At 33.1% G+C, this 72,089-nt stretch overlaps 4 protein-coding genes and 1 long non-coding RNA gene across 6 annotated transcripts; 1 reads left to right on the top strand and 4 right to left on the bottom strand.

Annotated features, from left to right (window-relative positions):
• Nucleotides 1–11,718: 11,718 nt before the first annotated feature.
• LOC128550171 (uncharacterized) lies at nt 11,719–14,672 on the bottom strand. The gene is made up of 4 exons (XR_008368157.1): nt 14,191–14,672; nt 13,623–13,684; nt 12,956–13,016; nt 11,719–12,386 (listed from the first exon to the last, which is right to left on the bottom strand). It is a non-coding gene; the product is annotated as an uncharacterized LOC128550171 (long non-coding RNA).
• A 4,445-nt stretch (nt 14,673–19,117) lies between these two features.
• Nucleotides 19,118–23,456, top strand: LOC128550170 (cell death abnormality protein 1-like). The gene is made up of 6 exons (XM_053528627.1): nt 19,118–19,159; nt 19,983–20,049; nt 20,798–20,968; nt 21,321–21,473; nt 22,723–22,869; nt 23,264–23,456. Exons 1-6 carry the CDS (start codon nt 19,157–19,159, stop codon nt 23,344–23,346), a joined length of 624 nt encoding a protein of 207 aa, XP_053384602.1. The 5' UTR covers nt 19,118–19,156; the 3' UTR covers nt 23,347–23,456.
• A 2,294-nt stretch (nt 23,457–25,750) lies between these two features.
• LOC123536628 (uncharacterized) lies at nt 25,751–31,477 on the bottom strand. 2 transcript variants are annotated; one of them, XM_053527585.1, is made up of 5 exons: nt 31,224–31,477; nt 30,097–30,611; nt 29,434–29,607; nt 29,073–29,219; nt 25,751–26,009 (listed from the first exon to the last, which is right to left on the bottom strand). In XM_053527585.1, the coding sequence occupies exons 2-5, from the start codon at nt 30,353–30,355 to the stop codon at nt 25,849–25,851; spliced, it is 741 nt and encodes a 246-aa protein (XP_053383560.1). In that variant the 5' UTR covers nt 30,356–30,611; nt 31,224–31,477; the 3' UTR covers nt 25,751–25,848. The 2 variants fall into 2 exon arrangements, with proteins under 2 accessions (XP_053383560.1, XP_045175892.2); XM_045319957.2 differs by lacking the exon at nt 31,224–31,477 and having other exon boundaries at nt 30,097–30,688.
• Nucleotides 31,478–39,390: 7,913 nt separating this feature from the next.
• On the bottom strand, nt 39,391–43,789 carry LOC123535825 (neuronal acetylcholine receptor subunit alpha-9-like). The gene is made up of 6 exons (XM_053527584.1): nt 43,637–43,789; nt 42,506–42,671; nt 41,924–42,051; nt 41,152–41,402; nt 40,566–40,719; nt 39,391–40,358 (listed from the first exon to the last, which is right to left on the bottom strand). Exons 2-6 carry the CDS (start codon nt 42,653–42,655, stop codon nt 40,070–40,072), a joined length of 972 nt encoding a protein of 323 aa, XP_053383559.1. The 5' UTR covers nt 42,656–42,671; nt 43,637–43,789; the 3' UTR covers nt 39,391–40,069.
• Nucleotides 43,790–55,616: 11,827 nt separating this feature from the next.
• Nucleotides 55,617–65,632, bottom strand: LOC123537418 (neuronal acetylcholine receptor subunit alpha-3-like). The gene is made up of 6 exons (XM_053527583.1): nt 65,332–65,632; nt 59,977–60,134; nt 58,774–58,818; nt 58,117–58,226; nt 56,746–56,911; nt 55,617–55,829 (listed from the first exon to the last, which is right to left on the bottom strand). The coding sequence occupies exons 1-6, from the start codon at nt 65,360–65,362 to the stop codon at nt 55,680–55,682; spliced, it is 660 nt and encodes a 219-aa protein (XP_053383558.1). The 5' UTR covers nt 65,363–65,632; the 3' UTR covers nt 55,617–55,679.
• Between the last annotated feature and the right edge of the window lie 6,457 nt (nt 65,633–72,089).

Raw genomic sequence — 72,089 nt, 5'->3', positions numbered from 1 at the left:
TTGCCATGTTTTTGTTTTATATAAAATTGCTGCTTTAAAAACATATCATTTAAGCCAGTGTGCGAGCTGCTGAAACAGAAACGACTTTAATGGTCATGTTTGAAGATTTGTGGCAGCCAAATGAAGAATAATAAAGAACTATAAAATTACAGTCTGTCGGTAATATCGTCAATTTTAAGTTGTGAAAATTGCATAAGAGTCCGTTGAGAAATAGTGGGTGGCGCATTCTACATCAGTAAAATGATGATGAGAAAAACAAAACATTTTATGAACAAATCGCCAGTAAAAATATAGTTCTCCAAATTCGCAGTTTGCATGATTTGTACGCAACGAGTACGTCACAATTAATCTTTTGAGTAATTTAGGAATATGAGACCATTCTTAAAAGTTCTAAATCAGTACCCTAATTTCTTTATTTGACATTTTAAAGCTGTCTCAGGCACTGCATGTACTCCTAGCAGTAATGACGCTGGAGCAGCTGAATGCAAGAACATAGATGCAAACGCAGAATGTGTAAGCGGTACTTCTAAATGTGCTTGCAAATCTGGATATAAAGAGTCTCAAGATGGCAGTACATGTGTTCCTAAATATAAGCACTTGACTATATTGAAATTTATAAAGTGCACAATATTGTTATTAATTAAATGCCTTCATTATATTATAATATAAAACAATTAAAACATCGAAGCATTTAGGTAACGTATTAGTGTTTGCGTAATTATGATTTAAGTAAGTTATATTTATTTCAAACTCATTTATCAGTTTTATTAGTCATTTTATCTCTTGTTTTAAAGCTGCTATCTCAGAGACTGCATGCAATCCTACTAGTAGTGACGCAAGTACCGGTGGAGCAGCTGTATGCAAGAATGTAGATGCAAACACAGAATGTGCAAGCGGCACTATTAAATGTGCTTGCAAATCTGGATATAAAGAGTCTCAAGATGGCAATACATGTGTTCCTAAACGTAAGTACAAAACTGTATGGACATTTATTATTTACAGAAAGTGTCCATTTTTACTGGAAGAACGTAACTTTTGATATTGTTTTCGTCATACAACCAGACAGATATAAATCCATATAATTTAGCTGATGCCTATTATAATAGATTATAAATAATCAGATCTGGCCTTTAAATTTATCAAAACAATATTTACTTTGTAAGTTTGTATGAAATATAGTTTAATACGAATGTGATTAATGTGAATCCTGTATCAGCGACCGAGACAAATGTAACGCAATCACAATAAAAAGCGATAGTCATACTTTATAAATTCGATGTGAAATAGAGGAAATATGACTCACAAAAGAAAGTTTTTTTTAGTCGATGCAAAATGAGTATCGGATATGGTTGAAATTTCTTTTCGTCAATTCCTTTTTGATAATCTTATATCAAAATTTCGAATTTTGTCATAAAACGCTTTATAGACTTCAATAAACTGTCTATCGCATGTTAAGCCATGTTTTGAATGGCGTATATACCATTGATCTAGAAATACAATTTATACTTTAGCAAAAAAAAAATTTTTTTACAATTTCCTATGTGAACAAACCACCGCCAGCGATTATTGTCCTTCATATGCTGTAACGTTATCCGGGAAAACTGTAGCAGCAGCATCCTAACCGTGTAACAGTTCCTCCCCGTGACATTTTGCCAACAACCACAAGGGATGAACACTTAAAAGCTAGTAGGGGAGTTCTTTATTGCCACTGCAATACTCGGTGTATTTTATGCAAGCTATCGCTACTGCATGACAAAGCCGAGAACTAGCTTTTTCAATAGACTTTTTCTGATCAAAAAGTGTTAATGTTCAAAATAAACAACTGCGATTTAGCATGCGGAAATAGTTCAACAAAACACCCCCAAAAATTACTGAAAAAACGCGTATAATCCAAACAAAATTAGAATTGTTACAATGAGGTGTTGCGTTGAAATAGGTTAGTAGACAGTCCCGAGTAATATCTTTATTTATATGTATTGCGACAAACTATAACAGTCTACAACATATATTAATCAGTAAATACCCTTAAAACGTAAAGTAAAATAAAAAATGCCAGCATCAAACGTTTTCGGGCTTTAACGTTTATGACATTTTCCAGTATGTTCGAGTTTTGATTATTTATTGCTACAGCGGTAGTTAATTAGTACTCATATTTTACCAAACTGAAGACCACCGCAACATTTTCATTTATGTCGTGTTGCGCGACCCGTGGCCTTCCACATGTTCTATTTGTTTCACTTCAGTTGATCAACATTAATATAATCACAATGGAATATGTATTTAAAATGTTGAAGTTCGGTTTTGGTCGTAATGCATTAAAGAAATTATTCCTGTCGAAAACTATATGAGCATGTCTGGACGCGGTTGTTTATTTTGAACTCGTGTTGATATGTAAACTTGCCAACAAAGTAAAACATGTGACAGTTTATCAGTTATAGTAAGGGTTTACAAGGTTAAGGTCACTGTTATTTGATCGGACTTGAAAATAAACAGTTCTTTTATATATCATTTTGTTATTTGTTTACCTTACGTCTGAAGTCATTGATTACTTCAACATAAGTTTAAAAAGTTCAGATGATTTACGCGAGGAAGCTTGCTTGCTGTGCTTGAACAATTTCCAAGATACAAGATGAAAATGTCCCGAGAAGGGCTGCTAGATTTGTCACTGATCTTTATTATAATACAAGCTCAGTCTATGATATGGTAACAAATTTGAATTGGCCATCATTAGAGATAAGAAGAACTAGATCCGTCTAATAATATTCTATAAGTGTCCACCATGTAGTAGGTATATAAGCGGGAAAAAATACCAGCTGATTCAAGAACGCGGCATGGACATGGTAACATATACAGCTTCAGACACATTGGCACATCCAAAGATTCTTATAAGTACATTCTTCCCTAGAACCGTCGGTTGCCGGCTGGCGCACACACAGCTGTCAAATTTGGTTCATTCAAAGCTTATGTCACTGTGCCTGTTCTAATTTCTGCCGTCAATCTTTAAACAGCTACCAGTGTACAAAGTTTTATTAATGTAAAATTTGGAAAGTTTTATTGTTTTGGCACATGTACAAACTTGATGTAAAACATTATATATTTTTATTCACGCCTACACATAATATTCAAAGTTATAAAGGAGTGAAGAAGAGGCTACAAACTATCTTATAAATGTATCAGTTCTGACAAAATACAACAACGGCATATCTAGAATACAAATAATCTGGTTTAAATTGACCTGCATGGTATAATTGCAAGTCTGTAAGATTGATTAAAAAAAAGGTCACTTTTGTATATATTCGTTTTAAGTACATCTTAATCTAATGAAGTGACTCATTTATCTCTTGGCGGTTCATAGTATATAATATCCCAAGAGTAATTATTCAGGTTATCTTGTTGATATGGAAATATCATATCATTAAGTTCGTCATTTGATATTGACAAGCTCAAAAAGGAAATGGGGCACTGTTTTAACAATAAATTTTATTCACACACTACTTAAAATATCAAAGAAACTTAAAATTCAAAAACAAAATATGAAATTAAAATGAATCTCACATACTGATAAACTGAATTTCTCATCGAAACAATGACAAAGTTACAATAGTAACAGTCACGCTCAGAAACTTCTTTCTGTTTTATTTGCGCTATGAAACATTTAAACAATCACTAAAAAGCAAAATTAAATGTCCAAGAGGAAAATTCATATGAAATCAAAAAACGCAGCCGCCTATAAGTCGCTTACCTGTCGTGACAATGTTACCTCTCCTGAGCTACCATGACTAAAACAGGAATCTGGTTTTAATTTGCTTGGTTGCTTTCATATAATCGAATGTTTGGATCAATCTTATATTTAAAGGAAATAACAGACGAAGCTCCTGCGTACTCAAAATATTAAATGAATTGTATAATAGATTTTGTTGTTCCATTAGATTGACATTCATCAACGCATGTCCTTACATTAAACAAATATCATTTTATATAACATATTGCATGTGATGTAGGTAACGGTGATATGGTTTCCTGTTAATAACGAGGAACAAACGAATTAACTATTATTCATATTTTTTTAAACAATATGACCCAGTATCATATAAGGAAACAACGTTATTAATACATATGTTTATACGAGAGTAATCAAATAAATTCTGTCTCTAAGTGTTGTCCCTAGAATCCATTAAACAGAATAGCATAGGAGTATCATTTGCTTGATAACGCATCTCTTTACTCAACATACTTGTAAAATATCAAATTTCAATTGACCAAGTTATCCATTGTTGCATTTTGTTATCCCTTTCTACCAATCAGAATCAACATGAGTGAGCGGACGCGATCACGTGACCAGACCCTTTAGAGATAAGATGCTATCTAACTGACCAGACTCTCGTTTTATAAATCTAGGATATAAATTCAAAATATTTTCAGTAAACAGAACAATAAACAGGCATAGTGTGGGTTATTATTATTTCCGACAGTTTGCGGAATCTTTTTATGTGCTTTCATATATTGTGTCGGACTAATTAGTCAAGGATTGTGTTGGATTTCTTAACGTGTTACGCTGGCTCTTGGGAACAATGGCGGAAGGGACTGAATCAATCTCTATATTCCAGACTCAGATTGAGCTGAATTCTGGAGATTTGGAGCCTCTTCAGGTCTATAAGCCTTTAACGGCGCCTGGGGTCTCTAGTTCAACGACAGAAGGGACACTTAATAGTCAGTCTCGCCATGGCATTTTTCGGGTGTTTGTTGGCATGTCGCCAGGCACTGCAAAGTCAATGGTGGATTCGCAATTGCATAACAACTGCATGAACAGAAGTGCCGAATCATTCGCTGCCGGCACAATTTGAGGTGACGTAACCGCAAGTGGGATGACAGGAAGTCTACTTGGAAAAGGAAACACCATGAGAACTGAAACGCTTGGCAACATGCGGCTTCCTGGATACGGATCGCCGAGATTCTCGTGTGATCCGAGTTTAAATATGGCCGCGAACAATAACAATATGATGAGGCTATTATACGATCAGTACAATGAAACAAACGAACTCTTTAAACAACAACAATCTACAATTGAGAAATTAACTAAATTAAATGTGGTAAATAAGATGGCAAACAACTGCTCGAGAACCGATCTGACAAAAAGAACATAGGGAATCCTCAGACGACGAAGTCAGTCAGTATGAGATGTTTTCCTCTGACGATGACGCATGAGGTTTTGGCATCTACTGTAAACAGAGGCCTATCCAAACCGGTTGATCATAAGTCTTCAACAATTTAAGACCTGCCAGATAAGCATAAAGGCCCGAAAACTGCACATTCCTAGAAGTTCCGAATGTAAATAAAGTGCTATGGAATACCGTAATAGACACATCGGGAAGAAATTGAAACAGGGGGATAAGTCATTGCAAAGGACACAATATTATATCACTAAAGGCATGACCCCTCTCATTCGTATAATGAACAGAATCAGAAGAGGCTGAGGAACTTTTATATTTGTCCTTGGATGCTTTTAACTTTCTTGCACATGCGCATAGAGATTTTTCGACCTAAAAACGCAGGTTGCTCACGCCTGCCATTTCTTTACGGTACGCCGCGTTATGTAATGACTCGGAGAAAATTTCATCACCAACGCATCTTTTCGGTGATGATAAAGAACTGGAAAAATGTGTGAAGGAGTTTGACAATAGTCAAAAGTTGAGCAAAAATCTGACAGTAATTACATCCGAAAACATGCGACATCAGTTCAAAACCGGTGCATGAATGTGGGGAATGAAGGAAATGCCTCGCCATAAATACGCAGGTACTTCCTCACGTAATGTTTTAGGGAGAAGAGCCCTGGCACACCAGCCTGCACATCTGCATCAGTGTGCGGGCATGAGAAAAGGGGACCAGGGCCGGAAAAAGAACCAAGGACTTCACAAACAATAGAAGTGAGTAAATGATTGGCTAATACTCGTGAAAATTTTGTAGGGGGTAAAGTGTCATTATTCACAAAGATGTGAAAATTTAACTAGTGACAAGTATTTCGTGTGAATATAAATTGGAATTTAATTCAGCTCCATGTACACAATGTGATAGAAAGCCGATTGATTATTTTTACCGGTAAACAGATAATTGATACTTTATCATCAAAGTTAGAGACAAAAGCTGTTATAGAAAAAGTTAGTAGTAAAAATGACCAAGCTTTGTCAAATATTAGACATAAATCAGATGAGTCTCATCGATTAATATTGAATTTATACAGATCAAATGACCATATCTGTAAAAACCTTTCAAAATGGAGACTTTAAGATCGGCATTGAAATTAGTGAGCAAAACCTGTCTGTTCACGAAAATAGATTTCAAGGACGCATATTTCAGTATTCCTATTAGCAAACAAGATAGGAAATGTTTATGATTCAAATGGGGAGGTTAGGTTTATCAGTTTGCTTCCTGACCAAACGGATTATCGAGTGCGCCTCGCATATTTACTAAAGTAAATTTTAATAAAGAAATGACGGTTTCTGAAGAGAACAAACAGTACATAAATTGGTGGGTTACAAATATTGAAAAATTTTTCAAGCCGATGTATTTATCTGGGCCTAATAGGATTAAAGAATCGGACAGCAGTTTAACTGGCTACGGTGCACATAACTGAATCTTCAATCAACAATTTAGTGGAATATGGTGTAAGGTAGACAGACAGGAACATGTCAATTTTCTTGAACTGAAAGCCGCCTTCTTAACATTAAAACATTTCTGTAAAAATAGTTTTAATGAACATGTGCAGTTGCTATTAGATAACACCACTGCCATTAAGTACATTACAAAAATGGTGGAGGGGGGGGGGGGGGGGGGGGGGGGGGGGGGGGGGGGGCATGATTCAGACATTCAATAGGATAACAAAAGAAATGTGTGGCTATGGTGCGTTGATAAGGAAAGGGGTACGTAGGATTTGGGCCAATTTTGGCCCCCACCAAAATGATGATAAAACATGTGCCGTTTTTTACCAAAATGCATGTATTTTCCAAAAATAAACATTAAAATCTGCAAGGACAATTGTTTATGGAAAATCTAATGTTCACCTTATATGCTGTAGTGAAAGAAAGCATTAGCGTATCTTGGGGGTATACTTCAATAAGTTGGAAAAAACAAAATAATAAATGATTACTGTTACAAATGTTTGATTAAGGAGGTAGGTTACCTTGTTACAAGGGTAAATTCAAATTAGTTGAACCGCAGCGTGTTTTTGTATTTCGTGTAATATGAAGTTTTAACTGCTACAATCTCAATTTCGTTTGTCTCTGTCCCTTCAAGTTCAGTTTTTATCCAGGTTTGAAGAACATGACCCTCCAAAGGTATTTCATATTGAAAGAAGAAGGAAATTACGGATATTTAACACTTTTTAGTGTATTTTAATTTCATTGATATCCGTAGAAGTCTGCATAACTGATAATTTTACTGGTATGCACGTTATCTTTCTAATATAAGTTTAAAATGTATATGTCGCGGGGCTCGTGTTTCCATGGTAACGCATTTTCTCTCATTTTTAAACAACTATGTATAAAAATAGGTGTTTTCGACGGCTTCAGTGCCATTCTGTTAATGACCAACATGAAATATTTGGGTAATATTATTAGCAAAATACCAAGCACTTTACATGGTACTCTATTTTTCTTAAATTTTAAAGTAACCATGGCAACAGAGATGTTTAAAATAGCTTATATCTTGCTGTTTGTCGTAATTTCTTTTTAAAAAATATTGAATAAGATTATCTTTCTAGTTGATGTAGCTTTAAAATATATTATTTCTAACGTAGGTTACATTTTCGTGTTTTTTGCATTTATTCAAACAAATTTCACAGCTTAGAATACGTACAGCAGTACCCCTCGTCTGCCATTTTTCATGGAAAAATCGTTCAGCGTGCTGCTATTATTCTCACGGATATTGTTGAAATGAAAATAAAAAGCCGAAGCTGTGTTTCTTAAATAGACCAGTGTCAACGCTTTTGAATTTTACATTTAGATACATAGGTCACGGGCTTCGTTTCCATGGTAACATCAATTCAATTCAAGAAACCACAATTTTCTACTGAAATTTGAACAATTTTAGATCTTAGTTTTAGTATATAAGTAACAAATTATCAACGGAACCTGAAAAATAGGTATTACAAATCAAACGGCTAGACTTTTTATTTGAAAATGGCCGTAACAAGTAACCTTTCACCCAACTATATTCCAAATAACATCGGTTGCCATCATCCATTTTCTTACATTCCGCATAACATTTCAATATAACTACATAAAAGAAGCAAAATATTGATTATTATTCAGAGCAAAAGACTCATAAAAAATATTTCAGCAAATAATGGTTATTTGAAAATAGTTAAAATAAAGAAAATGTACAGAATTACGTACTTTCAAGATAAAAGCTATTAATTTTGCGCGGTAACTGACACGTAACGTCATGACGTCAATGACGTCATTTTAAGGCAACATTGTTTTGAAGCGTTTCTGCGGCAACTTATTCATTATTTCTGCATTATTAAACCATAAAGCATCAGATCGAAAACAAGTTCATGATTTGTTTTCAGAAGAATGAATATACAAACACATTTAGTTTGTCGTAAACGTCGTCGTAAATCGTCACGTTAGCTTCCGGTTGGACATGCGCACATACAAATATGAAGGTAACCTACCTCCTTAAATATGAATGTAAACACATCAGGCTATTCAAACATACATAAGCCGGTAACAGAATTGTCATAGAAACGGCTTAACTAAGGGAAATAACTCTTTGGAATCCTGAAACTAAAATTGTCTTAAAAAATCAATATTTTATTGTTTTAATTTAGTTAATGTTTCAAAGTATGATTTAAAATCATGTGCAGAGGTAGAATTCTTCGCCTGGTATATTTATGAGTATAAAATGTGTACTTTTACTGTTGGTTGCCATGGCAACAGGGCTACAATTTAGCATTTTTTAACTTTTTGCATGTTATAGCCTCAATATTTTGATGTTTTTACATTTAATGGACTTATCACTGTTACAATTGACATTTCATAATGCTCCTGTAAAGAAAGCAGAAATGGGCCTTTCAGTTGCCATGGCAACGAGGCTGAAATTTAGCATTTTTCAACTTTTTGCATGTTATGACTTAAATATTTTGATGTTTGGATATTTAATGGACTTACCACTGTTACAACTGACATTTCATAATGCTCATGTAAAGAAAGCAGAAAAGAGCCTTTCAGTTGCCATGGCAACAAGGCTAAAATTTAGCATTTTTTAACTTTTTGCATGTTATGACTTAAATATTTTGATGTTTGGATATTTAATGGACTTATCACTGTTACAATTGACAGCTCATAATGCTCATGTAAAGAAAGCAGAAAAGTGCCTTTCAGTTGCCATGGTAACAGGTCATTTGGTAATCTGTTTAATGATGTTTCCTTAGGATAAATAACTTTTCATTATTTGTTGTCACAACTTTTAAAATTATAAAGATAAATCTGTTAGCAGTAATGAAATGGATATAATTAACTTACATTGTTTTGCATGCGAAAAAAAAGTATAAAAATATTTTATTGCCATGGCAACAAAAGTGAAAATGTATGTTTCAAAGGATAGAGTACGTTTACTGGAGGAAAATAAGTAGAGACTGCACAATTTCGAAGAGGGCCAATTTAAGAGCTGGTCTAATAGCAATGGCAACAGAAACTAGATTAGTGTCCATAGGAACAGGTGCCCCCACCCCTGCCACAGTAACATGGTTTAATGACTCGGGTTAAACAATTTTTAAGATGTTTGCAACACAAACTTTTAAGAACCTTATGTGTATTTTTTGCTTAATTGGCCATAACTCTGGCCTAGATGAGTAAAATCCTAAAGAGAACACTTCATAAGCTATAAAACAATCCTGTAATGTTTTATGATCCTAGGTCAAGTACATTTTAACATACATGTTTCACAAACTTTTTTTTTGAGTAAGTCTGGACAAGAAGTCTGGTCTTGTGTAGTGAAATAATGACTGTAGGTAAATATCTTCGGAGGTAAGTGCGACAAAACATTAAAATGACAATTTTTTCCTAGGTCAGGGGCCATAACTCCTACAATACTGAATGAATCAGGACGCGAAACCCCAGGTGTACAACTGTACATGCTGACCAACATTCCTGTAAACTGGTGACTCTAGGTCAAATTTTTTTGGAGATACGCGAGACACAACATTAAAATGACCAATTTTTAACTAAGTCAGGGGCCATAACTCCTACACGACTGAATGAATCCGGATGCGAAACCCCAGATGCACAACTGCACATGCTGACCTACATTCCTGTAAACTTTGGTGACTCTAGGTCAAATCCTTTTGGAGCTACGCATGACAACATTAAAATGACCAATTTTGTACTAGGTCAGGGGCCATAACTCCTACATGACTGAATGAATCCAGACGCGAAACCCCAAGTGCACAATTGCACATGCTGACCAACATTCCTGTGAAGTTTTGTGACTGCGTCAAATACTTTTGGAGCTAGGCACGACACAACACTAAAATGACCAATTTTTACAAATGCATAACTCCTACACGAGTGAATGAATCCGGACGAAAATCCCCAGGTGCACAACTACACATGCTGACCAACATTCCTGTAAAGTTTTGTGACTCTACATCAAATACTTTTGGAACTAGGCGCGACACAACATTCTCGGAAGGACGGACGGACAAGAGCAAATCTATATGCCCCCACCACTCATGGGGGGCACAAAATTATATGTCTCCCATGATGGCCTGTCAGTGGTGACTGGGCATGTAACTTGCATTTATTTTCAGTATGGTTTGAATTTGAACTTTGACCTATTTGCCAAACACTATAGTGGTCATCTACTGAACATAGGCATTCATGCTATAATGCTGGATGATCATAATAAGTGAAAGTGTTCTCAAGCTTATATAACCTGAATCAGTTGTTTATCTAATTGTCAGTGACCTTTAACTTTTATCTACTGACCCAAAATTATTCATCTGTTATGATTTAAGGGCAAAATTATCATTCAGCTTTCCATAATAAAATATTTCAGTCTTAGGGTCACTGTGATATTGACATTTCACTTACCAGCCCCTTAAAGAAAGAGATCATCTGCTAAACTACAATGAATTTTGACAATCATAAGCTAAAGCATTCTGCTATTTTTGATCAGTTACTGCTTTCAGTCTTCTCCATATTTTGTGTGTAATCATAAATTCCATTTATTGCCTTCCCTTTCCAGTTATTGAAGGCCAAACATGAGATATGACCAAATGCTAACTATTACTTTAGAAAATGAATGCAATGCATTTTCAGTTGTATACACAACTGACATTAGAATTCATATAATTGTGATACTTGGCTATCTTATATGAAGTTAAAGAAAGGAAATATGGAGCTAGTTCCAATCATAATTATGCAGCTTTTTTTCTCATAACAAATCACCATTCAAAAAAATATATGTTTATCATATAGCTGCATCATACCTAATCAATATTATTGCCAGTAAGTATTTATTAATTTATATTTGTAAGGCCATACTATATTAATTGTTAGATTATCATCCACTCACACTATATTTATGCATCCCCTTAATATTTTTAGTTTCCAGGATCATCCATGGAATATTTCTATAAAGAATGTTATAAATTATTAACTTTCAGTCATTATTGCTTTTAATCAAATCCATTTGACAAAAATAACTATTATAATTATGTCATTTTTTCTCTTTAAAACCTCATTAAAGCAAAAATAAAATATCTGATCTGAAATCTTGTGAAGAAAATTTAATCTAGCAATTAATTTATGATGGCCCCAGATACAAGTTAGGAAAACTATACAATGTTATGTATATTCTACTATTTCATGAACTTGTGAAAAGTAACTGCCTATCTTTTCATCAGTTTTGTTGCATTTATAATAAATTTTTGACAGATGATGGCCACTGAATGTATCATTTTCATTTTTCAAAAAGCAAGATATTTACACAGAAACAAAATTTATTACCATTTAACCTGACATATATTATATATCTACAAGCATTTTATATAAAATAATGATGTAGGAATGTGATAAATTAAACAGTTTGATAAATATTAAATTAGTATTCATAAATTATTAAAAACACTTGATTATCAAGAATTTAGAATTAGCATCCACACTGTAACTTAGTTTGAAATGTAACACTGGTAGTCTCTTTCAACACTGTAACTATTACCCCCATGTAAATGTTACAAACATGGATATTGCACTTTAACATAAATATTAGTCACTTCTCAGTAAATGTGTATTGTGCATTATTTATTCCAAGTATGTAATTTCTGATGCTCCAGTATGCACCTCCAAATTCATTGTCCATGGCTGTTTTCAACCCTGATTGTACACCTAAAATGAAAGAAACAAAAATATCTTTCTGTTTAAAAAATTAAGTGTAAACATGTTGAAATGTAGATGCAAATTACTACAAAAGGATTTAGTGTCATGACTAATTGAAATGAAATATTCAATCATTATTATTATAAGGTTAAAAAGAGAAATCAAACATTCAAAATACTTAAAAGTCCCTAGAAAAACAGCTTAGTCTTTCAACATTTTGGGAAACTATATACTCTGGTCTGTAATGTAATATAAAGCAACCTGATAAATTTTTAATATATTCTTTTGAAATGAAGTTTCTGAAATACTGAATTTTGTTATGACATATATTGAAATCTGTCTACTTTTGTCATAGTTGATAGAAAACTGATTCTGAATCTTAATGTGCAGAAACAAATATATACATGAACTATCTTCTCATCTCTATAAAAATAAAAATGCAAGGTACAATCTGTGTGTACATCAGAGCATAATTAGTGTTTTGAAGTTTTATTTATCAGATCTTCCTTAGGTAATTAAATTCCTCAGTTACAGGTTTTGTAATTTTGTGAAAGGCTAGGAAAAGAGTTCTAAAATACCTTCTTATCATACTGGTTGTTTTGGGGGCATTCAATGCTTCAAGACACACAGACATACTCCCTGAAATAAAAAAAGTCAAATAATATTTTATGACATAACCAATATGCATAATTGTGTGATTCATCAATTGATTTAATTACAAGGGTCATATTCATAATGTTTCTCATATCTCTCTAACAAAATATTGAATATCTTAGATAAAAATAATCTTAGAAGCTTTATGAATATGACCTCAGGTTTATAGATATAAAGCCACAAAACTGATTTAAAAGCAACTTTCTTAAATTAAAAGGTAATGTTCTGGCAGGTGCATGTGTATGACTGGCATTCCACAGCAGCTGATCTTTCATTGTGTCATGAGAACAAGTAAGTCACACACCACAATTATATTTTGGGTCTCAGCTGATCTGGTGTTACTCTTGCATAAATATGACAAACATTTTCTTTTACTCTAGAAAATATAGGTCACAGAAATTTCATAAAGATCATGTGATACACTGAAATCCTGGATATACAGAATACAGAATAGTTATTTTAAAGTGTTTATGCTTTCAGTAGAAACAAAGCAGACACATGGTAAGAACTGTAGAGATTAACTTGGGAGGCCTATAATTATCATAAGAAAAAGTGTGTAAGGAAAAATTTACATTTATCAAAAAGACATACCTTTTGACCACTGACCAGTTGAAGGTAACTAAATAATCATCTCTATATTCATACTATTATATCTGAAATATAATACAAAACAAACACTGATTAGTGCAAGACATCACAACATGTCAATATTATAATAATGATAATAAGAAACTACATTACAAGCCTTTATAATTTCAATCATATTCTGTTGACCTTGAAGCATTCTTTTATATCTCAAGGATTAATTGTCTCATTTGTGAAGGACACCAGAAAAATATTCCATATTTTAATCAATGAACAATGTCTCATTGTTTGTATTTGTCAAATTACTGCTTCATTAATTTCATATACAGTACATGTATTCAATGAGTACACACCATTCATCAGGTTGAATCAGAAAAATAATGCAAAATGTAAACACTTTCACTGTGTCAGTAGATTTTTTGTCTTCCTACTGTGAGTGTCACAGATAACATTAACAGTCTGCACCGTTGTGCCACTTGTGTGTCAATAATTCTGCTCCATTTCCATTGAAATAGAATTGAATGAATACTTCCCTAGTTATTTAACACAACAAAATAGCTTTTAATCTACTTACCTTAAAAATTCAACGCAGAAGGGTAAAATGTTGTAATAATTCCTAGATAAACAATCTACTTTCGTTTTCACATGCACATGTTGACAGCGGCGCCACCTATAATATTGCCTGGCAACGAGCACCTGGCTTCAAGGGAGGCCACTCTTATACGTGAGAAAGGCCAGACAAATAATATCATTTTTTCCAAAATTCATTTATTAGCAACCCTTGCTTCAGTTTCTGGTTAGGAAAATATTAAATAGAATTAACAAATGAAATAGCTGTTATAAATTGTTACTTGAAGCAAGGGTTGCTAATAAGCGAATTTTGAGTCTGAAATGGCCGAATTCAGCAATTTTAACGCGAAATGCCTGTACCGGTCGTATTTTAAATTCATTTTACATCAATACTGAGAATGTGTTATTATTAAAAACGACACAGTTTGGTAGTTTAAAGTTTATTTTAGTGAAAACTGTCGATTTTCAACACTGACATCGATCTTATTATTTTTCAAAAATTGGGGGCCATCTGCCTATATAAATCCTACGCCTTTGGATTAGTGTGTATCTGTTGCCATTATCCTCATATCCGGGCGAGATGATACCAAAAAACAGTATGGGCCTATCTTAACAAGTGGGTGTCATTTTGCCGTACAAGGGAATTGGATCCATCTAATCCCCCTATAACTGAAGTGTTATCATTCTTGACAGGATTATATAATAACGGTCTAGGATATAGCGGGATAAATACCGCAAAATTAGCCATTACAAGCATTGTTTATATTGTAAATAATACTCAAATAGGTCAACATATCATGATCAAACAATTTCTAAAATGTGTGTTTAATAGAAAACCGGTACTACCACGCTACAATTCTACATGGGATGTTTCGTCAGTGCTTGCTTATATTTCTAATCACCTAGGTGTTGATGATGTTTCTTTAAATTTAAAGCATTTAAGTTTAAGATTACTTATGTTGTTTGCTTTAACAACGGGACAAAGTTGGCAGGCATTTTATAGTATCGATATTCACAACATAGATATTTGTGAAGAATATGTAAATATTCGTGTTGGTGATTTGCTAAAAACTAATAAACATTGGAGTCACCTTTCGGAATTATATATTCAGTGTTATAAAAAGGACGAAAACCTATGTGTAGTAAATGCTTGCATTTAGACAAAACTAAAGAATTATGTGGAGATGAAATGCGGTTGTTCATTAGCTATCAAAAGCCTCATTGTGTCACTAAAGCAACACTTAGTAAATGGATTAAAACAGTGTTATCAAACGCGGGGATTGACATGAAAATATTCAAACCTCACAGTACTAGAAGTGCTTCTACTAGTGCTGCGTCAACGGAAGTTCCAATTGACACTGTGCTACGGACAACAGGATGAAAAAGTGACCGTACATTTAGGAAATATAATTTATAAACGCGAAGTTACTAATAGCACAGAATTTGCACACAGTGTGCTTGATAAATGCCCTTGATATATTTGTTGTCTATTTTATTTTGTACATCGAAACTGTACTGGACATTCACGAAAAGTGTATCTTGTTCTGAGTGATAATTTAGGAATATGAAGACAATAGAATATACTTAATCACCATCGTAGAATAGATAATGTAAATAAAGTAGTTAAGGTAATGTAAATAGTTTACTAAAACATTTAAATCTAAATCTACCTTATGAAATACAATAGCCATTTAACGGTTTATATGCCTCTATGTAATATTTAGAAATTATTTTAAATACGCACAAGGAGAGGTATTGGCCTGATTTCTTTAGTCCGATGACCAGTACCAGTCTTGTTTGCAATTATCGCAATAAGGGTCACATGTCTGCTTTACTGCTTATATTAAACTCTGAATATATGATAAAAGTGTTGTTCATCGTCATTGAATTAGGTTGTCTGATGACGTCGACGTCATTAACTTCAAAACATCTGATTTGTATGCATTGTAGGGTCGCATTTTTTTTGTGTCCGTCTTATTTAACTACGTCAGCGAAAGTATGTTAATTTACCTAGCTTTGTTTTGCAATTTGAGTATGTGAACAAATGCAAGATACTTGTCATTATATCAGTGGAAATATAAAGCTTTAATTTTTGTGCAGGTGTACCAAATATCGCCGACATTGTGCCAGATATCTGTAATTGGCAAACTGGTCACATGACGGCTTCTGCTGGCCTCATGCTATCCCCAGAGCCTAATGTTGTGCAAATTTGCTACTTATGAACAAATGTCAAGAACGTACAGTGAAATGTGTAATTCATTAGTTGGCATACCCACTGTTTATACCGTTTGGACTTACGTTGACGCTACGACAAGACCATCAATGAATGTTAACACAATGGTACTAAAACAATTGCAAGTTGATATCCACAATGTTATCTGGCAATATAGGATCATCTGTATCGCGGGTATTATAGTCTCCACACAAGATGTAATGGTGACTCGATACATTTATTAATTTCTATTTGTTCATTTGTTATCATAATGTTCTGTATTTAGTCTCGAGCTTCAATATTAACAAACGATACAAATATTTTATATCTGTGCTACTACTGTATCGGATAAAATTATTTAATTCTATATTCTTGTCAAGTCCCGGGAATTACTGTATAATACATAGTAACACCTTTGGGTACAGAGAAAAAAAACCTACCTGTGAATAAAATCTATATGAAGATCCTTTGTAAGCATAGAATGCAACTGAACATCGGTTTGATTCAGTATGTTCATGAGAGGTATTAGAATGTGCAACACTTACATCCCCGTCCCAAGCATCGGTTTAAGCGGAATTCTATCTTATAGATTTTGAATTGACTCAACATTTATATAAAGATAATTGATCCAAATATACAAGAATATATAACAATAATGAATCCAAGTACCGTAAGCCTTGTTCAAAAATGGATTATGGGCGATACATTTCATTCCCTTTAGTGACCTGAATTGTCATAGTTGTGGTCATACTGACTATGATCCATTTGGTTTTTATCTGTTTGATAGACATTTCAAAATATTTCGAAACATGTTATATAGGTTTATGTACATTTTGAATAACATGAATATATACAACCCGTTGAAGATTTTAGCGAAGTCATTTCAATGTGCAAGACTACTTATTTATGGAGCTCGTTCGCGCTCTTTTATATCAATCCATTTTCAAGCACATTCAAAAGGGAGCATAAACTTAGCGTTGATCAACAAAATCAAGTTACATAGCATTACATTATGCTTATAAATTATTCTGAGTGGATTACTGTTAGCAAAGAGAAGTGTAAATAAAATGCAGATTATAACGGCAACTTGGCTACCGGTGAATTTCTCGTTCCGAACACTAAACCTACTTCAATACTGTCAGACGTATTTTGCTACTCTAAACCTGTTTAAACACATACACTACATTTTTCTTTTCAACCTGACAGATAAAAGAGCTAAATTACCATGACTGTTTTAATTTCACAGTCCTTTGGCCTTTATATTTATCAGTTTCGACGTGTAGAACAATTTATTACCATTCCATACGCTCGATTGCAAAACCCTCCCGAAAGAACATTTAGTGGTATTGCATATTGATTTGACGAGGGATGAGGAATGAATGAAAAACTGTACATTATCTTAAGTTTGTAAGTTATATTGTCACATAACCAATCATATATTTTGGTTTAAACGTACTTAAACTCAGTTCTTTTTTATAATTTCTGGTACAGTTGGGTTGACGTGTCTATTAAAGGTCTATTTTTGGTTGCATTTTATTCTATTCTTCCAACGGACTTCTGTTCAGATTTGTATGCTACAAAAACTAATGCTAGTGATGTTGAACATTCCCTTATCTCTCTCAAAAAGATTTATTCTAAACGCGCCTGATACGTTTTTGCTTCATTGTGCTGTATGCATCTAAACGATTGTCTCATATTGCAATTATTGCTAGGTTTGATTACCATTTACAGTAGTAGTCCATAGGTATCGTGTGGCGGTCGTTAAAAAGCCGGTCTGTACTTGGATTCGGGGATTGTATTATTCTGGTCTTTTGGGATTATGCAGTCATGATACGGATCAAGACGGCGTTAGGGAGAGCGTGCATGTTGTACATTGTCACTCACAAACGGATTTAGTCGAATCGAATGTACTATTATTTTGCTTGATTGAATTCCGTGCTTCCAAGGCATATTCCTATTGATTTGACCTTACTGTTTTTTTGTTGTTGTTTTTTTGTGGTTAACTTTAATATAACTTCATGATGAATGTTGTTGTCCTTTCCATTGAAAGAAGAGTTATCTTTCAAATTGAAATTCTAAGTTCCAGTCTTGTAAGTTGTCAAATTATTCCACTACAAAATCTTAAAAGTCGGCAGTTTCTTTGGATTTAGATAGAGAAAAAGTCCGTGCAATTAAGAAATTTTTTTTCAGAGAAAAAGAAACGACAGAATATTAATTGAAAATCCATGAACCGCGCTAAATAATTTTATTTTGGATATTAACACTTATTACATAAATTACGCATATATTGTTGTCTTTAACATTAGAATCAGTTTGACGGCAACACGATATCACTTAGCGGCGTTATCTAACTTTGGGATCTTTCCTTATGCAGTTCAAACACAATGAACGTCATAAGTTTCAATGGAACCTGTAAGGAGAATGTAAATATAATTTTATTGGATACATTTCTCAAAGAATTAAATTTATAAGAACATGCGGTCTTGTCGAGGCCTTCAATCAACGAAACTTATATCCTACAAATGAACTCCTATTTCGTAAATATTTTACGAAAACTTTACTGTTGAAATCTATATAAATATTTGGTGTTCAATCCTGTTTCCTTTTTTGGATGTATCTGACATGACCTAAAGTTCTCGTCTTCACCGCGTGATTTCTTTCAACCAATCCGCGTTCAGGTCTTTTTTCTGCAATCTTTATATAAAAAGACAGAACATGTGTAATCGAAATACACCTATCAAAGGATAAAGAAAGGAAAATGGTAATGGTTATTTTTCTTTGAACTTTAACATGGGAGATGTTGCTCTCTAATGTTCAATTATATTAATGTACGTCTTTTTGTGTTAGTATTCATATTACAACTTTGAATAAAAATGTAAAATACTTATTAATTTACATATAGATAAGTCGTGTCTTTTAGTGTATTTAAGAATAAAGCAAGGAACAGCAATATTTCAGAGTTTAAACAAATTTTCATTAATTTGGTAATCTATTGTGATACAAACACTTGCTAGAAATATGCATTTTATCTTATTGAAAACATGTAAATAGTAAATACATGCGAGAACGCTGTGCTATTTTAGCTTGTCCAAATAAAAAGTTGAAATACTCACTTGGTAGTTTACACACACCAGTTAAACATATATGAAAATGTATCTAAACTATCAGTAAGTGTATCGGATTTTACCAATATTATGTATAACTAATATGAAAAATCTCGTTCCTTTAGGTTAAGTTGCTCTTTTATCCTCTTAGTATAGCGCAATCTACAAATCGAAACTTATTAGAATAAGGACCATACATTTAGACATATGTATGTAATTAGTGATACCCAGGTATTGCAAATAAAAGATCAATTTCCCTAAAGCTTTAGACAAACTGCAGCATATGAATAAATAACTTCATTAGTTTATAGTAATTCATGTTTTCCAATAAAAAACAGTGCAACTAAATGTGTGCCTTTAACAAAAAGCAATATTGATTAATCGAGCGTTGCAAATCAAAGTGGTTCGTGCTCGGTGTTTTTATCTTAAACTTAAAATACATTCAGTTTGCTAATTTCAAGTTTTTTTCGTCACTTTTAGGTACAAGGAAAATATATTGGATTGGTTACTATAATTCTGTTGGCTTTTGTTCAGCACTGTAAAGCAGGTGAGTTTGTTACATGTATTTTCGTCTATGACAATAGAGAAACAAGAATCAGCAACGATTTACTCGATAATGCTTAATCATAACAGCATACGTGCTGCTCGTAAAATCATCTATAAACTTATGTGCCTGGCGTCTTAAGTTTAATTAATGAATCCTCACAAGGGAAGTAACTATTAAGCTTATTTTCATTTTATTACTTCTTAAACTGTACTTTGGTTTTAAAACCGACAGGAATAAATGTAATGAATAATTATTAAAGAGTTAATAATTATATAAAGCACTTAGTATAATAAAGTATAACATAGCAAGTCTAGATATGTTATTTAAATTGAAAAAAGACTGCAAATAAAAGCCATAACGTAAAATTAACATTATGGTTATATCGTCTTTTATTATTCATTGTTGTTAAAATTTGCGTAAATTTACATTTATATTCAGATAAATGCTTAAAATGACATTTTGTTAATCTTAAATTTGTAGACTGCCAAAATAAACAAGTCATTGTTTGTCAACATAGGCCTGAATGTCTTTGTTCAAGTTATAATTGTTATTTCTCCAGACATAATTTGGACAACATATCCTGGCATTTCTTCATCGGACAGAAAATAAATTTTAATGCAAATTTACGCTTATTCAATTCATCATATTGTAATGGTATGAATTTTCCATAAAACTGCTGATACTGGGTTATGTTACAGTTTCACCAATTAACGTTTCTTTGAGTGAGATTTTTTTTATTTCATGCCAGGTCTATTAAAAACGTGTAATGATGATTCTACGTGTAAAGCTACGCAGAGTGGAGGAGACGCTAATGCCATCTGTTCAAAGGATTCGGCCGCTGGAGGCGATACAGATGGAAACTGCATATGTACGGGAGCGTTTAAAGTAAATCAAGCTGGAAATGCATGTATTAAAAAGGGTAGGTAGGTTGTTTACACGCACGCACGCACGCATGCACGAACGCAAGTATACAGATTTTTTAAATATTCATATACTCCACATTTAGGGGTAGCGCCTATCCTCTTGATAATATAACCTAAACATAGTCCGTTTCTTCTTTCATATGATGGCAGATTATGCTGATTATTACGTTTTCTTTATTTAGTCTGAAGTGAATTTAAATATCGGGATTGACATTGATCACGGGTCTTGACACGTCAGAAACAAAGTAAAAGTTTGGTGCTTTAATAGCAAAATGTTTTCAAGAAAATTTCAACAAAAATGATTAGTATTTAAGTTCTTTGAGATCATGATTTTTCATTTTGTATTAGGTGTCACAGAGATGACATGTACACCTGGTGATAGCGGAAATACTGAATGTCAAAAAGTGAATACAAATGCTGAATGTCCTGCTGGTGGCTCCAAATGTGCATGTAAAGCTGACTATGTAGTGAGTCCAAAGAACAATACCATATGTGTACAAAGTATGTGCAGAGTTGATATCATTATTGATATTTTTTAAAGTAATACGACTGTGATTATTACTAGTTCTACAAACCCTATTTTATATTAGAAATAAAGTTGTTCTCTGACATTTGTTTTCAACAAACGCAAAACAATTGAAAAAAGCAGGTATGCATTGAGCAAAATTGCGTCTATCAATTTGATTCATATCGATTATAGGGATTTTAAACGGTCTCATAAGCGTCCTTGTAGATATGTGTGTAGCAGGGGAGCACACTTTGCTTTTTATCTTGTTTTTATAAATTGAAACTTTGAACGTGTTTAAACTAGAAAGTCAAGCGGGGCCAATCTGTCAGTCTTTTTATAATCTATCCAATTTCTTTTCAAGAAGAAAAAAATGAATACGATGTTAAAGTTGCAATTAAATAACATTTTGTTACTTTGCTTTCATTTAAGGTATGACCCATGCAATAGTGTACCTTTTTTTGAAGAGGTATTCAATTCCTACAATAAACCTACCTTGATTTAAATTTTTTAGAGGGCATAGGTCCAAGTCCCACTGGAACCTATTCTGTTTTCTTATATTCCTTTTTTCTAGTAAGATTTTACTTTTGTTTCAAGACTTATTATTGACGTATTGTACAAAAATGATCATTTTTCATTTGAAAAGTGACTTTTTGCTGTTCAAAGTGAATTAACCTCTGAAACAAAAGGGGCAGAGTTAGACATCTTTCAAGATACTGAGTTACCTGCGTTAAAATTTCCCTATTTTGCCTTTACTTTTTAGATTACATATTGTGGAAGAAATGTAGGTAGGTTTTACTTCTGCCCGTAAGTTATTTTTGAATGAAGTGAGCAAAATTTAATACAGTCCCACAGGACTCGACCTTTAATGTTGAAGCTAGAATTCTGTCTCATTAGATCCTTTGACCTGAGGCACCATAGAAAGAAATAATATTTAACAGTTCTATGTGTGGTTTATAATTGTTTACCGATGATTTGACGTTTCTTTTATCAAAATTAATGGTATTATGAATTATCTGCAAACGTTGTTGACAGTGGCCATCACTTAAAAATGTGTCTCTACTCGAGCTTGAGGAAATATAATTATACAAAATTTATAAAAAACGGCCCGGTAAAAGTTGTTTCAAATGTGCATACAAGTCTTACACTGGATACAGTATATTGTTGTAACATTGTTTTGAACATTTAAAATTCACCATTAGGTGGATCATACATTTAAAATAAAAGTTACTTTTTTTTATTTAGAAATCATATTGGTTGAATGTACACCTGGTAAAACCGCAGATGGAGATGACAAATGCCAAAAGGTTGATGAAAATTCAGAATGCCCCGCTGGCGCAACCAAGTGTGCATGTAGGACTGGATACAAAGGCACTGATACTTGTGGGAAAGGTAAGAATTCCTAAGAGCGATTCAACAGATTCATTTCACTAGTATAGTGAATTACGCTAATATTAATGACAATTTACGTCTAGGATACTTTAAATATGAGTTTGATCATAACTAAAACTCTGAAATTACCCATGTTATATCATCCTACCTATGTTGGTGGTTTAAAGTAATCAAGTGTAATCTTATAAATGGTTTAAAAGATCGAGTGATTGCAGATTAGTTACAGCTTAAATATTTGTGAATTTCTTTATGTATCATCACGAATGCATTTCTATCAAATTTCATGACTGTTTACGTTAAAGGAATCTTAAATTATGAGTTGTCAAATATTTTAGCCAAAACTTTGGAAGTTTATCTGCTATACACTTTAAACAAATTCCACCGTTTCTTTCAGAATCCTCTGCGCACATCTTCAGGATGACACAGATCTTGACTGCAGTGCCTCTAATGGTTATTTTCATAGGAAAAATGATTTAGAAATACCAAGAAGACGTCGTCTTCATAGACTATTTATTTCACATGATAAAACTTTATATAAAAAGATGTTGCCTTAATTCAATAAAATAAAAGTGATAATCCATAGTGAATATACATTGTGTTTTTAAACTTGTTTTTTTTTATTTATGTTAAGTGGTAAAATACTGGATAATATCAATGAGATAGTTTTCTATATAACTCAAAGAGCCGAACTTCTTTTTTTAGGAAAAAATATTTCCTTTGAAATATATTCTTTAGTTATATCCCTTACTACTGTCCCAGCCAGTTGTCAGTTGTTCCATCCCAATTTTAAGACATAATTTGTTATGTTATGCAGCTCCTAGATAACTCCTAGCTATTCTCTTGAATCCGTGATAATATTTAGTTCTGCAGCTTGATTTACCTTGGTCTTTCGGTTAATTCTCAGTTGTTTACCTTTCGTGTTGTTTTGTAACCTGACATTCAGCATATGACTGTGCGGTAAACAGTATGCATGCGTTACTATTGATATTAGATGCGGGTCATGTACTTATTAAATAAATTATATTTTAATGCATTTTTTAAACAAAATGGCGTCGTGTTTACTTCACGGACCTAATCACAAATATTAGATATGAACATGCATAAGTGACAATGGTTATTTAGCGGATGCATCATGTGTAACAAGGTAGCCTAAATAAATCCGAATTTTGCCAAAAGTATCGGTTTCATTTGAATATGCAAGCATGTGATAAATAGACAATTCGTTGATCTTCAAACACTGAAATAAAATAAGAAGTTGTTTGTTTTCTGTGAGTTCCATCTTCGTGAAAATATAGTATTGTCTCCCTTGTCGGTGAAGATATATTTTGATATCACACTGCAAACAAACAAATATCCTCTATGCACTGTCATGGACTACGTCAACTATTATAAAACTGTGAATGGAAAGACGAGCTGCATTTCAAGCTTCTACCATGAAAATACTGCAAAAGCCATCTTTCCATGGTAGAATACACTTGAGAGCAAATACTACATGGAGTTGAAGTCCTTTCAGGTAGTTCTGCACGTTTGGATCGAAAAATTTTCTACAATGTAGACTTTAATTAAGCTCTGATTTTTCAAAACTTTAGAGTATGCCTAGAAAAATTCAGGAAATAAGAAAGATAGGGCCGTGTGCTTGATTTTTTGCTAGACTGATTTGAAAAATGTGGACTTCACGCAATATTTCACAATGGGAGTCTATAGGAAAATCATTACTTGCATAGAAATTGTTCTACAATGTAGATTTTGATGAAACTTCTCACAGTTTTAAATAAAGACATGGCCTATAATTTGGTGAAATAAAATGTATAGGTCCGTGAGCCTGTTTTTGAGATATTTAACTATGATTAAAGTGAACCTGACATTTCACGCTAATCTTAAGACACTACTTTGATTATTTCTGCGTGTCATATGTTTTAATATCACATATTGACTTTGAAAATTTAGCAACAATGCCACTGTTATAAATTTACTCACAGGTTTCAATTCATTCATAAAATGATTTTCTTTTCCGTACGCCGAATTCAGGCATTATTCTGCGTTTTCCGGATAAATGACGTTACCCCATCACTTCCAGTTTATAAAACGTGCAGAACTACCTTAAGCTTAAGCAAATTAACATATATTCTTTGAATTTAAAAACAATATGCGTTCCTTCCCAATCATTTCAAAGGCAAATATTTGCACTCATTGAGGACCTCGTCTGCAGACTGAAAACTATGGCCTAGTTTGACCGCCTACTATTGTGTCTCAGATTTTATTTGCATGGTTCCTCTTGTTTCACAATAGCGGTGAAATGTTAGAAAATGCCGAAGAGGCTGTTAGATTGAAGCATTTTCTGCGATTTTTAAAAATAATATTGTTCTTAGTTGCTATTAAAGGAGTGTTTGAACACACGGAAGCTAAAGGAATGAGTCTTGTTTGTGGAGCTCGGTACTTCCTAGTAAATCTACCCTTTCCTACAATTTATATTGATGGAAATTTGACCTTTTAAATTTCCAAAGCTATTAAAAACGTGTAATTGACGTCTCTACGAGCGCCGTCGTAGTTGTACAACTAGTTTTTAGATAGAGAACTGTACGCTTTACTTTAGTAACCACTTAAGTACGGTCGATCAAGCTATGTACAGAAGTACGTCCTGTTTCGTACTGATAGGTATCAAGCTAGGTCTTTATCACTCTCTCCTTATACACTCAATATTCAATATTTAGCTAAAGCATTGTCCTGCGAACCTATCAGTAGTCTTATTAATGCCGACGTGTTTTATGTCATTATCACTAGAGGTAATAGATATTAAGACATGAAACGCCCTGTTTGGATTCTTCAACAATCATTGTATAACGAACAATATCAGAAATCAATAGATATACACAGACAAAAACAAATTCTCATGTTTATATTTATATCTTTCTTCAAGAATATTTTTCACATATAACATATTTTCATTTAATTACATCCTGTGATATCACTGCATGTTTCTTAGTCATCATCATCATCGCTGTCACGCTCAAGAATTTGCAACTTATCGTTATGTCCGGCAGGGAGTTTTTTGTATAGAATTACAGTTTTATTTACATGCTTTCCACAGGTTGTAACGGCAACGATTATACCAGTGGTAACTGCTAAACTTGCTCCGACACCTGTGGAATGAGAATTTCTATATTTAGCTTCTCTACGCTAACTTGAGCATGTATCTACGAGAAAATGTGTCTAAATTACATACATACATTTTATAGGTAATTTCCTCTCTGAAATCCATGGTTAGTTTGGATTTCAGTAATGGAGTATTGTGTACGTTTTACCATTATTACTTGGAGAGACGAAGTGCCTAGCATAAATTTGATTAATTTTAGAAGTGTCTTCCTTTTTGCAATATATTTAGATATTAAAGATATTATTAGTATTTACTGAGAATCGTTTTATTTAATTTAAACTGGTAAATGAACTATGGCAATACAAAGAATGACAACTCATTTTTTAAATATATTAATTAAACAAAAGGGTCATGATGACCCTATATCGCTAACCTGTTAAACCTGGCATTTGAACCATCAAGATAAACATTCCGACCAAGTTTCATTAGGATATGGTCATAAATGTGGCCTCTACAAGTTTTTCCTTTGATTTGAGTGGTGACCAAGTTTTGGGCCCCATATAACCCAATCATCAAGACGAACATTCTTACCAAATTTTATGAAGATAAGGTCATAAATGTGGCCCCAAGAGTGTTATCAAACTTTTCCTTTGATTTGACCGGGTAACCTAGTTTTTAACCCCATATGACCCAGTTTTGAACTTGGTTTGGATCATCAAGATGAACATTCTGACCAAAAAAAAATAAAGACAAATATCAAACAGGGAATGCCACGTACCAAAAACGCAGCCTCCCCAAAACGAAACCCACAGCACGCAGACGTGCACACCACAAACACACACACACCCGCGCACAAAGCCAACACACGAGGACAAAACGAACAAACAAAGAAACACAGTGGGGCACCGCCTTGGAACGGTCAGTGGCAAAAACCCCACTGGGGAGCTTAAACCGGTTTATTGTGCGCACCCAACCTCACTCTTACCCCCACCATGTTCCAAAGACACGGGACAGTGAAATAAAAGTAATCCCCTCCAGGTGAATCTCTAACACACGTAATGGAAACAAAAAGGTATGGTATGTAAAACACAAAAATGCTCGTGTATAGATATATAGAAAGCAAACCTTTAGAACCAAAAGCATATGTACTCAATGCCTTTTCAGAAGACAGAGCAACAAGAGAAACACCCTTAAGGGCCCGACGAAACAGGCCAGACGACAGATATCAAAACAGTTCAGTCCTGGTAGGATTTAAAGACTGCTTATCATAGAGTCCTCCTCCTCTTCCGTTAGATACAATCAAAGAGGGAAGCGTAGTGTCCAACTGTAAACGGGCTGAACACTAAACATGCGGTATGTCTCAAAACAGTTGGGTCGTAACCTATTTTAATAAAACGTTTTATAATTTTACCAAATACAGTTGGAAAATTACCATGACCCAAGATCTTACGAAGTTTGTAAACCACATCTCCATAAAAAACGGGTTTTGATATACCTTCTCGCAGAAGTGTCTTTAAATTACTATTGAACTTTAAAACCAAATCAGAATTACGATAGTAAAATTTAGCAAAATATTTACGCAATTTGTAATAACTGTAACCTTGCTGAAGAAGTTTACTTGTAATATATTGATAACGTTCATTGAAATCCTTGACATAACTACACGCCCTGGCAAACCGGATTAATTGAGAAATATTTACCCCATAAGATGTAGCCTGAGGTACATCTCCATCCAAATGGGGAAAATTTACAATACTAAAATTAAAATCATCCCTCTTGTCATAAATTTTGGTATCATGTATAATATTGTCATAAATAGAGAGATGTAAATCTAAAAATGAAGCATCAGTATCCGAATTGTTAGTTTTAATTAACTGAAGCTCCCTAGGATAAATAGTACCCACCAATTGACCAAAAAACGGATTATCCATATTAAGAATATCATCCAGATAGCGTCTCAAGAAGACAGGGTCATAAATGTTGCCTCTAGGGTGTTTTCCTTTGATTTGACCTGGAGACCTAATTTTAAACCCCAAATAACCAAGTTTTTAACTTTGCATAGAAATCATCAAGCATTCTGTGCAAGTTTGTATCAAATCAAAGCATAAATGAAACCTCTATTTGGCTGAAAGGGTCTAAAAAGAAATTTTTGCCCATTTCAGGGGCAATGACTCTAGAACCTATGATGAAAACTACCGGATTTTTAAAGGAACCGAGATCTTATTGTGACTTAAACTGGAAGTGTGATTAAAATAAAATGTAATTTGTCACTTCTGTTGTGTTCACAAGGTAAAAAGTAACAAATTTTGGCTCTTTCAGGGGTCGTAACTCCGGAACCTATAATTGGATATGAAGGATTCATCATGGAATCCAAGATCTATTGTTGTTAAAGATATTTTGCAAGTTTATATTAAATCAAACCATAAATGAAGTCTCTATATGGCAGCAAATGCCAAAATAGCAGCAAATTTTGGCCCTTTAAGGGACCATAACTCTGGAACCCATGATAGAATCTGGCCAGTTTTCGAAAGGAAAGGAACCGAGATGAAATACCAGTACAAGTTGTATGCAAGTTTGATAAAAATCGATTTCAAAATGTGGTCTCTATCGTGTTTACAAGCAATTGTGGACGGTCGACGGACGACGTACGAAGGGCGTTCACAAAAACTCACCTTGTCACTATGTGACAGGTTAGCTAAAATAAGGTTGTGTATAAAATAAGATAAAATGAAAAAAAAATGCAATGTCCGGGCGTTGAGTGCCAAGTATATAAACTTTGTTTCGAATAGTAAGAGTATCATCTTTTTCTTAATGTTTGAATAGTTAGGACAAATAACGTCATTGAAGACATATAAATAAAAAAATACAACAATGCAATCATTTTTACAAAAAGGAAAGAAAGAAGCAGGCGGTTAAATGCTTAAAATGATAACTTTATCTTGAATAATGATCACAATTATTTCCCTTTTTGTTTTTAAAATATTTATATTTATGAGTCCTTATCTCTATGTTTAGGCATTTCTTTGGTTTAGAAACGAATTATGTTTTGCATTCTAGTTGCGTTTTCCGTTACACAGAAAGAGTGACTCCTCACTTATACTTTACTTACCCAAGACTATAACAGCCCATGGAGTAATGAATTCTCCTTGAAGTTGAATTCCTAATTCACCCTGATTTAATGCCATGACATTCATTGAATTCTTCATGTTCATATTTGCAAATATCTGTACTCCAACAGCAATATATTCAGGCAAAGCTTCAAAAGTAAGAAAAACAATATTTCATATATTTTGATTATTAATCTTTTTTTTTTAAATAGGTATTACAATTATAATATTTGCCAGACAACTGAATTAAGTTCACTTATTTCGAGTATCCAGGGATTTAACTTCAAAATTTGTCTCTTAAACTCAAATTAAAGTTGCAAAATTAAACCAATATCACTAGAAATCCTATGAAAATGGGTTTACCAGCAAGTGTCCAAAAGATCGCAGATGTAATGCCAATGCATCTGTGCTTCTTGAAATTCTTGTTCATGAACAGGTACAGATACAGAAAGATAAAGCCAAAAGACGTCGCTGTCAATCCAGTTATAACCAAACCTCTCTGTATAAACACACTTTGAGAAAGAATCTGATTTGTTGCTGTAAAAAAGATAAAGTCTTAAAATTAATCTTCAGTAAATGTTTCTTTCATTACTGTAATTTCTTGAATTATTTCATGATTACTTGAATGATACGAGTATCATAGAACATGAGCTTGGATAAATGATCGCTTGTCTTTCACTGCTATGGGTAAAGTTCAAAATATATTTTGACATTTTTTTTAGTTATGCGATGGCAGTGAGTTAACATAGCCAGTATTTTTATGCCTTTTTCAGCACTATCTTATAAACTTAAGACATTTTGCTTTTTGTTAATTCCTCAGTGAACCTTTCGAGTTCAGCTCAGAGTCGCTCGATTCTTATATTGTGTTGTAACTACTTAGTTAACCAAGAATTTTGATGGTTAAGGTCATAAGAAGTAACCTCTGACTACTGTATAGCAAACCATTTTAAGTTTATAATACTTAGATTTATTTTGATAAACTATTACAGTAAAAGCAGTAAGAAATATATTAATATTTATATTAACCTTCAAATGATCTCCTTTCAGTCAATGGCAACTGGTCAGATGTTTTACAATTAGTTCCATTTGCATTTTCGACACATACTTCCAGTGGTGAAAAAAACAATAGACCTCCATGCATTTGTTGTGTCACTTTCCGTCCATTTGTGTGAACAGTAAACGAGAATCCAAACCAACTATGCCCTAATAAACCGACAGTTTGGAGCACCAATGCAATGGTGCTTGTATTTAACAAAACCAAACGTACACACAGTGAGATATCCATTTTGTCGGCAATAAACGCTATTTTAAGCTCGCTCAATATGTTACAATTTCCGTTAACATCTGCACATCAAATGAAATACTTTGTAATCAAGATATTATAAACAATGGTTCTTTTATGTAAATAGGCTGAAGAATATCCTACTATTGTTTCATTTGGAATTATGTTGAGACACTTTAAGTCATTACATGAATATAATCCTTGTGTTTTCTGGCTTTTCCGCACATTGCAAGCTTTAAATGTTGCTGCGATTGTTAAGCTGAGAGGAATAGAAAACAGTAAAACAATGTAAAATAAATGATATACGAACCTTAACAGTAACACATTTTCATCGACTGGTATCAAACAGCTTGTAATCTGTTACATCATATGACGTATATTTGATTGATCTGCTTTAGGATACAAATATAGACAGTTCTTATACACATTTTATTTGAACAATTAGCCTTCATCACGTAAATAAACATTATTAGGAGATAGGTAGAAAAAGTTCAGATTACGGTCTAAATTCTTTTCAATCGGGAGTAAATGGTAATTACATTCAGAATGGCAAAGAGTAGTACAAATTTGAAGTTAGGTTCTTACTCAAAAGAAAATTGAACTGTTTTATAAATACTACAATTATAAGTATTGAATATCTGTTCATTCTGCAAGTTTACTTATTGATCTTTGATTCTACTATTGACAATATTTCTAAAATACATACGGGACAAAACTGATAAACTTGTCCCATATCCAAACTGTTGTAATGCAATTAAATATTTTGTCAGTCAAGATTAAACATATGTTCGTGCATTATATAATACTGGCTGGGAACCAGTAGCCGGACAAATTTTGTTATTTCAGCTCCATTATTTTCTCAAACACTAACTCCAGCTCCTGTATCCAATATTGTAATAAGCATCACGTTGTAACGTAAAATGTAGGTTCCATGGGGCCACAGATGAGGTCACAAAAAGAGGTTATTTTCCCCATAAGGTAGACCAGTAGCCGAACAAATATTTTGACGATGGTTTGCCGTTATTTTTATATCGAAATAAGTCATTTTTCAATTATTTTTACACATGTCTTCATCATTAATCTCCAACAATGCACATAAATAGAGGAATTGAATCCACCATTGATTTTTCCTGTCACATTTATGCCACCTGTGTTTATAGTTAAAGAAAGACCAGTTATGTCCCGTTGATCATATAGTTTGGAGAACTAGATACATAATCGTAAAACATATTTCAAAATGAACGTATTAAAATAATGTTTCCATGTTTCAACCGATAACTTGCAAACGTAATACAATATATATTTTACAAATGCCGGCTATATGTAGTAACTATTACATGTGATTATTCTTGTTACAGAAAGTGTTTTACATAAAGTATATCTTATTAAGCATTGGCGTATATTATGTCAGCTGATACAGCATTTGTATGTATATAAAAAGACACAGACGCCAAATCAAACTATTGGTAAACAATTGTAAGACACAAAATAAAACTGTCATTTCTTTCTAGTGTGCCTGAAGTAAAAGGATTTTACATTAATTTAACTAATGTGTTGTAAATGTTTCATAAATTTCTGAAATAAAATATGTTTAAACTAAACGGATTAAATGAGACAGAATTCTAACTCCAACATTAAACAAATAAGGTCGAGTCCTGTGGGACTGTTTTAAATTTGGCTCACTTCATTCAAAAATAACCCTTGGGCAGAAGTAAAATCCATTTCTTCCAGAATAAGTATTCTAAAGAGTAAAGCGAAATAGAGAACTTTTACCGCATGTAACTCAGTATTTTTAACTAACTCTGCCCTCTTCTGTTTCAGAGGTGAATTCACTTAGCTGTGAACAGTAAGAAATCGCTTTTCAAATGTAAAAATTTCCACTGTTGTACAATAAATTAATAACAAGTCTTGAAAAAAGTAAAAACTTACTTCAAAAGGAGGTACACTATTATGGTCTAATACCTTAAGTGTTTCAAATGTCGTAAAAGTATGGAATGATTTTATAGCATAACTTGATTTTGCTTAAATTTTGATATTAGATAGTAACTGAATTATCCCCAATGTTTAAAATATTGCCAACATGAGGAGGTGGACGATGGAAGTTTTGTTAAGTTTATAATGCTGGAACAATAAAAGAATATAATATCATTCAACCGCTGAAACAGGGAACAAGGTAACGAGCTGGCCTATGAATACAATGTGTCTCAGTGCGTCTTTAGGAATAAAAAAATGCTTGGTGACCCGTATTAAAATAAATACTTTTGCTGGCAATTCCTTTTAATTTCCTGGTCTAATCATATACTAAAGAAATACCATATTCATAATTGTTTGTTATTAACTGATTACTGTGGTAGTTTAGCAACACGTTATTTCAGTATTTGGTTTGACGAAGATATTAACCTTAAATAACTATATTTATTTTTATTGCTCACTGTAAACGGCTCTGCAAGAAAAGTCAAATTTCATTTATAAAAGGCCATTTATGTTAAACTAAGGGAGCGGACTATACGTTCGAAAATTGCAATACACCATGCAATTAATGTTCTATACAAGCAACGGTGGACACAGACATATTTTGACAAACTGAATGATTCATATCACACTTTTGGTTCCCGTGAACCGACACTTTTCAATAGTATTTCACGTTTTTAACTACGTTTTCGGTAGGTTTGTACCCACAATTTTAGAAAGGCTTTTGTACTCTTGTTTTAGTTCTATCAGACAGGTTTAGATTTTCAACAACAAAATGTGAAAAAAGAATCAAGCAGATTTTTTTTTATTTATTAATTCTATTCTTGTTTATACACTTCATGAACATTTACTTTCCGAGACAGCGGTCTCTATCACATACACGACACCTCGTGATCCCATCAGTTCCGATTTCAAATGTTTTAGCACGGCAATATTTTGGGATTGCTAAATCGTTAGGACACTGAATCTGGGGACAAACCTCTCTTTTCTTTCCTGAAAAGCCAATTTGTGTTTTAAATAAGTCAATTCAGTTACAATAAATGAAACAAACAAATTATATGTAATTATTTATTACGATGGATTTATATGTGCGTATCGAGTCTCCACACATTTCTTTTTCATCTTTTAGGAAACAGACTATTTAAGTCATTTGGTTATTGTCGTTCTAGGATAATGATATATATACTCTTATTATACAAACTCGCAAATATATGACATATGAAGGAAGCTCTCCTTGATGATAAATAAATAAAACAAACGGAACACATATAGATCAATTAATGTGTATTCAACAAACAAAGATTTAAAGCTTTTTTATGCTTGTATTTAGAAACTACCGTTTCGTTGTCTTGTTATGATGAATATCTTGGTTTAGTTAACTGAATATCCATCAATGTTTTAAATGTCATGGGCTGACCAAGAACAAAATATTTCAAACATCTAAAGGTTAAACTGTCAATTGAGCCAGGCTTCTATGTGTTGCCAGTGACTATAAGCGTGTCCAAGTTATTTTAATATCACTTCATGTAAAAACGTTACAGACCGGACACTAAAAATCACTCAAACATCAAATAAATTTGACATTTGACCTAGGGCCACGCAAAATATCTTGCTTTGATGAACCATTGTACATTCTGTATCGAATTTTTAATAGATATCCTCAAAGTGTTCGACCGTAAAACAATCTTATTCTTATGACATTGACATTTGTACTTAAGATATATATGTTTAAAACCATACACTACAACAGTGGTCTATATGGTCAAATACTTAGTTGATTGACATCAAATCTCTCCCCCTAACCGATCTGACTGTCAAACTACGCATTTGATGCAATTTTATTGCATTAAAAGAAACTGGCGAGATTGTTTGAGACATTGTGCTTGCTTATCCCTGTAAAATTGTCTTCGTCCTCCATTGAAAATTGGAAAACCGCATATGACCTACATTGCATCAATGTGATTTAAACAAGTAAAAACAAATTACGATAGGAGGAAATATAAAATGTTACCACAAACACTGCTGTCACACAGGCGGCACTTGGTGATTCCGTCTGTGCCAATTTCAAAATTTGGTCGGCGGCATTCATTTTTTATCTTCCGATCTTTATGACAGTTTATCGCTGGGTATACCACACCTTTTGAACCTGAAAATATCTCATGCTATTAGCATCATATTATTACTATTATTATTATTATTATCATTATTATTATTATTATTATTATTATTATTGTCACGCTAACGTTGTTTATTTTGTAAGCTATTTCTGGTCGAACCTACTAAGGAATGTGTTCCACTTTTTCTTCTTTTGAATTTTTTGAAATTTAATCACCATACTACTAGAAAGAGAACACATTTTTTCAGCTTTTTCATGTTCTAACGTTAATGTTTTATTGTTATTTTGAGACTAGAAAACAGGTAAAATTATTGACCAAAGAACACTGAAATATTAATTCCGTATCAACACTTAAATATCAAATAATTAATTGTGCAATGTCTTTAAAATGTTAAATTTTGATAATTCATCATTGATTTACGAAGCAAACTGCAACACAGTATTCGTAAAGCCGTAATCGAAATATGTAGCGAAGATGAATGTAAATACACATTTTATATTGAAATAGTTTTTACAGTTTGCTTTAATATTAATCCGGCCAGTACGTAATAATTTCCAATTGCCGAATAATCAGAGAGAGAGAGAGAGAGAGCGGGGGTCGGGGGGGGCGGGGGGGGGGGGGGGGGGGCGGGGGGTTAATTGCTTTAGCTATAGCGCCGTTTTTCAACAATATTTCGGTTATGTAACGATTGGTAGTTAATCTAATCAGTTTTCCTGAATTTTGTATCAGACCTGTTTTCTGCAAGTAACTGCCAACTACTCTACAAGAAACAGTCGTGGAGGTCAAATGATTTCAGACACCAGGGTGTCGAATACACGATTCGCGGACCGTAGACCTGCGCATTCCCTATTGAGCTGAGCGGGTTGACATAGTGAAAGATAACTGCAATATTTATATTCATAACCTGAATCTAGTTTATCATAGCTAGATAAAGATAATTGCTCAGTTGATCAACTTTATATCGTATAAATAGACCTACCGCAAAGATTGCTGTCACAAACACGGCATCGTGTCTTGAAGTCGGCACCAATAACAAACTCTGCTTTCCTGCAGTCTTTCGGTATTTTATGTTCTGTTGGACACAGGATTTGCGGACACACGTCCTTTCCTACAATTATGAAGGTATGATAAAATACAATGTATATCAGTTAAATCAAATACTGGCGTAAATTTCAACAATATCAAGATCGAAACAAATAGAGTAACGACGTCAATAATTATTACATACCTTTTCCATAAATAAGACTGAAGTTGAGAACAACAACAAACACGATCAGTGAAGATCTAAACATCGTTAAAGATTCTAGACTTTTTGTATATACAACGGTCTTGCTCTTCGCAAAAAAAAAAACGTTTGTACTGGGACAATATTTACATACCTGCACTATATGTAGCAAATTAAATAAAGCCGCGGGTCAAAATATATGGAAGTTACAAACATTTTTGAACTTAACCTGGAACAGTTATCATTATATCTGACATATTGATGAATTACAATGCCAGCAGCATTTGGTATTGTAGAACATATGTTATGCTGTGAAATGACCATTGTCAAATAAAAAACATTCATAAGCACAAATATAGTCCATTAAAGCGTGAAACACTATGACAAATAGTGCGTTATTAAGTACTAGGGTTTCGATTATTAACTCCCATGAACTGACTCAGCCTAAAAAGTCTATTACTAAAGTTGTTCTGTACGTTAAGATAAAATGTTTCTACAATGTAGAATTTGAATAAACCCTGATTTTTAAAACTTAACATTATGCATAGATCAACTAATAAAATAGCGTCATATGCTTGAATTTTCTCTAGATTGATTTGAAAGATATGGATCTCTAGCAAGATTTTACATTGTTCGCGAATGACATTTTTCTTAAAAATATATTCTACGAGGGATGTTCGAAATGAATTGCTTATTTCTATCTGGAGACTTCAAATTTCAAGTTAGCTCAAAAGGGCTCATTTCATGCCCTCGAAGTACTCCCCGTGGCTAGAAATGCAAAGTTTTAGCCGATGTATCCACTTCTTGAAGGCGTCACGGTACGCTGATTTGGGTACAGTAATAAGGTACTGATAAATGGCAGATCCAAGAGCCTGTCGGGACTGGTATTTCCGCCCAGCAAGGAATGATTTTAATTTCGGAAACAAAAAGAAATCACATGCGGCAAGGTCTGGGGAATACGGGCGGGGGGGGGGGGGGGGGGGGGGGGGGGGGGGTGAGGCAAAACAGTTACTTTTTCTTTCTTCAAAAACGCCGTAACTATTGCGGAGGTATGAGCTAGGGCATTGTCATGTAGAAGACGGACATGTTTAAAACCAGTGACAGGGCGTCGTTTCTGATAATACTTTTTCAGTTTCTTCAGTACTACGTCTTTGTAGTACTTTCCGGTGATGCTTTTGCCCTTTTTCACCGGTACTTTTATTGCGACTCCTTCACCAGAGAAGAAGATTGCATACAAAACCTTCTTTGCCCTCAAAGAACGTTTCGCAATTATTGGGCGTTTGCTGTGTTTAGTGGCCCAGATCTTATTGCTAACCTTTCTGCTCAAAATAATGGACCCAGGTTTCATCACCTGTGACGACATTGGCAAACTGCTTTTTGTCATATTTTGGAAACATTTGAAGCAGCTTTTTGGCCACTTTAACCCGTTGCCTCTTTTGCTCATCAGTCAACAGATGTGGCACCCATCTAGCAGAAATCTTTCTGACTTTCAAATGCTTCTTCAAAATAAGGTGAACCGTTGATAGTGATATGCCTACCTTTCGTGCAATATCACGAACTGTAAATCTGGCATCTCCTTCAATGATTTCCTTTATTTTGGAAACGATTTCTTTACGAGATGCAGATTTTGGCCTACCTGATTTCGGTGCATTTTTGATGGACTCTACACCAGACTCAAACTTCTTTTTCCATCGCCGAACTGTGTCATAAGACACACAAGAAGGTCCATAAGCAGTAGAAAGTTCAGTCATCAGCTGCTTCAAAGAACAACCAAGTTTTGAGCGAGCTTTGATGTAAGCCCTTATTTCATCTTTCTTGTCGACGCTTCTACCAACCATTTTTACTACAGTGGTCAATGATTGCGTGTATTCAAATGGCAAATTTTATGTCTTACACTTAGTCTAACATGTACATTTATACACCGTTGTGTAGGTATTGAATAACCCTATACAGGTAGGTATTGGTTTTTATCGTGCCCCATGTGGATATCGAGCTAGGACAATAAGCAATTCATATCGAACACTCCTCGTAAAGAAACATCACACAGCCGCAGATAAATATATCATCAATAACAGGGTGAAATTAAATGAATATTCTGTATGTGTGCTTGTTTTTGAGATGTCTGCCCACCATTAAAGAAATCCGAACACTTAAAGATGGACATAATTTAAAATCATAGAAGTAAACGTGTCATTTTAATGTCATATGTTTATTCTTCAGAAAAAAAGTTACGTTGCAGTTTTAATGCATTATTCGCTGATTGGCACTTATCTATAAAATGATTTTCATGTCCGTATGCCGAGTTCAGGTTTTCCGGTTATCCAGAAAAATCAAGCTCAAGCTTATGCCAAGTTGCTATTTCTAAAAGCTTTAATATATCAGAAGAAATGTATTACAAAAAATTATAAAACATAGAAATGGGGTAAAATTGGGACGAAGAAAGACAAAAGGCGGTACAAAATAGCGATCAGAGAGTTATATGGGAGTGAATGAATGTAGCACCACCAAAATGCAAGACAATAAGACATCGGAATATAAAACGAAACGTACGAAAGGAAAGTTGAAAATGAGAAACTAGGAAAGTTATTGTGTACACGTTTTGTTAATAGCAAAGAATATAAAACGTCTATAAGATTTTTGACGTGACGGTCGTAATATTGAATATTTTCAAAGTTTTCACGAGATGCCAGCTTTAATTTAAAATTGTTTTCATGTTTCATGTGGAGAAACAGACGCATGGCAATGTGTTTCTAAAATATACTGGTCCATAATTCAACTTGGGCAGTAATACTTACTATTCAACGGGGTGTTCACTGTACTGACTGAAAAGCACGAACAGACCATGATAAGCCTGGTCGCAAAGGCAGATTCGCTTGCCGCCAGTTAGCGAAATACTGTTGCATTTTGTGCGTTGTTAAAAATCTGTAGCGATATCTATAGGGGTATAACTGTACCAACTTCTTGTCGTCAGTTCATACATCAACACTACCATCAAACCCATAAATTTCCATGCTAATTAAGTTTCAGCCAAACCTACAAATTATCCTATGTCCTAAATATGTAACTTGTGACGATTAAGTATGTGTGAAAGCCTCCAGACTCAGTCGAAACGTTGTTGTATTTTCGGCATGCATAGTGTGGTTATTAAGAAATAATATATCTCATCTAGTGATTTGTCGTTAAATAAAATCATTGTTTGGAGTCTAGATACGAAGGAATTGTATAGATCTATACAGTAATACGTATCTGAACAACAAACAATGATTTTATTTAAGAGCAAATCACTAAATGATATATTATTTCGATTCTACGCGTTTATAAGAATTTTAAGTACGTCCTGACGTCATCCTTCAAATAATTGCCTGATTTCTGTTCGTTTCTGTCACAGCGCGCCGCTATACCGTTGCTATGCCGTTTGGCGCTATGACGTAATAATTGTAAAGAAAATGAATTGATGTAAGATAACACATAACTTGCAGCCTTCTTTGTTTAAAAGAAAAATGAATCAAGTTGTGTTAGAATACCCAGTAACAAACCCTTTTATCAGACTTCTTAGCTGTATGCTGGGCAAATGGTTTAACATTCATATCATCACAGTCACTATAAAGTGACTTTTGTATCTGTATTCTATACAGTGTATGATATACTGACCTTTTTTACCAAGAACAATTACGATTTTATTATACTTATCATAGTCTAGAATTAAAACAACAACGATATGAAAATATTCATTACAGTTTAATCCTGACAAACTGGACACATCTTGGTAACGAGTTCCTAATGTGACTTCTATCAGAATCTCGAATGAATGACAAGAGTGAATTTACTTAGCGTAAATCACATTGACCTTCTAAATAGGTCTCAGTCTGGCCAATTTCACTAGGTTGTCAAAAGATACATCATACAAGAAAATATATATCGAACATATAACACTACAGACCCTATCGCCCATGCACTCAATTGGGTTCTCCAAAGATGTGTGCTTTATATCTAGATTCATTTATCAAATGCAGTTCACTAATGCTATAATGTTGGTTAGTTACGTTTTATACTTCCAAAGGATCTTTCACAGAATGTATTTTGTCAACTGAAAAGTAAACAAGATTTGCGAAAGAAGTTCGCTAAAGATGTGAAGAAACAGTTTGATAAAGATCTGCACTTTCTAGATTTTTGTAACGAACCTTTTAAATGTTAAGCAAAACGTATTGTTTTTGAATTGTTAATGTGTTTTCGACCATAAACATTAGTTTAGGCTTTTTCTTTTATTATGTCAAAACTTTTAATAGATATATCTGGAAGGATGTAAAGAGGACTGCACATCTTAAAAACTAATCAGTCGTGTGTATTCACATCGGCTCTGACTGTATTAAAGATTCACGCTAGGACTATCGGCAGCTGTAAGAACTACGAGGTGCCATTGACACGCAGGACTACCATGATTACCACAGTAACAATAACTGTAGTTATCTCAAACAAATAAAAGTTGAATTTGTCGAAATGGCTGGCCAGATCTTCAAAACTGCAATCTGTTACTTCAGACACATCTGATTCCTCATCCTCATCTTTAGCCCAAGCTTTACTTTTCATGTTCCTTTTTTCCGAGTCACCTTTATCCCGAATTTTAAGTTCGACCTTTCCTGGCGAAATGTTATTCTGAGCAATTTTTGTCGTGTTAATGTCACTGATCAACTCACTGGAAGGAGAATGACTGTCTGTAAGATCATATTAACAATTTTACTTTTAATTTAACACAAAAGCATTTAAGAAATGAGTTTTAAAGTAATTGTTACCACTTTTGTTGACGAAAACGCTAAAGCGTAATGTTTTTGCTTCATATAAACTGGCTAGTTCAATTTGCGTTTAGGAAAAATGTGTAAGGGTATATAAAAGTGAAACTTACTTAGATCGGATAACTTTTGCCAATAGTCTTGTCATGTCCTGTAGTTTTGGGCCCATCTTGTAGTTTTTTATGTGAAAGTCATGAATCCTACATGTTACCACTGTCAACAAAGTCTCCAGGGAACAGATGATAAATGTTAGTAAAAGATACACACCTTGAGAAAACAACGATAAAATAATTATAAAATACAGTCGTTACCGCTGAAAGCATTACCTTGCTATTTCTTTACACTCATGGGAGTAGAATGTCGTCTCAGACAATTTAAAAGCTAGCTTTTGCTCTATTTCATTTTCACTAAGTTTAATGAATCTGATACTGATGTTTGTCGATACAATAAGTATATGGCCGCCTTATTGTTGCGGGCCTACTTTATAATTCATGGCTGTGTTTGGTATGCGTAGCGCTTTCAGGTAATCTACCCTTACCATTTTTGCGTGTATAAATTGAATTATCCCTTAACATTTTTAAAGAAAGAATGGAACCATTCATTTATTCATACCAGTATAAATATGAAACTGTAACCTCTCTTTTGTGAACGAATGTTAAGTGGAAATATTTTGGCATTTGAAAGGCAGTGACAACTTACTAAGAATACAGATATGAGTTGATGTTGGCGGAATACTTTGCGAAACAAGTGTCATGACGACAGACAAAGACAGCAGAATTGTCAAACTATATCCAATTTTTTCTCCGCTTTCCACAGGCAATAGGAATACAAACGGTGCCATAACTGCCAATACAATTACGGGCAGCAACATGTTCATAAGGTAGTACGAATATTTTCTGGTCAAGTAGATTGTAAATCTTACAGCAGGTAGCGGATGCCCAAGCAATATTCTAAAAGATAAATCATCATTATATTTAGCGGGAAAGTCTTAATAAATCTAGTGCAAATATTATTATTTAGTAATCACAAATTTTCTAGACTATAAATGTTTTACATACCTTCAGACTTATTCAGAGCTAGATGCTTTAACATATGATAAAGAATAGCATAAGGGAACAAACAATTGTCTCAAAAAAGGGACATCTTAAAGAACTACATGTACATTAAACAAACATGTAAAAGGGCACATATGCCAGACATGCAATAATCTCTTAAGATTAGATAACACAGCAAATCTCAGAGGGAGGTTAGTTACAGGAAACTGGAGAAAACTGATATTTAATCATATTTATGGGATGCTCATCTAACATTTCTTGTAGATTACACAACTCTGCGAGCTAAACCTTACATTTTTGACTAAGCATTCGATTTTATTTGAAAATTAGATAAATTTATTAAATATATTTTACAAGTTCAAATCAAGCTCTAGTTAGATCTAGATAAAGAATGGTTACCTATGCAGCAAAAATACCTTGTAACATTTTCAACTCTAGAATTTGTGAGGTCCCATTCTCCATTTTCTTCGAAAAGGTCCAAATTTATCGATGGAACTGACCCTCCTAAACTTAAATGGTTTTCAAGGAACAACCATGAAGATACCTGTAATAATGATATTATACCATAATATTCGTAGCTGAAAGGTATGAAAATAAACATAGTATATGATTAATCAGGTCGCAAGCAAAGGACTCGAGTAATTACATTACCAATTAAAGTAACTAATAAAAAATAACTATAATATTTCCCTTTACGAGAGCGCATAATTTAAGGATGTTGACCCGTTATGACCTTCGGCCATTTCCCTTCGATTATGTATTTACCGTATACGACGATTTCGGCGGTTGTTATGAAAAGAAAAAGCGTGCTGAAATTGCATACGGAGGATACGTAGACACACGGAAGTTGCCGATTGTTGTTACGTGTCCACTACCTTAAATTAATTGAATATGCGGATTGAAATACCTAAACATCACGTGACTGTTACTGGATAAGATAAAGTTCTTACTGTTTTTTTCGTATTTCGTTAACTCAAATGTTTACACAATCCACTTACTACAAAGTAACATGTCTGTGAATCAAATGGATAGTACCGAATGTTTATGGTGCACTGAGCCATGAAATTGGCAGGTGCCAACCAAAAAACATATCCGCTTTTGTCTAAATATACATTCACACTGGACAGATCAGAGTCATCGTTCATCATTTGGATTTCATCTGCACTGAAAAGATTTTAAGAAAACTGTGTATGCTTAAACGCTGAACATTATTCATTACATTAGGTGATAAAAAAATAGATGTTTTACGAGTTTATATTTTATATATAATATATGACACAGTTATGTTACAAATGCATATTAAATGATAGACTACAATGAGAAAAAAGAACTTACAGCGCAGTAATCAACTGCGGTTTTATGAAGATATTATATGTTAACTAAGAAATCTAAGAAGTTTAAAATGTCACTTTTCCTTTGGTTCAGAATGTAAATCAAATACGGATTTTGGCCAAATAATGGATTTTTCTGAAAAAAAACAAAACAAAACAAAAAAGCCCAAACCACGTGACTAGTTACAATCATATGTGTTAACTGAGTAATTAGTTCACTGTAGGCATTTTCTATATTTGTTTTCGTATACTTGTTGCTGAAATAAAATTATTTTAGGAAAAGCATCAATTCTTATAACATAGTTTGCCTAAGACCTATTATCAACAAAGCCTAAATGTATTAAAATACAAGTTTGTAAAATTATTGTTAACTCCTTTTTGCCTATCTTTGTTATATAGTGCACCTGGTAAACAACCGGTATATCGAATATTGTTAATCAGATCCTTGAAATCATCACGGCGCCAGATTTTTTTTAAAAAAAAACAACCCAAAAATAGGCTTTTAGATATTTTTCTTAAAAAGTACACGAACCGCGGCTAACAGATAGCGAGAAGTGTCAAAAGGTAAGTATACATGATTATTTAGAACTTGTCAGTTCGTTGAATGACCGGAAGCTTACCACACAAATATATTAAAACGTATTAACATAATGAAGGAATAATAGAAAGTAATCGAGGTAAATCACGCTACAGAATTAAATATTTTCATAGATTCAATAGAAATAGCTACTTAGTAGGAAATTGTAACAAATTATGTCGCGAAATTAGGATAGAACACAACTGACAACGGAAACAAACCTGGTCCTAGATGGGAAACTACTTTGACGAAAATGCTGGCATATTGCATAAGGTTGAGTTGGTGTGGCATGTGATAATTAACCAAGGACACAACAAACTAAATGTGCTGCAGTCAGTATAATCTACCGAACGATAGTAAACAGCTGAAAAATGTATGTTGCAGATTGAAAGCAAGTTCAAGAATCCAATGTAAAATTTCTAGAGCATTACTTTTATTTCTTTTTAAATCTCTAGTTTAGCTAGCTTGTTCTATACAGGATTGTCTGTACATGACCAGTGTGTGTCTTTGATTGTAGGATAATAATTCTGAAGGAAACAAAGGGAGGTAACTTAAAAGTAAGGAATGTATTTCAAGGAAATTAATTTTGTTACAAAAAAGTACGACATACAATGACATAGGTGTTATATAGAGAAATATTTCACTGAAGGTTTTCAGAATTTCACCAGTTAGCATAACATTTAATAGTAATAAAACATTCAATTTTATTTAGATTAAACTCTATGTTACAGGTCTTTGATTCCTTTCCTTAAATGAATTTGTAATGAAATGTACGAAAAGTGAAAAATCATAAAATTCCCCCTTGAATTCGGGCAAGTTTTTCCTTTCCCAAAAGGTAATGATGAAAGTTTCATTTCATAAATGTTGTTTTTAGTTTTATCGTTTTCCCTTACATCTGGAATTAAAATTTAGGGGCGTTAAAAATTCGGACCCTTTAAAATATAATAGGGGGGCCATGAGAAAACCAACATTGGGTTTCGCCCCAGCATGGATCCAGACCAGCCTGCCATGCGCAGTCGGCCCCAGGACCCAGCTGTTCGCTTTTAAAGCTACTACAATTAGAAAAACCCCATTAGCGAACAGATGGATCCTGCCCCAACTGCGCGGATGGGGCGGGCTGGTCTGGATCCATGTTTTTGCAACCCACTTGTTGGTTTTCTCATGGCAGGTCAATAAATTATAATTTTTAACGGGCAAAAATGTTTAATAAATACTTAGCATTGTCAGCATAAGGGGGGGGCCCCTATGTCAGCGCAGAATGTAAGTAGACTGTTGCCCCGTAGTCAGACGCTGCCATTTTAACCGTTTGCAGTCCTGACAAAATTTTGGTAAAAAAAACAAGTAATATAATTTACTGATTTTGAATTTGCAGAACTCTGAGTTTCTTATGCTTTAGGGCCCTTTTCAGCTCTTTTTTAATCATGTTTGATGGCAGTGTGTCTGTGGTATATTTTTAAATTTACAAACATCCCTTTTTTAAAAAATTTTTTTGGGAAAACTGATTCCCCTTTTACAGTAAGTAGGTCAAATATTCTGCAGTAAATGAGTTTAAAACCCATTGTTTGTGGTATTGATGATCTTAAGGAACTTTAAAAATTTACATCGTAAAAAAATTTTTAAAAAAAACAAAATAAGTTATCCTTCAAAATGGTCGTTGGTTGGGGAAAAATACTAAAATCAAAAAATTATTGAATACGCGACACAATGTACCCCACTTGAATTTAAATTAAGGTCGAAAAGAAAAAAAGGATTGTTTTATTTCTTTTCAGATTACCAAAAAGTTCAGATGATTTTTGAAAATTCACAAAAAGAAGGAACCCGACAATATGTAACTGTTGTTCACGTATTCTCAAAATAAGGAAATAAAGATATTTTCAACTTTTAACCTTTACTCTGTAAATTTCTAAAATGGACTGTCCATCATTCAATTTGGCATACTACATCTATTAAGGGTTTTCACTAATTTTTACGATTTCCCCTGACTGAAAGAGTAAGTGCAGACCAGGGGTCAGTTACAAAACTTGCTGGCTGATCTTTGTTTCACTGATCGCAAAAGCAATATACTTGCTCCAGAAAACAAAGTAAAGGAAAAAGTTTTTTCTTAAAGCCCTTTTTAGTGCACTGCTTTAATGAATGGTACAAGTTATTTTTTGAATTGTAAACCCCATTGTTATGCTTGATAAAATTCATTATACAGTTTACTTATTAGTATGCCAAAAAAAAGGTACACTTTTCTTCAAGATATAAATAAAAGTCTATGCTCAATCGGCTGTGTAAAAATGCCAAAAAAAACTAAACGAAAAAGCATCAGCAGAGAAAATTTAGCATAAACGTGAAGGTTTCAGGCTCCCTTTTCAGCTTTTCGGGCTTTGAGATATTTTAAAAATTTAGTCTCTGCAAGTTTCAATCACTCAAACAAAACGCGAAAGATCCCCATTTTGGATGTGCATCTTCCCAACGAGATGTAAAACGATGTTGTTGCTAAGGGCCCCCTTTGGAGGAATAGTTTGTGGCGGAGCACTCGTAGGTTTAGGATTGTTCGTGTGTATGCAGAGGTCAAAAAAGGCTCAGTAGGAACACCTGTTATTTTAAGAATTTTTTTTAAGCTTTTCAGGGGTTTAAAATTTTTCGGGGGTTTTTGGTGACCAAGAAAACATGATCAAGGGGGGCTAAAACCGCATCATTTTCCTTTGGGTTTTCCCACACGTTTTAAATTTTAGTGTTCGTTTTGCCATGACATGATTTTTTTGAATTAAAACGCAGTAATATTTTGGTTTTAATCGGCGAAAAACAATTTATTTAATTATATGAAATTAATATTTTTGGTTTCTTTTGAAAATTTTTAAATTTTTTTTAAATTGTTACTGTCTCAGTATTTTATAGACTGTTTGTAAATTGCAGCATAAAAACGTAAAATGTATGGTTATTTACCTTAGGCCGATTTTTAACGTAAAGAATATTGTTAGTGTACTTTTTTTTTATGTTTTGGGTTGGGCGTGGCCGGGATCAAACCAACCCCTTTGCATTTGGGGCAAACGCTTATCATTGGGTGTCAAATGTTTGTTTCCAAAACTGTATTTCATGCAATTTAGGTACTTAAAATTGTAAAATAAAAATAATTAATCTTCTTTTAAAACCCAAATTTAAAATTCGTAAGAATGTACTGTAATAAAATCATTGCAAAATATTATTTCGCTGTAAGTCTTTCTTTTAAAAAGCTTTTTGTTCGAGTCTTTTAAGGGACCCAAAGGGTGTTAACTTTCTGAGGGAATGCCCCCAATTTTCCCCATTCAAATATGACTAGGAATGTTAAATCATCCCCAACAATATTAGTTTTTTGTTTTTGCGCCATGTACGCATCGGAAATAGCGCTTTAAAATTGAATTTTTTATTAACCCCTTTTTAAACGAAATGTCACTAACCACCATCTTGATTATCTACACACACACTGAGTTGGTAACTCGCTGTGCAGAATAACTCGCCATCATATGCGCCCCAAACTGAATTTCCGCAAAAACGTATTCCCATTTCCGGTTCAGTGGTAAAAAAAAAGGGGAGCTCTGCGCCATACTCCGCAACGAAAACATTTCTTCTATTTGTTTAAAATTTACAATAAAAGGTATCAAATCAAAATAATTTTATACAAAACCGGTGTTACCATATTTTAAAATGTACTCTGGGGCGGTTATACGTCGTACGAAAAAATTTCGTATTTTTTTACTGATTTTTTATATTAGGCTATGGTTATCCTCCCTTTTGGGCCCTTTTCCCCCAGATACGCAGGTGGGTTAACTGCTTTAATGATACATCAAGCATCAGATGATATTCTGAATATGGTAATTCATTTCAATTAGTGGTATCTTCACCCCCGGGGCTCCAGTTAAAAAAAAACACAATTCGGATACTGCGCCTCTTTTTTAGATTTAATTCCTATTTATGAAAATATTATTTATATCCCCAAAGTTTATGACAAAATGGTAATTTTAATTTTAGTATTGAAAATTTCCCCCATTTGGATGGAGATTACCCGGGCTACCTTATGGGTATATATTTCTCTTTTGGGTTTCCGAAAGTTAGCATTTTGGGTTTTCAATGAACGAATCAATATTTTCAAATAAACCTTTTCAGCAAGGCTGCCTTATTAAAAATTGGTAAATATTTACAAAATTTTCTAGGATCGTATCTTTATTTGACAAAAAATTAAAGCAGAATTTAAAGACACTTCTGCGAAAAGGGTTTTCAAAACCCGTTTGTCAAAAATTCAACAAAAGTTCACCTGCTAGTTTTTTCAATACATTTCATATAATACTCAAAACCCAAATGCGTATACATTTGTATAGTGGTAAACAAACAGTACAGATACCGATCTCTTGCCAGACTCAGTCTGACTACATGATAATCAATAACATCAATCAAGTATTGTTTGGTGTTCATCATGTAGATACAATTAAAAAAAGCATGACTAACCCCCCAATTAGCGCAATCACCCCTGGAAAGTCGATATGCTTGAAATTCTATACTTAACGTAAATCTGTTAATATAAAGAATAGAGACAGTGAATCTATGAATATTAAACGATGGATCGGTCACGGCAGAACTATCAAAAATTGATCATTTATTTCAGATCATAGTAAACAGTATAATAATCCTTTTTCGATTCGTTTTCTTTTGCAAAGGAAAGCATGACATACCTCATTACCCTTTCATGAACGACTCAATCAATTAAGCTGCTTTATTGGCTTGGTTATTTTTAAATTAAAAGGTTTTGTACATTTTATTACCTTTTTTAAAATTTTAAAATGTATATTGCTAAATTCTGAACGTCGGAATGTTAGTTTATTGGTTAAAATGCGCAACTTTTACAATTTAGTGGTTCCATACAATTTTCTGTTTTTTCTTACTAGCAATCATATTTTCATATTTTTAGTATAAAAACTTCATTTTTTTTTTGTTTTTAATTTCACATTGTTTTTTTTAAATTTTCCAATTGTCCAAATAAAGCAGTCCAAATTTTGTAATTTCCATTTGTTATGACCTGCCCTTTTCTGAAAAGGGGTAACACAATTGTTTTTTAAAAGCTGGTCAACAGCAACATAAAAGCATTGGGTTTTGATCGGTTGTGCATGAAGGAAGGAAAGGTGAAATACCCCCAGCCTGCTGGGACTGTTTAATGACTTTAAAAGAATATAAAAAATTTAAAAAATTATCGAAACAAAATTTTAAAAAAAAGGAAAAAACCCGGGATTAAATTATTTGAAAATAGCATATATTAAGTCAAATTTAAAAAAATTGAATCTTTTGTTCAAAATTTTACACTATGTTTTGTTTTTTAAATATCTAAAAATTTCATACAGGGTATTTAATAAAAGGGGGTTTTCCCTCAACCATCAAAGCGGAAAAATCCCCATAGCCAAAAATTTGTAATTGTGTCGGTGCGAGTTAAACCCAAAAGAAAAAAAGAAAAAAAAATATACTTTTTTTTCCCGCTGGATTATTTTATAAATTTTATTTTGGTTTCCACCCCGCATCGTATTAAAGTACACAAAAAATGGCATTAAAAAATTTTTGCAGCACTTTTGAACGTATGCATGTGTATGAAAAGAGTGCTATATAAATATGGTGTAATAATTATCAGCATAAATTGCATTACAAATTACATTTGCGATTATTTAATTGAATACATCAGAATTATTCTATAGACAAATCTCCAGTATTATTAATGTGCGCATGCAATCAGGTAACTGTAATTGTAAATTGGTAACATTGAGATCAGCAATTAAAGTCGTTGGGCATCTTTTTGTTTTGTTATTGAAATTAATCCCTTTTTTATGCTGGTTGCGGTTTTGGTATATATTTCATGAATCGTAACGTAATTTGATTTCTGTTGGAAAGCTGCGAAAGTGCTCGTTCTTTAAATTATGACTCTTTTTTGTAGTCTTGTTTTTAAATACCGCTTTATCCAAACTTACATGCACCTGGCCCCAAATAACGAGCGTATTTTCCCTTTTCCCCACAGTTCTTGGTTTTTTTAAAATTTTGCATAAATTTTGCATACCTCGGTGAGTAAAATTTAATCAAACTAATCTGCTATGAGTTTCTGAATACAATATGAGCCATGCCATGAAAAACCAATAAAGGGGGTTTGCGACCACAGGGATCCAGCCCAGCCTGGCATCCGGCATCTGGTGGATCCTGCGTTTCGCTAACAGTTTCCAAACTGCAATAGGCTTTGAAAGCGAAAGCAGGGACCTGCCCAGACTGGGCGGCGGTCTGGATCCATGCTGGTCGAAACCCCATTTTTGTTGTTTTCTCAGGGCCACGGTTGATAGTTTTTTATAAAATTGCAATAAAGGTACTGAAATTTTTTTCCAAAAATATCGCCCCTTTTTCTCCAAAATACTTATACTGTAATAGCACATAAATATTTCATTATCTCTCACGAGTAGACTTAGTCATACCAAGTCTACTATGATCTCCTGATATATTCAATTACTTATACATTTATATATATTCTTAATTTATTTTATAGTAAGAACAGGCTTGAAAACGTAGTAGTAGTATGCCATTCTTAATGATTTAATAGTTTAAAAGTTTGCGTTATCATTACTTACGAACAAAAACCAACAAATACAACGATGCCATTTTGCAGATTATTTTCAAATTTTTAAAGTTATTTTATACCAAAAATTTTTTCCTGTCATTTGGCGGAAAATTCATCTTTTTAAGTTGAAAATGTATTCTTATCCTTTGGCAATTTCGTCTTTGTCAATATTAGGAATGTCACACTTATGTATCAATTTAAAAGTGTGTTCTGTATCCGTAATGTTATATCACTCTTTTTATTTTGCGCGAATATCACCCTTTATGTATCAGTTTGAAAGCGTATTCTGTATCCTTTATCATGTTTATGTAATTCCTCTCTAACATTTTGCAGGAATGTCACTCTTTATGTATCAGTTTGAAATTATAATTGTTATCCTTAACGTGATTTAAACATCCATTTGCTATGAAAATCAATGTAACATCATTACGAAAAAAAAGGGTTTTCAGCTTTTTTTAGTTTAAAAAGTTAAAGTAAAGACGAACTTTAACATGATAATTTCAATTTTTTCATCACCCAAAAAAAATTTCAAGGAAACTTTAACAAAAAGTTAAAGAAACGAAATTCGATATCTTAAAATTTAATTGAATTCAAATCAATTGACACGGAAAAAAGAGTCTTTTAAAAGTAAATGCTAATAAAAAGGTTATTATATAATAAGGTTTAAAAGCATATTTTACGTAGGTATCACTCCTACTAGTTTTGAAATTTTCTTAATATCTTATTTTATTTTGGAAAAGACAATTTTTTTAAATAAACATTTTAAAAAAAATGAACCTTTTAGCAAACTGTTCCTGATCAAAATAAAAATTAAAAGTTATTTTAAAAGAAAATTTTTTGTTGTTTTTATTTTTTAAACCTTTTGAACGTGAAGTTGGACGTTTTTTACTTTTAAAAAGCAAGCGTTAGAAAAATAAATACGTTTGCATAAATTTGGCAATGGAAAAAAATGACCCAAATTTCTTGAAAAACAAAAGTTAGACTTATAAAAAAAACAAGGAGATACATCACTCATTTAAAAACGTTCTGTACCTGTGTGTAATTTTTCCCCAAAATTTAAAAAAAATGTTAGATTTCTATAAAAAGTATGTCTTAGTCTTATCAATGGCATTTTTAACATACAAATTAAACCCTCTTTAATCACACTAGACAACTTTACTTTTAAATTTACAAAAGATTTCAGGTGAACTGAAAACACTTTGTTTTGAATTATGATCCTCAACTGGCACGATCGTTAATTAAGAGTATTCTTTTCAACAAAGGAACATTTGTGTAATTGTTTATGTGTCTAAATACTGTCACAAGGTACGCACTTTCTGAATACAAATGATAAAGCAGCGGAAACAGAAAACTACAGAGAAAAGAAAATCGATCTTTTAAAGACAGATTTAACAGTAAAAAATATTAATTATAGTTTTTTTAAAACCAAAACGACTCCAGCCTTTCACTTTTTCGCAAGTCTAATTACATTGGGGTATTTGAAAATTTTATCCAATATTTGGGTATATCAAGGAAACTAACTAAGATACATAATCGCGTGATATCCATGTTGAGAGTAACGTTCAAATATTAGTATTTTTTTTTTTGAAACTAAAACATGGCAAACATGGCGCTCCCGGCGGTGCCCCCCTTGTCAACATGTTTTTTTGTCTGTTGGTATGTGTCTTATTTTGTTGGGTTTCTTTTCCTCACTACCTCCATCGCCCCTCCCCTCCTTTGCCTTCATTTGCCTAAATTGCATTTTCACCCCTTTTTAAAACCACAGTGTTGGGTTTTTTTTTACTTGTGTTGTACAAAGGGTTTTATTGTGTTATGTGTTTTTCTTTTGTTCGTGGATGTCTGCGCTGCTGTAGTGTACGTTGTAGGGTTACTGCGTTTAAGGAATGTGGTTTTTTCCCTTTTTCATTTTATTCTGCCCCTCCTCCGCCCCCCCCCTCCCCCCCAACATCCGTCCTCCCTCCCCTTTTTCTATACCTCCCCTTTTTGCCCGATTTTTCTGTATTTTTCTATAATTAAAATGTCTTTTTGGATTTTTGAAAACAACCCTCTACAATATTTTTTTGTTACAGAATCTTTTTGTTTTGGGCCTACTTTTGCGATGCATGGCTTTTGGGTTTTTTGGTGTTTTTCTACCCTTACCTTTTAATTTTTCATTTCATGGTATTTTTAACATTAATAAAAACATGCCTTAGAAAATAGTTATTTGCAAATAGTTTTTTTCTAGCCCGGGGCTTAAGTGAAAGACATTTTTTTTTTTCAAAAAAAGAAAAAAAATGATTTTAAAACAGTTCCTTTAATTTTTGGTGTAGGTTGTTAGCTAAATAAATGAAAAATACACCTTTTATGATGAAATAAAACAACATGCCCCCCCCATAATAATAATAATGTTTTTAATAATGTTTACATTTAAGCTATTTCTAAATTTTAAAAACAGTTAAGGAAAAAGAACAGTGAAAGTGTGCAGTTTGTAATGTATTTTGTAAATTGTTTATTCTTTTTAAACCCCCAAAAACCGTTCAACCTTTTTTGTGGGACAAAGATTAACAAAAAATTCATCGGGTACAAAAGGAACAAAAAAAAATTGCATTTTAATTCTATTAAAAAAAAAATAACCCCAAAAGCATTTGTAATTCACACATGACAAGTCAAAGGTCCGGTAGGGAAATAAGATCGGAAATTACGAGGCGCCCCCGACACACAGTATAACATGATAACCACGTAAAAAATAGTATCGTTTCAACAGATAAAAGTTAAATTTTTTTCGAAAAAAAAGGAAAAAACTTCGAAATGAAATTGTCACTTAAGCTTTCAGCTACCCCATCTCGTCTTGGTCCCTGCTTTAGTTTTTAGATCTCTTTTTCAATGGTGTTTTTCCCGCATTTTTGTTCCACCTTTTCCGGCATTAGGCATTCTGGTAAATTTTTGTGTTATTGTCCGACACTTACGAAAACAACATAAACGTTTTTAAAAATTCACTTTCAGCAAACAAAATTAGGAAAAAGGAATTTTAAATAATTTGGGGCTAAAAACTACAGATTTAGAATGATAGATGACAAAACATAACAGGTAAGGGATATATTTTTATTTTAACCCATTTACTTTAAAAAAACCCCTCAAAAAATTATTTTATGTACATTTTTTGTTATGATGTTTCAATGAAAGGAAATGAAAATTACTTGATCGGGGAACCTGGCCCCGCCCGCAATTCTGTTATTAGTTTCGGGCCCATCTTGTAGTTTTTCCCGCAAAATCATGAAACCGAATCACCACTGTCAATAAGGTTCCAAGGGCGACGAAATGTTAGCAAAAAATACACACCTTTGGAAAAAAAAAAAAAAAATGGAAGGAATTTTAAAATGAAAAAAATTTAAACTAAACGTATGTCCCAAAGTTTATTTTGTTGCACATACATCCCAGACTTTGTGTCGATAGGTCATACTGAAGACTTTATTTTGCTCCGTTTTCAATAACGTTCGACGAGCTTTTTAAAAATTTATTTAGTTATATTTTTTGAATGAAGACGTGTTTTTTTCGAATTTTTGGAAATACTGCGAAATATTTTTTTTCGTCGGACTAAATTTCGTGGTTTGGGGCCAAAAAGGCTGTTTCGGGGGACGTAAATCGGGATTTTCATTTTTGTAAAAAAAAATATAATTTCCAAAGAAAAGTTACAGGTACTTAGGTTCCTTGAGTTTTAAACCACACGTGTCAAACACCACAGGTTACCGAAAATTTTAATCTACGCCGCGGAGATTGCGATGATCTGTGCCCAATTTGACTGCGTTATCTAAATTATACGACCCTAAATTTGCAAAACTTTTGAAATGTAAAAATTAATACAAAAAGCGGCGCCAATTAAAAAGTTCAAAACCCTGCACGTGTCAATAAGCATTAATAATCGAAAAAAAAAATAAAGTTTATCATGATCATTGATCGGTTTTTAAAAAGAAAGTTATTAACGCAAAATTAAAAAAACTTTTATATATTGAAATATGTTGTTTTTATTCCGTAGTATAGATTAACCCTAGTAATACTTCATAAACCCCTTTTAAATGGCCCCATTTTTTTTTCATATAGGGCGCGTCTGCATCTAAAATTTCTGCTTTTGAACTTTGGATTTTTTATTTCTCCCCAGAAACGTGAATGGAATTAAGTATAATGACAAAGCAAATCTAGCAATTAAATTTTTCATATTTAAAGTTCCAAAGTCCCTAGAATTTACACAAGGCTAGTGGTAAACATTGCTAGCGGGGCCGAAAAAAATAAAAAAAAAAAAGCGGCCGATAAAAGTGCGGTTTTTACGTGAGCTATCAAACTTTATTTTTAGTATTATTTCTTTGACAACATGTCATAAAAAACCCCGGGGAATTTTTAAATTAAATAGTCGGTTTTGTTTCCCTGTATACCATTTTATCGTTGATGGGCCTCATAACTACACGAAAGCTGCAGGTTAGTATCACAGATACAACTATGACAGTCGAACGGTATGGGTCTTTTTGGCGACTTTGCGTACAAATTTAAAAATTTCCGTGGCACAATTTGTTCGTTGGGGTTAAATTCGTGGTTTAGCTCAAACCACGAAAACACGAAAAAAAATCCCCCCCGAATAATAATGATTTCAAGAATTTGAAAAATGTTTTTCTGGGGGCAAAAAAAAAAAAATAATTACGCACCTTGACTATGTACCAGTATACTCATAACCCCCCTGTTGAAGAGAGCAAAGACTTTAAATTTTTAAAAAAAACATTTTTATATTTAAAAAATGTTTTCTTACAAGAAAACCCTCAAGTGTTTAAGTTTTTGGAAACTTTCGAACAAGTGTCATGACGACGGACAAAGACAATAAGACGTCAAAGCCCTTCCTTTTTTCTCCGCTTTTTTCGGGAAAATGAATAAAACGGTGCCTAATGCCAAAACAATTACGGGGAGAACATGTTCATAAGGGAGTACAAAATTTTTCTTGTCAAGTAAAAGTAAATTTTACCCAGGTAGCGGATGCCCAAAAATGTTCAAAAAAAAAATACTCACATTATATTAGACAGAAAACCCAGGATCATAAAACAAAGCTTATAAACAAAAAAAAAATGATTTTTTCCCAATTTGAAAAATTTGCCCTCAACACAACACACTGTATACCCTGCACCCTACACGTCGTTATTTTTCACGCAGAAATTATGCAAATTATGAAAACCGCCCCAAAAAGTAAAATTTCCCAAGTACACACTTCTCAAAAGTCCACAAAATAAAATGTCCACACCGCAATTTTTTTACGTTCGACACCCTAGGGTTTTCCCCACCCCTACACTTCCCGACTTTTCACACATTTAAAATTTTTTACACCATCAAATTTTCCTTATCGTGAAAAATACAAATAATAGGAGTCAATTTAAAAACTAGTCCCGTTGAACATTTGTAAAAAAAAACGCTATAAAAAGTTTTAAAAGGAAAAAAACAATAAATACTTCCAAAGTTGTCAAAATGTAACTTAATCTTGCTGGGACGAAAGGGAGGTAATGCACAATCCGAGAAGTTTTACAAGTTGAATAATTGTGATTTTCTTAATTTACTTTATTTGCTCAGTATCAAACGTTTCTTGTGTGAAAGACAAAACTTCGTGTAAAATTTGTTATATATATATATGCATTCCGATACAAAGCTGATTATTAGCAATCAAGTAAAATATACCTTGTTACATTTTCAACTGTAGATCTGGTGAGGTCCCATTCTCCATTTTCTTCGTACAGGTCAAGATTTATAGACGAAGCTGACCCTCCTAGGTTTAAATGACTTTCAATGAATAACCATGACGATACCTGAAACAGTGACATGATATTGTGAGGTACTTAGCAAACCAAGTTTAGTGAAATTAAAATACTTGTTCCAGAAACAAAAAACGGAAAAAGTAGTAGCAAAGTTAAGCAAAGTGACACAAACCATACGTGTAATAATTGTAATAATTTGCAAAACTGATTTTCTAACGCGATTTCATTTATTTTCCTAATAAACAAAGAAGACTGAAACTGATTATTATTGTGCAATAAAATTTGTTATAACGTCACAATCATTACGTTATTGCGCCAAACGACAAAGCGGCGCGCTGGAAAAGAAACCACATAAAACAGACAAATATTAGGTGAATGTCGTGAAGGATATAGATAATATTCCTTAAAATCGCGTTTGTATCGAAATAATATATCTCAGATAGTGATTTTCTCTTGAATAAAATCATTGTTTGTCGTTCAGGTGCGTATTGTTATATAATTTACCTCGCAACTAAACTCTTAACAAGGACTTTATGCAACTACAAACCATTGTTTGGGATATATCATTCTTTATTAATAAACAAACTATTTGCGACGTTCAATTCCGGCAAATCACGATTATATTTCCTTACCGACTGGTTCCAAGGAGCACACTGAAACAAGCATTTCCCACTGACAATATAAAAATGATATACAAATTAATTGCTGTGTTCCGTTTTCTCTTTGATGTGTATCCACTGTGAACAACATAACATATATTCTACATTAAAGCTTGATGCCTTTGAGTGATTACATTTCTTCTATCTCAATTCGTGAACAAGGAAACATGATACATATAAAATATCAAGACTCATGCAAAGTCAATTTACCACAGAGAACACGTTTCTCAATCATATGGATAATACTTAATGTTTGGATAGTGCGAGAGTTGAAAATAATCCCAGGTATATTAACATCATCAACTTACCACGAAGTAACAGGTCTGTGAATCAAATGGATAATACTGAATATTAATGGTGCACTGAGCCATGAAATTGGCAGGTGCCAACCAAATAACAAATCCACCATAGTATAAATATGCATTTACACTGGATAGATCAGAGTCATCATTCATCATCTGAATTTTGTCTGCACTGGAAAATATTCAAATAATGCTGCACGCAGACAGTTTTCATAACATGGAATAAGGTGAAGACATTCATAAAACGTTATGATATGAAATAATGCACAACGTTACGGTGCAGGTGACAAAACCAAAGCGGAACATTTATACGGTGTGGATTTTGATAAATCTTTTCACAGTGGTTAATAAATAAATTTACTATAATGTGATGTAATAAAATTTATATTTCTGCATGGCTGAATTTGAGATTTTCACACATGACTAAAAATTCCGTAAATTTCAATCTGGTTTCAAGAAGTTATTATCAGCTTATTCATTAACATATTCTAGCTTAGGAAAGATAACACGGGTGCGGTTTTAATATATCTAATATATTTACTCATGGGATGTCATTAATTCATAGGATGATTTTCATTTCCTTTTGCGAGTCAATGCTGTTTTCTATGTTATCCGACTTAACGACTTTACGCCATTACTTCCAGTTTATCACACGTGCATAACTACCTGACCCCCGCCGCACACCCCCCCCCCCCCACCCCCACCCCCATCCAAAAAAAGAAAAGCATTATGAATTCAAGAAATAATTAATAGCAAAAGAGTGCTTTAACAGTATTTATGCACGATGGGTGGTTATACGTCGGACGTAATAATTTCACGAGGACGCAGCCCAAGTTAAATCATTTGAACGAAGTATCACCACCCGAGTGTATAAATAGTGTTAAAACACGCTTGTGCTATAAATTATTTCGATTCTGATATACCCTTAATCTGAAACAGTAGATAAAATATAGAAGCGCTCTTTCTTGGTCGCAACAAAAAACATTGACTTCACCGCACGTTAATGTGACGTCATTCTAGCGTAAAAGTGTTTTAACAGAGGCAAGCATATTAGAATGCAAAATAAAAATCATTATTTAGGCTAAGAATGAAAATAAAAGACCTCTTTGATGACACTCGACAATTTCTGTAGGATTACGGATTATTGTTATGCAGTTCGTACGGAAATGAAATCTAGGACTTTCAGTGCAAACCGGATAATGCTGAACCTCTCATGGAGACTTATCATTACGGTCCTATTACCTTAATACTATTTCCTAATGTACCAGCAGGTTTTCTTATGTTATATCAGTATACTGTTCCCTATTTCGGCATTTAAATACCTTAAAGTTTAAATTGTTTAGGGTTGATTTGTTTGATCGGATGATAAATACTTACGCATTGTTGAGTACCAATGGCGGCGACCATATATCAGAAAGTAGTATATACGTTGTTTCCATCTGACCGTAATCTGAAGGTGTCCATGTAAGCCGGTTGTCTATCCAAGTCTTTAAATGTTTCAAGAAATAAAGTATGATATTATAATTATTATAGCTTTCTTGGTATTTCTTTTATTGTGGTTGTACTAATGTTTTGGAGAATCTAATTATCAGATTGGAACATTACAAGTTTCTTTGAAGCTCGATGCCTCTGTCTTATTGCCAGTTTTACATCAAGAACTTACCCTATGTAACATATCAAATATCATATCGAAACCTCTGTTCCAACTGCTCGATCTTCACTGTAGAAAATGTCAAAGGTAAATAACCTCGTGTAACATGAATGGAATTGTGTGAAGAATGCACTAACTGATTTGGAGAGTTAATTTTTGAGCTAATGCGTTTCGTATTTATTGCTTTGATACGTCACATAAATATCATTAATTTAAGATTTTAATATATTCAAGTAAAAAGGTATACATAATCGGAATCACTTTCATATCTCTTATCTAAACAACGTGTTATTTACATTTTCCGTATTTACAACTTTTTAATTTACCAGCATAACATTTAAGGGATTCACAAACCCTTCAAAATAATATTTTATCGTACTCACAACCAAAAGGAAGCCGACAACATGCAGCTGCTGAGTCACGATATTCTGAAAAGTACAATCATACCAATAAACGTGATTGTATGCTATAAACATGATTGTACACAATGAATAAAAATGTGAAATGTAAAAAATGTTTTATCATGTAGTGTGTGTACAAAGTTAGACTTAAATGAACTACTGTTGTTGTTGTTGTTGTACACTATAAACATGAATGTACACTATAAACATGAATGAACACTATGAATATGAAAATCACATAGAGATATGAATGTGCATAACAGATAGGAATGTACAAACAAGAGAAGGTATGATTGTACACTATCACAATGAAAAGCACAACATAAGTATGAGTGTACACTGAAAGGTACATACATATGAATATACACTAACATATAAAGCATGAAATGTACAGAAAAATATAAATGTACACTGTACTCTATAACATGAAAATAAAGATATAGTTAGAAATTACTGCACAGTGTAGTTTTGTTTGAATAAATGACGTATGCAAGGGGAAAAAAGAGACCAGTGGCTAATTTTTGTCTACGTTTTCCCGATGATTTAGACGCATGTCTTGAATATTCGCTTTCTGTCTTAACTACCTTGACTTGCACAATTGCAAACTTGCACAGTTGCAAAGTTGTCAGCTTAAGGTATCCGATCCACAAATAAACAAGTTTAATATAACAGTGCTATTAAAATATATCAAATATTGATGCCTGGTAAGCTCATAATTTTGGTATCATTTGAAAGTGTATTGTCTACTGAGAAAGAAAATATAAATTACATGACAAAATTATGTTATAGAATTTTAGTTTTTTTACTTTATTTCCTTTTTCTTCAATGATACTTCAACAGAAATCCAGTTACGACAGTGTAAGATTGATCATTTCGCAGCTTGAAAATATAACAATAATGACTCCTGGTCATCTTATTTATTCTTGTTCAGCAAACACAACTCTTTCAAATGGTACAAAAACATGGGGTCACCAGGCATTGAAATTTTACCTACTAGTATTTGTGGATTGGATACCTTAAAATATAGTGCTACTTGGCATTATTCGTCAATTAATGACTTAGAATTTGCTGTTCGTAATAAAACATTGCACATTCGAATACAAATGCGTGTACACTTGATAATATCACAACTCGTCTATAATGTACGAGTAGTGGTTGTTTACATAGATAACAATAAAAATTTACCAATTCTGTGATGTGCATCATTCCAAACGAGACATCAACTGATGTAGATTCCAATGGTCGAACTTTGGAGGAATAGTTGCTGGTAAGAGCACTTTGTAGGTTCATGGCATCGTACGCCGTGTACGCGGAGTTCACACATGACGTCATGTAGGGAACACCTGTAACAATCAGATCTTTTCAAATATTTAAGTTTACATTTTAAATTCAAATCATATTTATCAGTGGATTTCTGAAATTTAATTTACGTGACATTTTCTGATGACGGTCACTCGGTGGAATAAGTTTATATCTTACATATAATATAACATTTAAAGGTCCTCTAAATATGATCATTGAATAAATCAGCTGCTTATTTGAAGGTCAAGGAATGCCTGAAAATAAGTTAATTTCATATGAAAGCTATCCTCAAGCCTTTCATAACGCTGAAAAATCTTTTTAAGATCGGACCACTTTTGAAAAAGATATGGCAGTTTGAAATTTAAGAAAATGGCTATACATGGAGGCAGCCATTTTAGTGTGTTTATGATGTCATTTACACACTTCTGAATTATTTATTTAGCAAATACATGAACACTTTTTAAATTGACTAATTTCATATGTGTCTTGAGTGTAAGATGTAAAACATGGTAATTTATTTCATAATGGCTGGTAATTTAAGTAGAAAAATAAGTTTTATATATTTAGAAATTTAATAAATCTGCCATTTTGTTTCTATTGCCATGGAAACCAGATGGCTGCCATTTTGATCAAATATTTTAATGCTCATAACTTTAACATTTTTAAACCGATTTTGAAAATTCTTTCACTTCTTTAAATGATTTAAGAAATCCTAGCAGACGGAATTAACTTATGAACAACATTGCATTTCCCTTTAAACAATATTTGACTCATGGTATGTTTATATTAATAACTACAATGCACAGGGCCTGAACATGAAAAAAAAAAAAGAAAAAAATATTATGACAAAAATATGCTTAATATTATTCGTCCTAGTAGTGATGAACCGGACGTCATCCAGCCATTGTTGTCAAAATGTCTTTTCACTTGTCCGCTCGTCTACAGTTGTTTATTGCAGAATAAACAATCTTTATCATTCTTCTTTGTTTTACTCACAAACAAATGGAGACGTGTTAGAATCTATTATATCGTTATAGGAAATCAATGTACTCATTCAACTTCCTTACAATTAACGGATCAAAATGTTCTAGAATTTCCAATTATACGAGGCATGTAAAGGCTTTTTTTTTGTTTGTCCGATAGAAAAACATTAATTACGTTTAGATTGCCTTGTTGACAATGAAAGAAATGTGACACCAAATAATGTGTTTGTTATCAGTAAACACTGCTAGTATAATTTCCTGTCATTTTATGTTTTTAATTAGGATAAAATCAATTACATCCCATTTTCAGCGCTATCTCCTGCTCCAAATGTTGATCAATGTAGTCGACTTAACGTAAAGTGTAGTATTATACCGGACTTATTTTCTAATCTTAAGTCGTTAACCGATGTACTATATTTTGTTTCGAGAAACCAAAGATAAAGAGGTCACAGTTGCAATTTCTTTTTATGAACAGTTAATTACCCGTTTATGTATGCAATCTTAAGCAAGTGACACTTTCCTACTGTTCTATCCCCTTCTTCTGACAACACTTTGGTTTATCTTACCCTTTAATGGTTGCGTTATATGCCTCCACAGGATCGTTTTAGAGTTTTTATTACGTTCTTATCATGGGTTCTTTCAATTTTGTTTTATAGTATATATTATATAAGTGGTCCCTATACAATGCTGTCAAAGTCGTGATTTATCAAAAAATGTTATAAGTTATTATAATATAAAGAATGCTAACAATCTATATAATTTTCTGCACTGTCGAGTCTTATAACCCAGACATGTTATAGGATCTTATTGTACTTACATACTATCAGCAAACAACTTTACTTCTACACTGACATGTGGAAGAAATGTTTTACTTGTTCATTGGACCTTCTCATTAAAATAGAACAATATGAATACAATAAACGTTTTGTTCTAATTATTTGTACTGCTTTCTTCGCTTTGTTGGGTAATAGTTTTGATACGAATAAAGCACGCGAACAAATAGGGCCAGGCAGGGGTTTTATGCTTCATCATTATATTTTTCCGTTACGTGCTATTTTTAGATGTTGGTATCTTTATTTTGAACTTTATTTTTATTACTATTCTACCATGATAGTCCGAAAGAATGCACATAATTAGCTTTTGGCGATACATAATATTGAATAACATAAACTGTTTACAGCAAAATATATAAATATTTCATTTCTAAGTAAAGGAAACTATTCAGTTGTGTTTTTATTATTATTACATAGTGTAGCTATTTACCTTTGATCTTTTCATTGCGTAAACTATACTGTGTTGGTGCGCCGTATAAAACCCAAATAAATAAATAAATAAATTTCATTGCGATTTACATATTAATATTCATCACTGTCAGGAAATGTACTGATAACAGAAAAAAATCTATATTGATATAAGAACTGTGCTGACGTATATAACAGTATAGTTTTTAGCATAGAGCTGTATAGGAATGATATGGCGATATATAGAATTATACTTGTTTCCATGCGATCAAACAATTCGTCATCTTAGCGCAAAAAGTGAATAACTCCTTTAAGTCAATGCAATTATACACTTCTTGCGTTGAGGTGACGAATTAAGGGACACACAATGGTGCATTATCGCAAATATCATGGCGCTGTGTGAAATATCGGTTTCCTGCTAAAAGACCTCGATTAATATCTTCGACGGAAAACCCTTGATTGCACCTAACGTCATGACATTTGTGATAATGTACTCGTATCTGTCATTTAACTATTACATATACACCGTCTAAGAGCGAAAACTGCAAACAAAAACGAGTTAACTGTTTAAATGATTCATTTCAACAAAAAGATATTTTACCACTGTTTCGCAAAAATATTATTAAAATCAATATGACAGTAAGGCCAGTCAAAATGTATGTTTTGTTGACCTTTAAGGTACAAATCTACATTTATCATATTTAGAACTTTGACAAACAATGCGATAACTTAAAACACATCATAAAAACATTGCGATGCCATATTGCTGTTACTTGGGGCTTGAAGTAAATAACTCTAAAACAAAACGTTTTGTATTTCGAAAGAGGGAACCCATCAAATTAGAAGTGGTATTATGACAATGAACCATTAGAAGTTGTAAATGATTTTAATTATATAGGGGTTGTATTTAACTATACTGTTTCATACTGGTTCATTTGTTCTTAATAATCAGTGTATCGTTGGCAAATCTTTAAAGGCCATGAATGTTTAATAATATTAACAAATATGATATAACTCCATTTATATCGCTCAGCTGTTTGACTCGTTTGTAGGTTATTTTAAATCATACATGTCCAGTATGGGGTTTCTCAAAGTCTAAAGATCTTGAAAGAGGCCATCTTAAATTTTTTAAAACCATACTTGGCGTGAAACATAGTGCATGTAACGTTGCAACCTATGGTGAACTTGGGCGTCATCCCTTGTATATAAATAGATATGTCCATATTATTAAGTATTTGTTTAAATTATCAAATACAGATAATGTTATTTTAAAAGGTATTTACCAAAATTCTTTAGAACAGTGTAATCATTATGGTGTAAAAATTGGGCATACCATGTGAAATGCCTTCTTAACGAGCATGGTTTTACTGATGTTTGGAATTTATCAGGTCGATTTGAAGCCAAAACATTTGTACCCGTTATTAAACAAAAACGTATAGATTGTTTAAGCAAAAATGGTGTGCCGACATTACTGCAAATAATGTTTTAAACACTTTATATTCACATGTTAATTTTTTTTTTTTGGAAATTATTTGAATATATTATAAGTTGTTTACCGAATTATATCAATACATAAGTTACGTAACTATAGGGTCTGCCAGGTACGGCAGAGACAGGTAAGAACCACACGAACGAATTGTCAGTTATGTGATCTTAATGAGATTGAAGATGAATTTCATTTTGTTCTTAAATGTTTATAAAGAATTACATACAAAGTTCATTAAACGTTATTTCTATACTCGTACAAGTATTGCTACAATCAAGTAATAAATCTAGTCTAGCTAATTTGTGTAAATATATAACATTAGCTAATAACAAGAGAAATGAATTATTGCAATGAATGTAAAATCGTGTCTTGGAAATACCTGTGCGTTTGTTTGTGTTAACATTACTTATATAACATATACTGCCATTCAGTTGATCACCATGTATTATACTTCCTATACTTCTTGAATTCGTAAATGCAGATTATTTGTGAGCATTAATTTATGTATACTAGTATAACAAGATTGACACTTTTCTATTGTGATTTCGTTGTTATATTCTTGTACCATCCCAATGGTTAAAATCAGATTTTATTAATTCTCTGCAGATACTTTAAAGTCATTTTGCCTATCACCTGTACTGTATAATATTTGTAATATCATGTTGTATTAACAAGATACATGTATTGTATACGTTAATAAAGTATCTGTTCTGTTCTGTTCTGTTCTGTTTTGTTCATAAAATTATACTATCATATAGTTATTAAGGAAACACAAAATACGGCAAGTTTTGTAAATATGGCCGTTACCATTTGATATGTTGGTAAAGGATTGTGTAATGATACGATTTGATTGATTGGTTAATATTTACACGAAGACTAATTTTCGAATCTCGCGAATATACCAAAAATTAAACCCTCGCGAAAAGTTCTGCTTTTACAGTTTATAAAAGTCGTATCAATTTAAGTATTTCCTTGGTGACACACGGGCGATTAAGTATCTCAAGCATGAACAACTTTCACACTTAATAACATTTTCAATGGAAAATCGATATGCTTGAAGATCTGTATTAGATTAATTTCGCTAAAACCAGCAGTAATTTTGCTAGTTTAAAGAATAGACAACGAACATATAAATATTAAATGAAGGATGCGTACAAAAAATTGAATACTGTGGAACATTATAAAACAATCATTTTGCTTCTACGGGATTACAATGCACATGACTTATGCACATATAATTATAATATATACTTAAATATTTTATTTCCTGTCACAGGTGGATTCAATCGCCAACTGAACCAACTTTGCTACTATTTTGCTTTGCTGCGCGCATTTCTTCCAAACTGTCTTCGTATATGTGTAGATCGAGAGCTGAACCTAACTTGTTGAATTTAAAGAAACGAAGAAAGATTTTCTCGACATTTAATTACTTTATTTAGTTAACTTGAAATTTGTTAGTATTATGTCAGTCATCTGATAAGGTTCACGAAAAAAAGCAATTTGAAAGTAATGGTTTAATACTACTTACCAAACAAAAACAACAAATAAAACGACATCATTTTGGCAAAAATGTTACTCCTCGAAATGAATGAAGGTTAACTCTGTATCCTTAAAGTTTCTATTTACGACATGTCACTCTTTATTTATCAATATGAAAGTGTATTCCGTAACTCTAGTGTAATTTCCACTCTGCCATTTGGCACGAATATCAATAGAATATCAATAAGAAAATGATTTTGGTATCTTAAATATATCATTTTTAAACGTCCGCATGTTATTTTGTTATTTGGTAATACACCGAAGTATATAAATAAAACGTTTAAATGACACTTATAACAACGATAATTACAAATCTGCCAGTCACACAAAGAATTGATACCTTCTATATCAATATTTGATTTCAAATTGATTGGCACGGTAAGAGTTTGAACAAGTGCGATCGCTAATTGATAGCAAATTGGTTTAGTCATATATTTTATACGTACAGCTAATTGATTGCAGTGCTATTTTAGAGAAATGAATATGTATTCTGAATATTTGTAAAGAAATATCGAAGCCTGTATTAAATGGTAATACTGTATTCCAAAGCATGTAAACAGTAAGAGCGGTATCTATAATACCAATTCCAGCAGAAAGAACGCAGCGGTAGATACAAAGACTTGACTCATACATATTCAATAACCGCGTTTTCTATGGCAGTTAACTGCAGTTAACGGCTAATATGTTTCGATAAGTTAACTATATATTTTATCCAAATATTTAAATAACGCTAATTCTTGTCCTATTTAACTGTGATTTAACATTATTGTTTAGTTTAAACATTATGAAAATGAAATCAATGTATGCTTTACATGATGCATTATTGTGTCCCTGACTTCAAGTCACTTGCCCCATATCAATGTGGATTCGAACAAAGCAGAAAATAAAACAGTTAAAGCACTGAATGTAAAAGGTATCCAAGTAACGGATCAAACAATATTTTAAATGAACAATGAGATGTTTTAAACTGTTATTCAAGTGAATGAACTTTTTTGATGAAAGTACAAACGTACCAAAACTAAATGAAGAAGAAAAAGAATCATATGAGGGCCCTTTCACTCTTAATGAAATACAATATGCCATTAAAGAAATGAAAAATGAAAAAAGCCCCAGAACAGATGCAATAAATGTAGGGTTTTATAAAATATTTTGGAACAATATTAAAGATGATCTTTTAAAATCATTAAATCATTCTTTTAATTTAGGTACGCTTTCGGAGTTACAGAAGCAAAGCTTAATAACACATTTATCCAAATCAAATAAAGATTTAACTTTCCTCGGAAACTGGAGACCAATAAGTTTGTTGAATAACAGCAAAATCAATTGCTAACAGGTTGAAAAAAGGTTTTGAATTACATTATACATAAAAGTCAAACGGGTTTCATGAAAAATAGATACATTGGAGAAAATATAAGAATTTTACAAGAAAAAATAGAATATGCAGCAAATCATAACACTCCAGAATGCTCATATTCACTAACTTTGAGAAAGATTTTAACAGCATCAACCATACATTTATCCACAAAACTGTTGACTTTTTATACTTTGGAGAAACAATAAAACATTGGATAAAATTGTCTTACATCTCACCGATGAGTTGTGGATTTGTATCAAATTGTATTAATATTGAAAGGGGAGTAAGACAAGGATGTCCTTTAACACCCTACATATTTATTTAAACGACTGAAATTTTGTCATACCAAATCCGTCGTCATGAAAATATCAAAAGCATATAAATGTATGGGCAAACTTTTGAAAATACAATGTTTGTATGCAACAATACTTTTAGATTGAACTGAACAGAGTTTCAACAATACAATACACGTTTATGAATAATTTGGAAATATATCTGGCCTTAAACTAAATTACGAACAACGTAAAAATGTACAGTTCTCAAGAATCAACATGATCTTATTTATTCAAGGAAAAGGGATATGGAATGGGACTCCAAACATGCAAAATCACTTGGAATTACATGTATATTCCGGTCGAATCCAAAACTAACGAATGATATTAATTATAAAAGCAGATTTCAAGATTTTAAAACAAAATTAAACAATCCGAAAGTTAAATACCATAGCGAATATCAAAATTTTTATATCCTGATATTACCAAAGATAATAGGTAAGGGTAGATTTCTCGGAAGCACAAAGCACCACAAACACAGCCTAAGAGCCACGCATTTGCAAATTAGACCCCCAGTAAAAAGAAGCTGTAACGGAAAAAATCCAACAAGTACATTGTAATGTATACAAGATATAGATAGAGGGGGAGGAGGGGGTAAGGGGTAGAAAGGTGGGCGGGAGGCGGTGAAGGGGGAAGTGGGACAAGGATGAGAATGTTTCGTTCCTTAGTCGCAGTTACGTTACAATGTAAACCACAGCAGCGCAGGCATTCATGTACAAAAGACACACACACACACACACACACACACACATAACTAACTTACATAGATAAACAGACAAGTAAGATATAGCAACACTGTAGAGCACCACCCAAGACACACAGACGCACAAGCACACACACGCACACATATCAGCAGGGCGAAAACAACAATCGGACACTGCCTTTGGATTCCGGCAGCCAATGTTGTGAACACGATAACTTACTCGTAGTAAAAGGGAGGGGATGCAAAAGCAAAGGAGTGCAATTGCATAGGGAAAGGATGGGGGCGATATGGGGAGTGAGAAGAAAAAGGAAAGAAACGCTAAAGACAAACAAGACAACATGCGCAACACAAAATACAAGACAGACAAAAACAAGTTGAAAATAGGGGCACCGCCTCGGAACGGTCAGTAACCTATAAAGAAAACTGATATTACCTAAACTGACATATATTTTTTTCTGTTCTACCAAACCCACCAGTAAACAAACTTAAAATGTTAAAGGAAGAATCTTTCAATTTTATATGGGGGGATAAAAAAGGTACGGTTTAAAGAGTGTATTATGACACAAGATTACGAAAATGGCGGACTAAAAATGACAGATATCAACATATGCTTAAATTCGATAAATGCTCCATGAGTAAAACTGGTTAATAACTAAGGACAACATTGGGGATCGGAAACACATCTTCATGATTGAACTAAAGTCTAAAGGTGGAAGTACATTGTTTAAAAGTAATCTTAACGAAAATGCGAAAATGATGTAATTCAACTTAAAATCAAAAGACAGTTTCTAATGATATCATTAAAGTTTGGTGCGAGATAAATTATACAAATGAATTGAAAAACCTGACGAAACATGTTTTTGGAACGAACAACAGCGGCATAAAGCACAATGGTGAAACACTTAGCAGTATAACATGGATAAATAAAAGTATCATAAACATTTCTGATTTATATGTCAAGGACAATAAGACATTTAATTAAGACTTTTTACACAATTTATTGATCAATACAATATCGATCAAAAAGAATATCTGTATTACCATTAAATAATTGCATCTATCCCCAAGCAGCTGACTCAGTAAAAAGTAAAAAAATAATAAGTTGAATATCTTTAAAGTAATATGAACTGCAAAGTCAAATAAAGTAAGTAAATTGCTAACAAATATTAAGATTAAGCATATCCAGGAAACAGATAATGAGAAATATCAAAATAAGTGGGAATTATGTTTGCAACATACTCTAAACTGGAAAATATTTACATATTACCATTCATTTGTTGTAAGGACACAGAACTTCAAAAAAAAACTTTCTATTTAATTTTATCAAAGAAATTTAGCATCAAATTCTTTCTTATACAATGTAAGTTGTCGGAGTCAAACTTACGTTCATTTTGTTCTTGTGCAATTGAAAATATAGATCACCTATTTTTGGGAATGTCAATATGTGCAATACTACTGGAATTAAGTGTTTTCACTTTATCAATAGCAAACATTTTGATGTTAAAATTGAAAGGTCTTCAGCCTTTATGTGTTTGACGGATGACAGAAAAATATCATATATTATTCCTATGTTTGCAAAATATCAAATCTATTAATGTAAATTCAAGGAAATAACACCAATTTTGGAACTCTTCAAAATTAAATTTAACAACCAAATTAAGCTAGAACAAATGCTTGCGTTTAAAAACGACAAGTTAGAGATATTCAATCAAACTTAGCATAACTTCTTGGAATAAACAGACGAGAAAAACTGGTGCAACCCTGAACTTTTTCTTCTTCAGTTTTCCCCTGATCTTTCTTCCTTTTTTACATTTCGAAAATTATTTCAGTTTAGTAAGTTAAACATTTATTATTGTACATGTATTCTGAATAGTCAATTTAAACTTATTGTAAGGTCGATATGGGATGGTTCGTCGACCCATACTGACCGTTTTACGGCGAGAATTAATGGGGTTACCCTATTTTTAGGGCCCAAAACAAACAAGAGGGTCATGATGACCCTGGATCGCTCACCAGAGTAATATGAGCTACATGTTTCAAATGTCAAACTGATGATTTTTAGAAATTTTTTGGAAAATTTTCCGATGTACAATCAAGTAACCCCTGGAGCGGGGCCAATTTTACCCCGGGGGTCATATGAACAAAGTTTGTAGAAGTCTAATAGGCAATGTTACATATCGAATATCTAAGATCTAGGCCTTCTGGTTTATTTTAAGCAAATTTATAAAGATTTCCTTATGTACAATCAAGTAACCCCTGGGACTGGGTCAATTTGACCCTGGGGGGATCAAGATTTGAACAACTTTTGTAGAGGTCCACTAGGCAATGCTACATGTCAAATATCTAAGCTCACGTCTTTCTGGTTTATTTTTAGAAAATTTTGAAGATTTTTCTATGTACAATCAAGTAACCCCATGGGGCGGGGTCAATTTGACTCCGGGGGTCATGATTTGAAGAAATTTTGTAGAAGTCTACTAGGGAATGCTACAAGTCAAATATCTAAAATCTAGGTCTTTTGGTTTATTTTTAGAAAAATTTTGAGGATTTTCCTATGTAAAATCAAGTGACCCCTGGGGCGGGGTCAATTTTTACCCTGGGGGTAATGATTTGAACAAATGTTGTAGAGGTCCACTAGGCAATGCTACAAGTGAAATATCTAAGCTCTAGGCCTTCTAGTTTATTTTAAGAAAATTTTTGAAGATTTTCATATGTAAAATCAAGTGACCCCCAGGGCGGGGTCATGATTTGAACAATTTTAGTAGAAATCCACTAGGCAATGCTACATTTCAAATATCTAAGCTCTAGGGCTTCTACTTTTTGAGAAGAAGATTTTTTAAGATTTTCCTATGTAAAATCAAGTGACCCCTGGGTCGGGGTCAATTTTGACCCCGGGGGTCATGATTTGAATAAATTTTGTAGAGGTCCACTAGGCAATGCTACATGTGAAATATCTAAGCTCTAGGCCTTCTGGTTTATTTTTAGAATTTTTTTGAAGATTTTCATATGTAAAATCAAGTGACCCCTTGGGCGGGGTCAATTTTGACCCCGGGGTCATGATTTGAACAACTTTAGTAGAGGTCCGTTAAGCAATGCTACATGTCAAATATCTAAGGTCTAGGTCAAGAAGAAGATTTTTTAAGATTTTTCTATGTAAAATCAAGTGACCCCTGGGGCGGGGTCAATTTTGACCCCGGGTTCATGATTTGAATAAAATTGGCAGAGGTCCACTAGACAATGCTTCAAACCAAATATCTAAGCTCTAGAGCTCCTGGTTTTTGAGAAGAAGATTTTTAAAGTTTTTCCTTTCGGTTGCCATGGCAACCAGAGTTCTGCATAGAATTCAATTCTTTGAACAATTTTTAAAGAAGACCATCCAAGGAACATCCCTGTGAAGTTACATCAAAATTGGCCTGTTGGTTTAGGAGGAGATGTTGTTTAAAGGAAAGTGTGGACGGACGGACGGACGACGGACGGACGGACGGACGGACGCCGGAAGGTGAGCGATCACAATACCTCACCCTGAGCACTTTGTGCTCAGGTGAGCTAAAAAGGTCCTAGGGCTTTGATATTTGGTAGCATTATCCAGTGGTCCTCAAATTATCCCCCTATGGTCCAAAATAGCCCGCCCCGGGGGTACACATGTTTAATATAGACTTATATAGGGAACATCTTATTGTGCGAAACCACATGGCTTAGGGCTTTGATATCTAGTATGTAGCATTGCATAGTAGTCGTTTACCAAGATTGTTCAAATTATCTCCCTGGGGTTAAAAATGGCTCCGCCCCAGAGGCACACGTACACCGCCGTAGGAATACCAATGCGGGTGTCTCTAAATTTTATTTCGGTACTTATAACATGAGTAAATGTTGAGTTCTGCTCAATCCGGGGCTAGAGGGCGTGGATGGTAGCTTGCATTTCCACTACGGTCCATGGACAGTCTCAATCAAACCGAGCATGCAACATTTCATTTATGTCGTGTTGGGCGACCTGTGGTTTTCCGTCTTTTCTATTTTAACTGAGCCTGGTCATGAAAACGTTAGGAAAACCTGGTATAATAATAATAAAAAGTGAAACACCTTCTGTGCCCGCTAGCAAGGATATAGCAGAAATATGTTATAGTAATGCTATGAAATAGACTCCATAAGCTCAAAAGACGCGACATATTATCAGCACTGTACTCAACTAATTAGCGACTTTAACAGCCACAAAAGCAGATATTTAAAGCTTAATGTCGAAATAGAATAACAATTCTTTTTTGACACATGTAGCGCATAAAGAAGAAAGACGATGGAATAGATAGTCGCTTTAAATTAGTCTTAAGGATTTTCTAAAAGATTTTTCTTTTATGAGAGAAAAT

This window comes from Mercenaria mercenaria, chromosome 17 (genome assembly GCF_021730395.1).
Source record: "Mercenaria mercenaria strain notata chromosome 17, MADL_Memer_1, whole genome shotgun sequence".
NCBI classification, from domain to species: domain Eukaryota; kingdom Metazoa; phylum Mollusca; class Bivalvia; order Venerida; family Veneridae; genus Mercenaria; species Mercenaria mercenaria.
This window is presented reverse-complemented; position numbering and strand designations above follow the sequence as displayed.

Bases quoted from the DNA above. Each gene is read 5' to 3' on its own strand.
- LOC123536628 (XM_053527585.1), bottom strand. From the start codon at position 30,355: ATGGATATCTCACTGTGTGTACGTTTGGTTTTGTTAAATACAAGCACC. The intron at 29,608-30,096 runs GTTAATATAAAT...TCTTTTTTACAG, and splicing joins TGAAAGGAGATCATTTGAAG to CAACAAATCAGATTCTTTCT. The intron at 29,220-29,433 runs GTAAACCCATTT...TTACTTTTGAAG, and splicing joins GATCTTTTGGACACTTGCTG to CTTTGCCTGAATATATTGCT.
- LOC123535825 (XM_053527584.1), bottom strand. From the start codon at position 42,655: ATGATGAACGATGACTCTGATCTGTCCAGTGTGAATGTATATTTAGAC. The intron at 41,403-41,923 runs GTATTTTTGCTG...TTTATCTTTTAG, and splicing joins AGAGTTGAAAATGTTACAAG to AATATTGCTTGGGCATCCGC. The intron at 40,720-41,151 runs GTAAGTTGTCAC...TGTTTTCTCAAG, and splicing joins AACTCATATCTGTATTCTTA to GTGTGTATCTTTTACTAACA.
- LOC128550170 (XM_053528627.1), top strand. The intron at 21,474-22,722 runs GTATGTGCAGAG...TTTTTTATTTAG, and splicing joins CAATACCATATGTGTACAAA to AAATCATATTGGTTGAATGT. The intron at 22,870-23,263 runs GTAAGAATTCCT...CGTTTCTTTCAG, and splicing joins CACTGATACTTGTGGGAAAG to AATCCTCTGCGCACATCTTC.
- LOC123537418 (XM_053527583.1), bottom strand. From the start codon at position 65,362: ATGATGTCGTTTTATTTGTTGTTTTTGTTTG. The intron at 58,819-59,976 runs GTAAATTTTTAT...TGTACTTTTCAG, and splicing joins TGATGCACATCACAGAATTG to AATATCGTGACTCAGCAGCT. The intron at 55,830-56,745 runs GTAAGTTGATGA...TCACTGTTTCAG, and splicing joins CACAGACCTGTTACTTCGTG to GTATCGTCATGGTTATTCAT.